This window comes from Phodopus roborovskii, unplaced genomic scaffold, assembly GCF_943737965.1.
Source record: "Phodopus roborovskii unplaced genomic scaffold, PHOROB, whole genome shotgun sequence".
Classification (NCBI taxonomy): domain Eukaryota; kingdom Metazoa; phylum Chordata; class Mammalia; order Rodentia; family Cricetidae; genus Phodopus; species Phodopus roborovskii.
The window spans coordinates 573,926-646,014 of record NW_026126414.1 but is presented as its reverse complement, the minus strand read 5'-3'; the positions used below and the strand labels follow the sequence as shown (position 1 = coordinate 646,014).

General features: G+C 44.5%; 1 protein-coding gene across 3 annotated transcripts; it reads right to left on the bottom strand.

Annotated features, from left to right (window-relative positions):
- Nucleotides 1-15,389: 15,389 nt before the first annotated feature.
- Nucleotides 15,390-40,393, bottom strand: Mier3 (MIER family member 3). Of its 3 annotated transcripts, XR_007834433.1 has the most exons (14): nucleotides 40,182-40,392; nucleotides 38,903-38,927; nucleotides 35,987-36,132; nucleotides 31,116-31,250; nucleotides 29,662-29,782; nucleotides 28,783-28,868; nucleotides 28,114-28,186; nucleotides 26,084-26,235; nucleotides 24,080-24,161; nucleotides 22,262-22,356; nucleotides 19,651-19,778; nucleotides 19,429-19,571; nucleotides 18,432-19,331; nucleotides 15,390-18,286 (listed from the first exon to the last, which is right to left on the bottom strand). XR_007834433.1 is itself a non-coding variant. In XM_051183052.1 (13 exons), exons 1-13 carry the CDS (start codon nucleotides 40,188-40,190, stop codon nucleotides 18,880-18,882), a joined length of 1,644 nt encoding a protein of 547 aa, XP_051039009.1. In that variant the 5' UTR covers nucleotides 40,191-40,393; the 3' UTR covers nucleotides 15,390-18,879. The 3 variants fall into 3 exon arrangements, 2 of the variants coding, with proteins under 2 accessions (XP_051039009.1, XP_051039008.1); XM_051183052.1 differs by having other exon boundaries at nucleotides 15,390-19,331; nucleotides 22,262-22,353; nucleotides 40,182-40,393; XM_051183051.1 differs by having other exon boundaries at nucleotides 15,390-19,331.
- Nucleotides 40,394-72,089: the final 31,696 nt, after the last annotated feature.

The following is a 72,089-nucleotide window of genomic DNA, read 5'->3' as shown; positions in this document are numbered from 1 at the left end:
AATCTGTGCCCTGCAACCGGTATGAATGCAGAGAAAGGAACACAGCTGTTCACACAGCTTACTTAAGGGGCTCTTTCCACGCCTGCTGCCTGCTCAGCTCTGCTCTCCTGACCGCCCACCTCGTCAGTGAGGGACCACCTTCCAGCCACTGCGGTCCCCCAGCATAATGTGCTCTCTTGCTATCAGATGTGTCTACCAGGACGTCCTGCCCCTCTCATCACCTGGACTCCAGCTAACTCTTTAAAGCTGCTCACTTTTAAGATTCATCTTCGTTACAAGTGTCTGCCTGTGTGTTTGTATGTGCCCATGGAGGTTAGAAGAGGGAATCAGATCCTCTGCACTGGAGTTACAGACAAGCTGTAAGCTGCCATGTGGGTGCTGGGAACTGAACTCTGGTCCTCTGTAAGAGCAATGAGTAGCTTTAACTGCTTAGCCGCAGCTAAGATGGTCCTCTTCTGTAAGCACACATCAATTTTCTTTGTTCCTTCCTCGGTGTACACGATGCTTGAGTCATGGAGAGGGAAAAGGCTAAACTCTGACATAAAGTTTCAGGTGGCATGAGGCTCAACTCAGACCGTGAAGGGTATGTGATGGGTGGGTTCACCTTCAGTGTCTAGGAGCTGAGCCTGAGGACAGCGGTACCATCCGATAGCCCTGAGGTCAACAGGCACATCAAACACTAGAGAATTCTAATAGTGGAATGGGGTATTTTACCCACCCACCATCCAGCTCATCACACACACACACACACCTACCTTGGCTACAGCACGAGCCATCCCTGAGTGGTGACTGGGGAGTTTCAGGAGCTTGCTCAGTCCAGACTGCAAAGTCCATGGTGGCCAGCAGAGCCTCCTGGTATGAGAAAGAAGGGGAAAAATCAAATGAGGGTAGATCGTGCGCGCGCGCACACACATACACATACACACACACACACACACACACACACACACACACACACACAGAGCAAGGATGCAGAATGTGGGAATGAACTTCTATATACTTCAGGTGTGAATAGAATGAGAAATTTTCAAAATGGAAAATTAGGAAAATATTCTAAAATCTGAATAATGTTTGATTTGACTAGACTTTTTTTTTAAAATTACATCATTTTTTTCTTAAAAAAAAAAAAATTCTTTATCTCCCATCCCTTCTTTCCCCTGCACCTATTAAACAGATTTGTTTAATATAAGTCATGTCCACAAGAGGGCAGCAGAGTAACACTTTAATATAAACGATTTCTTGACTTTGCTAAGAAAAGCTTGAATTTTGCTATTCCCCAAACTACAGCATAAGTCCCAGCGATCTCAGAAATCTGAAAAATACACAAAAATCATCGGTAATTCCATTTTTACCAACTAGAACCTAGATTTGATGTTCATCCACTTCCTAAAAGGACATGCCTATTCCTGCTGCTTGCAACAGTATGCAGCAAAGGAAAGACACTCGCCAACTCCCTGCCAAGGCTCCTGCTCTCAAGACCACTTAACTTCTGGCTGCCAATCATCCACCCATCCACCCATCTGTAAGGAAAAGGGGCCAGTCAAAGAAACACCCTGAGCAGAGACAAAGAAACACATTTTGGCCCTGGAATCAGAGCCAGTGGAAAAAAATACACTCTGGTCCTAAAATTAGAGCCAAAAGGCTAAAAAGGAGCAGTTAAGAAAAACTTTAGCCCTGAAACCAGAGCCAAATCTAACCCTAAACCTGTGCAGAAAACCAACCAATCCCTGAGCAGTAGATCTAGCCAGCCAGAGCGGAAGGATTGAAATCTGACCAATCCTCACCCTGGAAAACTCCGCCCCCTAAGGATCCCTATGTAAACCCCGTGTGTGTTCAGCTTGTGGCTGTTGGGGCTGCCCTGCCACTGGGCAGCCTGTCTCCTGGATTCTTCCCTCCCAATAAATCTCTGGAATGAGGTTTGGGTGAGACCCTCTTTCATTGGAGCAGAGCCGACCCTGGGCAGAGCAGAGTGGAGCAGGGCTGAAACACTTGGCTGGGGAAACTTTCCCCTGATGAACAACTGTTACACTCCACTCTGGGGGGTGGGGAGGAACGGGACTGGAGCTGAACTCTAACAACTTCCCCAGGGAAACCCTCTCCTGCCCCAGAAGAGCCTTTCCAGGAAGCCTTTCCCTGGAGAAGGGCTGTGAGCTGCTATGCATACTGTGACCTGTGGGATTCCTTGGCTCCCCAGAGCCAGAATCCCCGTCCATCCCATCCAATCCTTTGAAGTGCTTACACCATCCATCCACTCACGCATGCCGCCAAAGACTATTCCTAGCTAGTGCTCTGCTCACAAACCATGGAGGCCTGCATGATGCCTGCTGATTTAATGCTCTGGAGTCACTGCACCTAAAGCTTTCTGTCTACTCTTCTCCCATCCCTCTCATTCTACGAAGCCATGTGTTTGAGCTCACCCCTGCACCCGACTCTCCACCCATCCCCCTCTAGGGGCAACTGAGAACAGCGGCCACTCAAGGCTGCCACAAGCACCTGTGTTGTCTTTTTGTTTGGTTTTCTTATTCTTGTTTGTTTTTCAAGACAACGTTTATCTGTATAACTTTGGAGCCTGTCCTGGAACTCGCTATGTAGACCAGGCTGGTCTCGAACTCACATAGATCCAAGTGCCTCTGCCTCCCAAGTCCTGGGACTAAAGGCATGTGCCACCACCCCTAGCAGGCACCTGTGTTCTACACAGTTCTGTAAGCACTGTGTATGTTACAGTTTTACTAGATTTGTGCATTTATGATAATTATGTCCTGGCAGGTGGCAGAAAAAGGTGGCTTTTGCTAATTTGCATGAACCTAGCAGAGACCTCTTTTCTACTTTTAATGAAGCATTTTAAGTCTTTCAGCACAAAAGCACTGGTAAACTGTATTTAAGAACATATTACAGAGATCATAAGTCATAAACAAGATGGTTCAACATACACAAATCAATTCATATAATATAGCACATAAAATAGAATCAATGCCAGAAATCACAGCTTCATCCCCATAGGTAAGAAAAAGCCCGCCACTTAAGCTCAACACGCCTTCACAATAAAAGCCCTGAAGAAACTAGGAACAAAAGGAACACACCACGATACAATAATGGTTATACACAACAAACCGATAAACAATTATACTGAAAATATACTTTCTAAACTTGGGAATAAGATAGGAGTACTCGTTATCTTCACTCTTACTCAATATACTGTTTGATGTTAGCTAGAGGAATAAAGCAGGAGAGAGAAATAAAAGGGCTTCAAATAGGAAAGGAAGATGTCAAACTATCCTATTGTACATGCTATGATCCTATACTTAAGAAACCCTAGCCGGGCGGTGGTGGCGCACACCTTTAATCCCAGCACTCAGGAGGCGGAGGCAGGCAGGTCTCTGAGTCTGAGGCCAGCCTGGTCTATGGAGCGAGTTCCAGGACAAGTTCCAAAATGATACAGAGCAATACAGAGAAACTGTGTCTCAAAAAAAGAAAGAAAGAAAGAAAGAAAGAAAGAAAGAAAGAAAGAAAGGAGAAAAGGAAGGAAGGAAGGGAAAACTTAAAGATTCCAGGAAACTCCTGGCTATAATCAACATTTCTAGTAAAGTATCAAGATACAAAGTCAACATAAAAATCAGCAGCTTTCCTAAATACCACTAGGAAATCTGCCAAGAAAGACACCAGTAGGAGAAAAAAACCTATTCATGGTAGCTCTAAAAATATAAAACGCCTGGTAATAAGTCTACTCAAAGAGGTGAAAGTCATCGTGATGAATAAATACTTCAAAACTGAAGAAACACGGAGCTGTGGTGATGGCTGAGTGGTTAAGAGCACTTGTTGCTATTCAAGAGAACCAAAGCCCTACCTGATGGCTTACAGCCATCTATGACTCCAGTAACTCCAGTTCCAAGAGGTCTAGAGCTTTCTTCTGACCCTCAACTACACCAGGCATGCATATGGTACACATACATACATACAGACAAAATACTCACACCCATGAAATGAAATAAAACTTTATAAACAGGAAATATAAGACAACATTAGAAGATGAAAAGGCTTCCGTGGTCATGAATTGGCAGAACTGTTTTGGCAAAAGCCATATATTGAGTCTATAACATCTCCATCAGGACATCTTACAACATTCTATCAGAACCTCACCTCTGATTCACAGAAGTAGAAAATAGCCCTAAAATTCACATGCAAGCACAGTCGTTTTCAAACAGCCAGAGTAATCCTTAGCAGAAAGGAAGAGTCCAGAGGTATCACAACCCATAATTTCAACCTGTATTATAGAGCCAGTGTAACAAAACCAGCAAGATTTCAGGAGGGGAAAAAAAACATACCAGTAAACCAACAAGACAGAATGGAGGACCTAGGAATAAACCCTCAAAGCTAGAGTGCCTAATTATTGACAAAAATGAACAATTATCCATTGCTGGTAGAAATGGAAACAGGTGCAGCCACTATGGGGATTGCTGTGGGGTGCGCGCATGCGCGCACAGACACACCCACACCCCCCCACACACACACACTTAGAACAGAACTACCAAATGACTAAGCATACCACAGAGATGCTTGCACACTCACATTTACTAAAGCACTATTCATGACAGCCATGACATAGCACCTTACCAGACGTCCATGAACAGGCTAAACAAAACCTGGTACATAGCACTATGATGTTTTGGTCAGTCATAAAGAAGAATGAAAGTATGATATTTGCAGAAAAATGGATGGAGCTGAAGATTATAATATTAAGCAAGATAATCCTGATTCAGAAAGACAAATATCACATTTTCTCTTACATGAAAAATCTGTACTTGAATGTGTATGTAATACTACATATATTTAAATATTTAAATATTTAAATATGAATGATATGAACCTATAAGAGCGACTATGAAGAGAGAACAGGGGACAGTAGGGAGCAATATGAGAGTTAGAAATAAAATGGACAGTATGTTTTCTCTAGTGTGTGGAATCTGTACTTAACAATATAGGCATAGATAGGACATGAAAGCAAAAGGCGACTATTTTCAAGGAGGGAAGATAGCAGCAGCAAGGCAGGCTGGAGGACAGAGTGCAGTGCTAGGAGGGTGGATATGAACAAAGTTTAAAATTTATATGTATTCAAATGCCATAATTAAACCCATTTCATTGTGCAACTGACATTTTAATCACAAATTTAAATGTATAGTAATAGAACATTTTGAACAATTCCACGCTGACAAATCTGAAAACCTAGACTAAATGAACAGATTTACTAATAATAATAATAATAATAATAATACTAACCCAATGTTACACAAGAGGAAATGAAATTTTGAATAGCTTTTCAACTGTCGAAAAACCGAACTCAGTGTCAAAGTGAACTACAACCCAGACAGTACAGCTGACAAACTCTATCTGCAAATTTGAAAAGGAAAAAATGTTGGTTAAGAGCAATAGCCTATAGAGCCGTCTGTAGGGTCTTACCATAAGTCAGTATATTTATCTCAGACTCTCAAGTATGGTTCAGTACTTGAGAATGTGTGCCTATAATTCTCAACAATAACAGAAAACTGCAAATAAAACCAGTAGTCCACCATCTTAGTAACTATTAGGAGAAACATTTGATATCTGTCATTCACTGAAAATTAAGACAAAAATTCTTAGAAAGTCAAAAATGGAACTTTTAAATATTCCACAAATTATGCCTGCCAGAAAATTTTGAAACTCACACAGAATTCTATGGATCTACAGGAACAAACCAAGGAAACTTAGTGTCCCAAAATAAAACCTGCAGAAAACACATCACCCTGACAACTGCTGAGTAGGGACGGAGAGGGCCAGACCGGAGTTGTGGAAGTAGCATCCTTTTAGCTTTTGCCGCCATGATGTTATTCTAAGATGTTTTCACAAGTTCCTCACTGACTGAACTAAAAATTAATTTCAATTTTAGAAGCTTCAGAGATGCCGGGTGGTGGTGGCGCACGCCTTTAATCCCACACTCGGGAAGCAGAGGCAGTTGGAGCTCTATGACTTCGAGGCCAGCCTGGACTACACAGAGGGAGTTAGTTCCAGGGCAGCCAGGGCTACACAGAGAAATCCTGCCCACCCTCACCCGCAAAAGCAGCAGAGAGATACACTTGACATAAGTAAAACTTCTACTAACTCTTAATTATTTTTGGTTCTGAGTTAAGTTTGGAGACCATAATGACTTTCTGTTCACACACCATTAGTCTGGAAAACACACCCTGGAACCGATATGGATCAGATAAATAAATCCGATCCATACCCTTGCTAAAAGCAGAGTCCAGTGGGAAAGCCTCTACGTTTGCCCTCACCTTTCCTGGCCATAGGGTTGATAAAAGGCGACATAGGCAGACATTCGTGCCCTCTCCTCACTTCTCCGGGATACAGCCATCAATCAGCTCCAAGGCCGCCAGCATCTGCCGGAATTTTCACTGAATCTGAGACATTTGCTTTCATCTGCAGGTTGGGATTCACTTGCACTCTCAACACAGAGCGGGGTGGGGGGAGGCAACCCCCAAGCCTGAAGGAACCGCAGCAACACACTCGCGTTTCAATCCACACGCGCTGCTTTGAGGACGGCCCAGGAATTCCTCGCTGGGACTCAGAGCGCTGCAGTAACTTTTGCAGGGGGCCAGGGTTCGGTCCGCAGCCTCCATTTACACCTGCAGTTGCAGGGGATCCGAGTCTTTGACCCCGGCAGGCAGCGGCTGAGCGCACAGCGCACGCACACCAGCGTGCAGATCACTAACGCACAGCACCAAGCCGACCTCGCAAACGCCTTTGGTTGGGATGGCTCTGCTCGCTCCGCAGCGCCGGGGCTGCAGAGCCAGGCGTGCGGGACACCGAGGGCGGAGGTGCAGGGCCGGGGCGGGGCACAACCGAGGTGACAGGGCGGCGCGGCGACGCCTCCCACTTTCAGCAGCGCCACACGCTGTGACGACGCCGGCCGGCCGCCAGCCCGGCTGAGGCGAGCGTGGGCGGGGCCTGGGGAAGCCGAGGCCAGCCGGACGAGGGGGCGGAGCCTGCGGTGGGCGGGGTCTGGGGAAGCCGAGGCCAGCCGGACGAGGGGGCGGAGCCTGCGGTGGGCGGGGTCTGGGGAAGCCGAGGCCAGCCGGACGAGGGGGCGGAGCCTGCGGTGGCGGGGTCTGGGGAAGCGAGGCCAGCCGGACGAGGGGGCGGGGCCTGCGGTGGGCGGGGTCTGGGGAAGCCGAGGCCAGCCGGAGGAGGGGGCGGGGCCTGCGGTGGGCGGGGTCTGGGGAAGCCGAGGCCAGCCGGACGAGGGGGCGGAGCCTGCGGTGGGCGGGGTCTGGGGAAGCCGAGGCCAGCCAGAGGAGGGGGCGGGATCTGGGGAAGCCGAGGCGAGCCGGACGAGGGGGCGGGGCCTGTGGTGGGTGGAGCCTGGGGAAGGCGAGGCGAGCCGGGCGAGGGGGCGGAGCCTGAGGTGGGTGGAGTCTGGGGAAGCCGAAGCGGAGGCGAGCCGGGTGAGGGGCGGGGCCTGCGGTGGGTGGGGCCGGGGACCACCAGAAGCCTGAGGTGGGCGGAACCTAGGCAGGGGCTGCGGGCCGACGCCCACTCGACAGGGGCGGGGCCGCGTCCTTTCCCAGCGTGCGCCGCGCTGCTGCGTCTGCCGCGCGCTTTCCCCTTGGCGGGGCGCCGCGGCCGAGCGCGCGCGCGCGTGCGCCTGGCCGAGGGGGCGTGGCCGGCTCCGCGCTCGGCTCCGCGGGGTGCGGGGAGCCCGGGCCGCGAGCACGCGCGGCGGGCACTCGCGCACTGCGGCCGCCGCAGCGCGGACACCCAGCTTTCCCGAAGCTTCTCACCGCAGACACCAGTTGCTTGCTTCCGGTTCGGAAGGAAGGATAGTTCCGTCCAAGGAGAAAACTTGCAAAAAGAAAGCTGTGGACGCGGCGGTGCGGGCGCGCGCTCTCGGCGTTGGTGAACACTGGCGATCCCACCCCGGGCAAGCTCCCTCAGGGCCCGGGCTCCGCCACGGAAACGCTGGGCGGCGCGCAGCACCGGGCAGCCCTTTCAGACTGGCTGCCTGGGCGGGGCGCTGCTGGCAGTTGGGTGGCCTGGAGCTTTCCCAAGCCATTGCTCTCCCCGATGCCCTAGTCCACTGAGGCCAGGAAGCAGTAAGGACACTGACTCCGGCCGATTGGTAGGGCAGAGAATGGAAGCTTTCCCCATCTCGTCCTTACCTTGCAGAGGAATCCACAGGCAAAGTTATCACAGCTGGAGACGAACTAGGAATGTTGCTGAAGTCTTCCAAGGCTCCGCTTTTTTTGATTCTTTGGGAGTTTCGTATCGTGCACCCCGGTGCCACTCATTCCCAGCCCTCCCGTGTCTAACCCCCACCCTCGAAGCCTTCCCCGCCCTAAGAGAAATTTGAAAATAAAATGAAAACATTTCGCTCCTCTGTCTTTCCACTCTCCATCATGTATTCTTTGTCGTAGAGGCCTGGGGGGGGGGGATGTCACGAAGTATCTCTATCCTCTGCCCACAGCTTTGCTTGCACTGTTCATTGCAGTGAGTTGCGCCCACAGGTCTGGTTCAGAGTCTCTCTTCTGGAACACCCTCACTGAAACTCTCAGATACCCCGCTGTTGCCCCAGTCATGGAGATCCTGGAGCTATGTCTCAGCAGGGCCTACCTGTGGCTTCATGGCCTCTAGCAGGTCATAGATGGGGTAGATGTTGGCGTGGGCCTGGGTGGTGGCCTGCGTTGGTTGTCCGGGCCTCCTCTGAAAGCTGCGGGTGGATGCCTTGGAGTCACTGGGGCCCTGCTGCCATCTGGGCCCCAGCTGCATGGCCCTACTGCAACTGGGTCCGTGATGCCACCAAAGGCCCAGGGACGCCTGTAGTGTACCCCGACCTGAGGCCACGCTGCTGCTAGGGCCATACTGATCTGAGTGGCCTGCACTGCCACCAGGGGCCACGGCGACATCTGGGCAGGCTCCCTTTTTAAATGACTGTCGTCATTTAACAATCAGCCCTCTTGACTGTGCTTCCTGAACCCGTAGAGAGAAAAGGGGAGGTGCTTAACAAGGGACACCAACAGCAAAGTACCAGTAAGCAGAAGACATGCTTTGTAAGACCCTGGGTTCCACAGCAAAGTACCAGTAAGCAGAAGACATTCCAGCGCCGCTTGAGCAACCCCTTGGTTTCTGTAGGAAGAGGTGTTGTGTCACTAAAGGACTGGTACCCAAAGGGGCAGTTGTGTCTCTGTATCCTGGTAACAGCTCAGTTAGTACTGCCAAAGTTCCTTGTATATCGATAAAGTTCAACAAAATGCCTAGCCCTGTAATCAGAGCAAAGGTTTGAATTTAAAACCCAAGTTTCCAAACTTTTTAAAATTATAATTTCATAATTAACCTTATGAATTATGTTGTGTGTTGAAAAGTGTATTATAACATTTGGTGAGATAATTGCATTTTTAGGGCCATCTATTTTGGTCATAAGACTCTCCCAATATTAATTTTCCCCTTTCCTTCTTTGCCAGTTTAAAAAAAAAAAAACCAGACAAACAAAAAAACAGCCTGAAGGTCAGATTCATCTATTATCATATGAATCTGCATTAGCCATTAACAAAATGCACTTTTGGAGGGAACTGGGATTGATATGTGAAATAAAAAAATAAATAAATAGATATAAAAAACAAAATGCACTTTCAAAAATACTCTCCAGTGGATATCAAGTCATAGTCTAAATAAATATGTGTGTGCATATATAAGTGTGTATAAAACTTTGTAAAACTGAGCTATAATATGCTGTTCCTATCTCATTAAGTAAGATAATTACATCCTGCCTGCCATACGGACAGTTGGTTCTGTGCTTCATTAGCCATTAGAAACAAGCTCTGTAAAGGGACAATTCCCTCAAAAACATGATGTTCTAAACTGGAAATTAACTGTTTAAAAAGATGGAAGAACATATATGTGTGTGTGTGTGTATAACAGTACCATAATAATCCATTATTTTATGCAATTAACATGCACTGCTGAGTTCATTTTAAAGGTGGAAGTATTAAAGCAGGCCCTCTATTTTAGATGTATAACCTAAGATGTCCTTATCAGAGTGTTTTACTTGTACATGCTGCCTTACTCCTGCCTTGTTGTATAGTAGGAACAGTGTATCAGAAATATGAGGTAACCTTTTCTCCATTTGAAATCCATTCATTCTAAGACGCTTGGATAGGATGATATATGTTGATGAAAATGACAAAGTAGTATCAAAAATTGTGTTCAGATAATTAATATCCATATTCGAATTCAGTTATCCGACGTAGAGCCGTATTTGTCATAAGGATTGTGGTGTGACCATTTATACTTCAAGCCATCATTTAGGTGGCTGCCATGTGGCAGTGTGGTTGCTTGATTGGTAGAGGAAAAACTTTTTGGAATCTACTGTAATATACAGAACGCTCTCAGCTAATACTCTTCTACATCTTGCACTGGGAGAGGCCAACTTAACCCTTTAAGATGGGTGATGGTACAGAGTTAACATAAGAAATTCACAATCCACTTCAGACAGTAAGTTGGCATGATGGGGCTTTTGACAGGAGGTACAATGGCTAATTCTTCTTCATCACGTGACTGAGTGCGAAGGCAATTGAATAACTACTTAAGCAGCTGTAACTCTTTGAGAAAAGGTAGCTTTTGATCATTATTGTTTTAGAATGATTCCAGTGTATTTTACCTGTGCTGGACTTTCCCACAGGAAAAACCCTGATCCTCTGACTACAGTAGGAGACCTGACTCCTTAATTTAACCGTCTGGATCCCTTAGTTCCTGATATTTTCAAAGTAAACTGTGAAGCCAAGCATGGTGGTGCATAGTTATTCCATCGCTGGGAAGGCTGAAGCAGGAGGGCCAAGAGTTCAAGGTCAGCCTGGGCAACCTGAGAAGACTCTGTCTCAATCAAACAAGGTAAAACATCTACGTTTACTGCATAGGTTTGTGTATGATCTAAACACATATACTTACTACCTTAAGTTTTTATTTTACTCCACAGTAGTAATATTTTGAGTATGTTCCAGTAGTTTAACAAGACCATACATCAAGCATCATAACTCAGTACTGTTTTTTACTCACACTGTGTCGTGACTTTTTCTCTAAAATGATTGTGCTCTTCCTAGACAGAGCCACTACTAATGTCTGTTATTAGGAATGTGATGTGCCTGCATTTTTCCCTGTAGGATTGAAGCAAATCTCCCAAACATTGCCTACAGCTGTGACCAAAGTTAGTCTTTTAAATCAGCGTGCCCAGGCTCCTGTGTTTTTACTACACTTGAAAAATAAGGTTTCGGGGGGGGGGGGGGGTGGGGAGCCTTTATAGAATTAGGAGGAGGTTTATTTTAGTTAAATATTGATAGGAAGGGTGGGTCAGAAGCAGAGCACTTGCTTTGTATGTTCAAGACTCTGGGCTTTTTTGTTGTTTTGTTTTGTTTTGTTTTGTAGTCCTGGCTGTCCTAGAACTCACTCTATGGTCTCCATAGAAGCCTGGGACTTCCTAGATCTGTCTGCCTTTGCCTCTTGAGTGCTGGGATTAAAGGAGCATACTACCACCACTCAAATTCTTAAATAATTGATTCCCAGGGTTCTTAAAAGAAAAATCATAAGGAACTTAGGTGTGTTCATAGCATTATATTTCTTTAATATGGGTTTATCTGAAAATAAAGACTTTTGCTTACTGAGGTCATTCTGCTTATTAGGAACCATTTCTCCTTGTGGGCAGTATTTGTCAATATCACCCTTGGAGCCTATGTCAAGTGATTCTGTCATGATTTTCCTTTCCATAAAATCGTCAGGTACTTGTTTGCTATACTGTGGTTGTTTTTGAAAGAGGGTCTTACTTTGTAGCCCAGGCTGGCCTTGAAACCCTCCTGCCTTCACCTCATGAAAGTTAGCATTACAAACTACTCTGCTCAGAAGACATATCCTTTACATCATTTCACTGAGTAGCTAAAGCACTTTACGGGGGGTTGATACACCAACACCCTTTGAAGGGTTGTTGGCTGGAGAAATGGCTGAGCAGTTGAGAGCACTTGTTACTCTTGTAGAGGGCCTGGTGTGTCTGTAATGCTAACAGTTATAAGGTAGAGGTTGGAAGATACAGAGTTCAAGGTCACCCTCAGCTGCATAGGAGTTCAAGACCAGCCAGGGCTACATAGTAACACTTAGAAAAATCCAAATACCAACAATACTAAATATATTATCTTTGGATCCTATATGTATATGTGTGCTTAACAATGAAGTGTTTGTTCTACGTGTATGCTCCCCACAGTGATATCATGAGAATTTTGAAGGTGTATATAATAATGGTGTCTTGTGTCTAGAAAAAAAATGGTGTTTTTAAACATCACAGTTAATTTAAATGTCTGTCTTTCAAAATATGATACGCATATTAATAAGTTTTAAGCTATAATTGTTTAAAGAGGATTTAAAAATCTGTGTTTTCTTTTTGGTAATTTCAGTTTTGGACCCCCTAGAGATGTTTTCAAAGATGTGGTTGTTGGTTTAAACTTACTGAGTTGTGGGCTGGGCAGTGGTGGTGCACGCCTTTAATGCCAGCACTCGGGAGGCAGTGGCAGGCGGATCTCTGGGAGTCCAAGGCCAGCCTGGCCTACAAGAGCTAGTTCCAGGACAGGATCCAAAGCCACAGGGAAACCTTGTCTCAAAACACCAAACAAAACAAAACCAAAAAACAAACAAAACCACCTTACTGAGCTGTGATCTCTGAAAAGGCTCCATAGGCTCCCTCTGAGAATGCCTCCTTGAAAGAGGCTGTTTCCTCATGGAAACGGGACCTGCACTACCGTTTAGTAATCTGAACAAAGGACGGTGCCTTGATGAAACCCACAAAGGCAAACTACATCTGAGCTCTCCTTTTTGCTGTTTTCATTTTCAGCCCACTTGAATGTGTTGCTCTTGTTCAAACTATGACACGGTTATCAGCTGGTTCGGTGAATTAAAAATTAGGTTTACTAAGCAGCTATTGTGTTCATTCTAAATTCGAGGTCATTTGTTTGCTAGTCACTTAACGTCAGTTCCACCTACAGCGCAAAAGTTAACTGGACTTTGTGTTTGTTGCTGTTGTTTTATGCCCCAATGTCAAGGTAAAAGCTACTTGCTTCATAATTTCAAATCCATAATACAATTCCAATTTTTAGTTGGTTTTCATAATAGTTTATTAAGATTGCTTATCATTTCAGGTTTTATTTGCATATCTCTATACTTGTGAACCTTTAGCCAAACCTTAGCAATTCTTTAGGTTTTATAGTGTGTGTGTGTGTGTGTGTGTGTGTGTGTGTGTGTATGTACACTTCAGCAAGTTCCTGGTGGAGATCAGAAGCAGAAGAGGGTGTCAGATATTTTGGAGCTGGGTTGACTGGCAGCTGTGTGTTGCCCAGTGTGCCTGACTGGGTGCTAGGAACCAAATAGTCCCTGGCAGAGCTGCAGAAAGCCCTTAACTGCTGAGCTCTCTCCCCAGCCCCAGAGATTCTTACGGTACTGTTGATGTGTGCAAGCAAGCGTCTGTGAGAACTTTCCTTTTTACAGAAGAAAAATGAAAGTATCATGTTGCCCTGAGTAAATGGAATAATTTACAAACTCTTCATGGGCCCATCCCCTCCTTTCTCTATCTGCACCAAGGTAGGTGATAAAAAGGAGTGGAAGATAAGAGATAGTTTTAGTCTGCGAATACTATTAAGGGACAAGATTGGTGGCAGGGACGCCTGCTCATATCTCTGTGTTCCTAACCCTTCTTTGCCCACTGGAGAAGAGTGACTTTCTGGGAGTTTCTTTAGAGATCAAGGCATCTGTGGCTCACACCCTTCAGTGCTCTGGACTCTGCAGAGCCGCCAGCCCAGGTGTTGACCCAATGACTGGACTAAGAGGTAAAGTACGGTACTATGAAGACAGCCCAGCCACAGTCTGCCCTGAAGCTGGGAGCTCCTGAGTTTTACTCACAATGGTTTCTTTGATCCATCCACCTGAGTCCTGCTCCAACTCACTTCGCAGCCTGAATAGGACTCCATCCTTAGGAAAACTGTAGAATCAGATTTTAACCAGTCACAGCTATGCAACTAGCTTTGTTTGCCTCTGTTTGTTGCAATTTTAGTAGCTTTCCAATTTGCCTATCTCTTTGTACCCTTGCCCCTTACAGAACCCATCACCAAGGGGTTTTGGTTGGTGTGTGTGTGTGTGTCTTACAAATCCTTCCAACTGGATACAAGTCGTCATTCTCCATCCACTATCCACTGAACATTTCTACACCAGGCGAGGGGCAGGTGATAAAAGGAGAGCCAGAGATTGTTTTGGTATGGGAATACCATTTAAGACTAGGCAAGAACACCTGTTCCTGTTTTGTGTTTCTGTGGAGAGGGTGTTCTGGATGACTTGGAACTAGGTCTGTAGACTACGCTGACCTCGTAACTCAAGAGATCTCTCTGCCTCTGCCTCCCAAGTACCACCACACCCAGCCAAGGCTGAGTATTTTAACTTGACACATTTTTACTTAAAGCCCCAGAGAAAACAAGGATTCCTTTACATAGGTGACCTGTGACTTCACGGCATCGCTTGCTGTTTCCGATTGCTCACTCATGCCACACCCCAACAGCCGTCTCTTGACTGTGCCCCAGCGTCTCTCTACGTCTCCCCAGGTCACTGAAGCTCCACTCACGCAACCTTAACCCCGTTTCCCACCTGACAGTCCTGGTTTCTCCCCATTTTCTCTACAGCACGTTAAGGCTCATGTTTATGTTGGGTCCAACTAGGAATGGACATGAGGAAGTCAGGAAGTCATTTGGGCCATAGACTCCCTAGAAGTATTTCTGTTTCCACAGGCTTCTCCCTACACCAGCCTGAAGTACCACGTAGCTGCCACACGGTACTTAGCTGTACTTAAAATACTCATGGAGCTTGAGCCCACACAGATGTGTCCCAGGGAGGCACTGTGGTGTTTGGAAGTGGAGGGAAGTACTTCTTTCTGGACAAGCAATGAAAGCAAAGGGTAAACTCTGGATAGGATGTGCAGTCAGGGTGTTAATACAGAAACTGGGAATGTCAGGGTTTAAGTAAGATCTTTAGCTGGAAAGGATGAAGCCTTGGGAAAGTGATGACTGGAGGCTATGGGGCTGTGAACATTACAATAAAGAGTAAGTCAGTCTTGATGTCTCATCGTTTTTCAGTTCTGTCTTCCCAAACTACAGTTGTCTCAGACTGTCTGGACCAGATATTCAGCAACTGCCTCCTGAACTGTGAGAATCCTCACTTAGGAGTTCTTAGAATTAGTACAGATCAAAAGCTAGTAGAGAGGATTTAAGAACGCTATTTTATCTCTCTATATATAGTTTAAGATGGCTGTAAACTTTTTGGTAAATAGTCACACAAACCAGGAAAAACAGATTTCCAGATTTTATTTCTGGAACTGTACACCAGGTATTAAAGTACAACAAATACAAAATAATGCTCAAAAAATCAGTGTTTATGTACAAATATTAAAATCAATGCAACAATAGCAACTTCCTCTTGAACATTGAATACTAAAACTTCTTCTGATTGTCACTAATTTATCTCATACTCACAGGGTACTTATTTCAAACTGAGACAATGGGAGTCACTGGTCATCTAAGAGGAATATTAATATCTACCATATTTAACAATAAAACTAATAGTTTCCCTCCTTTTAGTGAAAAAATTAGGAACTTTTTAAAAAACATAGTAATGTCAATATTTTATAAATGATTTCCATTTCCATTCGTAGACAATGTGCTTTGAAACTCTGGACAAACAATCTCCTTGGTGGTCGGGTTTGTTAGTTTACATTCAAAGTTGAAATATTTACTAGACTTTGGTTAAATTAAATAGTACTACTACTCTATTAGGTCTGATGTTTTCAAATATTTATGACCTTCAATTTTAAAAATTAAAAAGGAAACAATTGCACAATTCTTTGACCTAATTGTACAGACTTTAGTATTTTTTTAAACAGTATTCTACATCCTTCAAGTAAATTCAGCAGTTGACCGTGACAAGAGGAAAACTAAACATTTAAAAAGCTAGCATGAGAAAAAAAGCACACTAACCAAAGTAAAGTATTGCTATAGTCACAGCACCAGTCACACTTCTGAGTGAGTCCCCGTCACAAAGGACGGGTCAGCTGACACTGCAACTGCTCACCATGAATTTTTGGTTTGTTCATATGAAAATATTGCGGCAAATGAAAAAAAAAAAAAAACAAAGAATTTATCACAGTTTGCTATAAGAATTGTGCTTAATGCTTGATAATAAAAGCATTGCTTTTTCTTCATACAATTGCAAATCAGGTACGTTTTTATGCTTTCAAACTCAATTCTTTTAATAAACAGTAACAAATTCTCTGTTAAAATGTTTAAATGGAGAAAAACAAAACAAAACAAAAACAAGTCCAGCCATTGAAAGAAAATTCAATAAATAGCTATTTTACATGGATAAAGTCATAGTGGTACAATTTATGAATGTCACATCAAGCATGCACAAAAATGGTATTATACATGGCAGGAGTAGTCAGAAAATATTGAATTAGATCTAAAAAGATATGAAGAATTTACTTTACACATATATACAAAAATCTTGCAAATTATTGCCTCATTTTAACAAGGAATTAAAAGTAAACATTACCAGCTAGGTAGCACTCTCTAAGAGGCTAAAATCAGGTTAGCATTTAAAAATCTGTTAAACTAGCTGGAATTTATTTTTCTCTCATATCATTTTCTGGATTTTGGTCAAAAATCTATTTAAATAACTAAAGTGTCCATTCAACTTGCTGATAATCAAAACTCTAGATAAGAAACACTGTTTCCATCTTGTATCAAGACCCCAGCAATGCATAGATAAACTGGATATATTACTGCATCAGCTAACGAGAATGGGCATCTTCATTTAAGTGCAACTGGTACTAGCATTCAGTCATCCTTATGTGAAGTATTTATACAGACCAGCCACTGTAAACCCAGAGTGAAAATTAAAGTTATAACAATGGAAGAGTATGCCCAGTATCCTCCTACATTAAAGAAAGTGTACTGAAGGGAACAGAAGAGACAGGGTTCAAATTTTAGCACAACACAGCAATAAGAAGCTAACCACTTGGATAACAATATCAGAAAGCAACATAGAGCCCAGGCTACCCATTATTTACTGTGTGCATACAGGAATACTAGATTTTAGGTGTATAAGTTAGAGACTGATTTTAAGTTATTAATTTAACTACCCTTTGTCCTCTGTGCTAAACTAAATTTTATAGTCAATGTGCTACTGCATAAACACTTCAAAGCAATCTTCATTAAAATGCTGCAAAGAAAAACAATACACATCATCCAAAACTAAGGATGTCATTGCAGTTCACAGTTTGTAGAATAAATACCCTCCCCTCCATCACTAAGACCACTACACCCTAGTCAGCAGCACAACCTTGAAGCAACTTACACACAAACAGCAACACAGTCAAATGGTAAGCTTTTTTTGCAAAGCAATACAACTAGTAATAAAAATCAAAAAATTTAATTAAGACGGTGCAAAAAGTATTTGCTTAACTGTGCTATAAAAGCAAAGAGTATTATATCCTAATACTGTATTGTATAGTTTGATTCACCTTAAAACTTAAAGGAGCATGTCTAATAAAGCAAAAATGGTCAAAGCTTATGGCAATGGCTTCTTATTCACGTTTGGATAAAAGTAAAGTCGCATTTGAGATGCACGTGGACGTCTGTCACTTCTTAAAACTTAAAAGTGGTAACGTACCATTCTACTTCAGACAGAAACTCACATGTTTTCTTCCCAACTATTCAAGCTGAACAAAATAGCTTAAGTATACTTCAAGGTTCTGCATTGTGCATACCATCTAGAAGTCTCTCTAAGTACTAACACTTTGAACTGCAGTGCTGCAAATTTCAGAGGTGTCCAAATGCACACCACTCTGCAAGTCAACTGCCTCAGAATAAACTAAATTATCAGAGACCAGGATGATTTTTAATATTATAATCTTGACAATGGTGGACAAAACCTCATATGAACACCACATCTTCAAATGCCAAATTTTTAGTGGAAGAAAGAAAGAAGGAAGGAAGGAAGGAAGGAAAGAAGGAAGGAAGGAAGGGAGGGACACAGAAGTCTCCCGGCAGTAAAATGACCAATTCTGTGTAAGGTAGCCCTGGTCTAGAACTTTGAAACGGGATCCAAGCAAGAGTCTTCGTCACTTGCACGCAGTCCCTCATGCTGGCTTCTAGACAGATGGTCTTGCTGCTTTGTAAACTGAAGTGCTCTAGTTGAATAGCATGAGAGAAGTTTCCATTTTTAAAAAAAATCCTTGCATGTTTGTGCAGTTTAAAGAAACCTACCCCTGCTTTTATTAACAAAGAAAATAAAACCAAAAAAATGCTACATTGAGCAGGGACTGGGGTTGGTACCTGTAAACATTGTTATTCCACTGCATCCATTACGGCAAAAGGAATTTACACGAAGTGAAGCCACACATCAGTTCAGAAACATCTGTGCTGGTTTTGAGCTGGTGGCCTCTGTCTACAGGTTTCAAAACTGGGAGAAAGGGCAAAGGGGACAGAAGAGGAGGAGGAAGTGGGAGAGGTATTAAGGGACAAGGAAGAGGAGCAGAGCTTAAAGCTGCACCACAGGGTTCAATCTTAGTTCCCAACTCTGCTATCATAGTTCATTTCCACATTTATGGATTGAAAAATGAAAATACTCTTGATAAATCAAGATATAGTTCTATACATACTGACATCACTGATGTCATAGTGAAAAAGGTTCAAACTTCCAGTGAAAGACTATGCAAACCTGATAGCTCCCCTCAAGTCTCCTGGCCCTGCACACCCATTGTCTCTGGCCTTCTCACTCACGTCACTCTGAGTGAAGGGCAGCGTGCTGATGCAGAGTGTGGGCACTGATGAATCCATTGCTCTCATTGGCAGACAGACTGCCAAAGTCAGCCACAGAGACCGCCATTTTGGCACTGGTGATGTGATGTGTGTGATTTTCAAAGTCTACCCCCAAATTATTTACAGAAACCTCATTCATAAAGGATTCAGGGACAGCAATGCCCATTTTCAATCTCTTTGCTGGTCTTTCTGATTCTTCGCTGCACATAGGGTTTAGCTCTGAGTGATAAAATCCAGTCTCAAATAAATTAAAACAATCACTTTCACCATTGCTGGGCAGGGTGAGTAACTCTTCCGTTACACCAGGCACATGATTGACTTGTCCCCGGGGTGTGTTTCCCAGCGGAGGAAAGTTGTCATCCAGACAGTTCACATCTGCGGGGTTGCAGACAGTTGCTACACTGTTGGTCAAAGCTAAAAGGAAACGGAAAGCAGCGTCAGTCAACGGTCACTCGGTGCCACACGAAGAAGACTTGGAGCATGCTGCACACAATGGCCTCCCTCCTCTTACCTGTCAAGTCACTGGCAGTGAAGGAGCTAAGGATGTTCAGCTGCTGATCAGGAATGGGCTCAGGCCGGTTACAAGTTAAGGCTGAAGAATTTACTGTGCCACCCAGAGACTCTGTTTCATCTACGAGACGATCCATATAGTCCCTAAAAACACACACCCATAATCTTAACTGTGCATCAGAGTTAAAAATAGCAATCAAGCAAGCCAAGCCCACATACTTACGTAACTCCAGGGTGATGGTTATAGCGTTTCTTTCCAAATTTTGTCTGTTGAGCAAAGTAGTCGTAGCGTTCTGATTTCTTCCACATGTAGTAGAAGGCTACACACTCAGCAACAGTTCTGGATCTCACCTAGTAAAGAAAGGAAGACGACATTACAAGCTGATGCTCCCGACTCATTTTCAGCAAGACTCCCCAACAAAGGAGCCTGAATCCATACATCCTTTCTATCACCAGTACAAAATTATAAATATGTCTATCTCAGTGACACATCTCTGCATGTAATAAGGAGACAGACTTCAAAAGCACAGGCCACTCAAGAATAAAACAAAAAACACATCCATAAACTATTTTGTGTATTTACTAAAACCCCTCAAACAACTGTCATTGAACTGTCACTGCAACTGACTGCTGACCAGCCTCTAAGGATGGGTTCACGAATGGTTTTCCTGGGGTCTTACTAATTCCCCAAGTGATGGGCAGGCAGACCAGGGAGAAAAACACAGCCTCACCAGATTACGTAAAAGTTCCATAAACTAAGACATTAAGAAGCTCTGACCTCCAGCATCTGTAGATGACTTAAATCATGACTAACCAAAGGCAAGGCTTCCTACTCCACTGGCTCTTAGCTCCAACAGGCTTAGCAACTTCTAAAAGTCAGGCAGGTAGTTGCCTTCAAACCCAAACTACGCTCCTTCAAAACATCACTTAACAGCCACAAGTAAGTGTCTGGCTATACAGACACACTACTTTCTCTTTATTCAGGAAACATTTTCTTCCTGATTGATCAGTGCCCAGTAAAGACAATGTAGCATCTCTGTCCTGACTGCAGAGTGAGCTGTGACCTAGAGTCACCGGTAGAGGGCCAAGCTTCTGAAACCATGAAATGCAGTGGTCCTTTCTTCTTTTTGTTTTTTGTTTTGTTTTTCAAGACAGGGTTTCTCTGTATTGCTTTGGAGGCTGTCCTGTAACTCCCTCTGTGGACCAGGCTAGCCTTGAACTCACAGAGATCCACCTGCTTCTGCCTCAGTATACCTTTCAATAAAGCTTCTTGGAGCTACAGACTTTCCTGTCTTATTCACTGATATAGCTCTAGTAGCTAAAAATAGTATAAGGTAAGTGGAAGGACATAACTGTCTATGGAATAAATGATGATGAGTAAATTTCGTAAGTCATTGTAAAACTGATGTTTCAATAGACAACCAACCCAACATCTTTAATCTATTCTTTAATCTATTCACACTAAAAACTTCAATTTATCTTTGAGAAAACATTAGCTTTTTTGTTTGTTTGTTTTTTGAACAAACAAAATGCATGAAATTTCCAATTAGGTAGCTAATACAGCGAGACAAGAAAAGACATACAGAACGTTAAGGCAGAAGAACCTTCATGGCTCAGACACGCAGAAGACAGGCAGAGGCCCCCAAAGGACCAACAGTAAAAAACAGGAAATGACGGCCTGGGGGGCTCTAAAAACAGGGGCACACATTCAAGGCCTCTTGACCTCAGAGGAAATTCAAGATCAGCCTAGGCAATTTAATGAGACACTGTCTCAAATAAAGACTGGAGAGGGTCAGGTAAAGGATGTAAATGACAAGCGCAAGGCCTTGCAGTCACCAATACAGAAAAAAGTGAAATACGAATACGCAGTTCTAGCAAGATTGCAGGATTCAGCATTAAACTATGAAGATTAACCTAGAGCCAAGCACAGAAGTTCATACCTATAATCTGAGCATTGGGAAGCCTGAGGTAGAAAGATCACTGTAAGTATGAGGCCTACCTCAGCTACACAGTGAGGCAGGACTGCCTAGGCTATGTGAGTGAAATGTTAGCTTTAAATAAATACGTACATAAGTATGCTTATAAATAAGTAAGTGTGTGGGTAAATATATATATATATATTATTAATATATATACTTATATACACACACAAGTATAGAAAATAGTAACTCAGAAAAATGTTACTTTCCTATGTACAAATGAGTTGAATTTTGAAACTGAAAATAATACTTAGATCAGAATCTTCTATGAGTAAAACTATAAAACACTGAATAAAGAAATTAAATAAATGGACAGAAGTTCTATGTTCATGGACAGGAAGACTAATGATTTAGTGCAATACCCCCAAAAATCAAGTAGCTTCTTAATTCTACATGGGATACAAAAGACCTAGAGTTGCTAACACAGGCCAGCCAGGAGAGAGAAGACACTAGAGTGTTTAGGTAAAAAAGCAAACACATTATTAAAAGAACACAGAAACACAACCAACCCCTCTCTGAATCAGACTCTCTCCTTCCTCTCTCCCAGCTCCTTGATTTTTAGCAACTGCAGCTCTCAACACTCAATAAAAATGTATCAGAGCAGCTTAGAAAAAAGTGAGCATCAAGGAGATACACAGAAGACTTCCTGAAAAATATACTGAATCCAAGTTGTGTGAACTGTATATGGTAACTAAACTCTATCATCACATGAGCAGGCTGTGGCATCTGTAAGCACATTCCAATCATGGATAGAGTAATATTAACATGAACAAACTGCTCACTTTTCCCTATTTACACACTATAATCATTGCCTATATCCACTGTAACTAGTCAGAAACTCCTCTCGTACTGTACCTTATTTTTCTGTATAAGATGAAAGTCTTTCCCATAAAGCATGAGTGCATGTTCGAAGCTTCGGCATTCTTCTTCTGTCCATGCTGTCATCCCTTCTATAAAAGAGAGAGGAGCCCTCAGTCGCCTCAGACTCTGTAGTCATCACTAATTTATACACACTGGTCTTTTAGAATATAAAACACCAGGCTTCTTCTAGCAGACCTGAATTTGATTGTCAGCATCTACTACATCAAGTAGCTCACCACAGCCTGTAACTCTGGCTCCAGGAGATCTGGTGCCCTCTTCTGGCCTCTGCGGGTACCTCCACTCATAGGCCCATACCCACACAGACACCTACATCTACATAATTAAAAAAGTAAAAATACATCTTAAAAAACAACCAAAAAACCACTTTTTGTTCTCTGCACTGTGGGCCAAGGATTTGATGGTATTTTAAAATACACATTTTTTTTTCTAATTTTTAAACACCGAATGTGCACCTGTATACACGCATGTATACACATCTACATGAAGACTCATACAAGCCAGAAGGTTATGAGTGCACTCATCACAGCTTTTCACACGGATTCTGTGGATCTGACCCTCGCTCTTCACCAACTAAGCTACTGACTCAGCCCCAACAAACACATTTAAGTGAAATAAAAATGATTCCATCTTTCCAGAGTAAAAAAGAAAGGTTCTATTTTGGTTTAACATAAAAAGTTGAGATGATAACTAAACACTAAATCCCATAAACTTTTCAGCAGATGCTAATGCTGACAGACTAAAGCCTACAAGGGCAGGAAGCCTTCACAAGGTTATAGGCAAGCTTGGGATTACTTCAGTGTTCTCCTTAATTTCTGTGCTACCGTACTCCTTAATCTGGAGCCAGACCCTCACAGACTAACAGCCGGAGACAGCAAAAGTGAAAACTATTTTGAACTCAGGAAAAAAAATGGTTTAAAGACGAGTTTTGACAGCTTAAAATAATCGTTTCAAAGAAGCATCTTCTACAAAAAGTTATTTCAATATATTATCTCAACCAATAAATTTAAAGATACTATTTCCAGCCTTTACATTTTCCATGCCATTTATACAACATCACTAAGTATCATTTTCACTCTACATACACTTACTGACAGCCACAGTACATGTAATCCACTTTTAAAGATGAAAATATTAAAGGAGCAGCCATGTTCCTTAACCTCATAAACAGACTGTAAGGGCCATAAAAAATCATTGCATCATCTAAAACTATGTCCTTCAAAAAACAAAACAAAACAAAACCCATGATATATGCTGCACACCTTCTTTCTTTCTCTCCTTTACTGCCTGTGTGTGCATCCGTGTGTGGAGTCAGAGGACAATTTTAAAGAGTTCCTTCCCTCCTTCCACCATGTGGGTCCCAGGACTTGAACTCAGGTTCTCGGGACTGGCAGCAGGTGTTTTTACCCGCTGAGCCATCTTGCCAGCCTCCTCCCCCCCCCCCCCCCCCCCCCCGCTTAATCCTAAATCTCCATTTTATTTTCTGAATTTAACAAAATCAAAACATTCCCAATAATTTAAAGTCAACCCCTAAAAATCACTCTAATTGCTTGGCTATTTTGTCACTTGTGGGGGTGACGGGAGTTGGAAGAACAGGGCCAACAAATCTGTATGTGAGCGCTCTCTGGTACGACTAACATAGGACACAGGACAAGAAAAGGAAGCCATGGGTATGAAAGTGAGCGCAGATCTTACACCAATGTTACAGGCTGCTCTACCCTTTACAACACCTATCCTGGTCCTCAAATGGGTGCCTCTTGCCATTTCTTCCTTTTTAATCCAAGTGTTTCTCACCTTGAGAGGCCTTTCCATTACAGCAGTATCTTTCAATTGCTTCCTTTATATTGTGGTTACACTTGAGAAGTTCATACAATGCCTAAAAGAACAAGAGGGAAAGGGGAAAAAAGCTCAATAAAAACTGCCAACAGTTCATATCCAAGAGCATTTTAAGAAACAGGTATCTTATAGGAGAGTCTTGACAAATGCTACTAAAATGCTTTCAAATCTCACAACAAGCTGTGTATGATGGCATATACCTTTAATCCCAGCACTTGGGAGACAGAAGGTAGAACGCACCTGAGTTTGTGGCCAGCCTGGTCTATGTAGTGAGTCACAAGACAACCAGGGCCATGTAGAGACACTGTCTCAGAAGACGAAATAAATGAACGAGCCATGACACGTAAGCATGTTTGCCTAGGCATCCAGTCTATGCAACACTCTGCGAACTGACTCTAGTTAGAATCAAATGCGTGTGTTCATTCATGTTTATGCGGGCGTCTGTATCAAATGTGGTGTAAACACAAGCACAAGTATCCAGGCATCATGCCAGGTGTCTTCTTGGACACTTGAACCTGCAGCTTACCCATTGGCCAGTCTGGCTGTCCAGCAAGCCCCCGAGCTTGATTCCATCTCTCAGTGCTAGGATTACAACTGAGCTTCACCACGCTCATCTTTTTTTATGCAGGAACTGGGGATTCAAACTCTGGTCCTGATTGTATACCTGAGCCATCTACCCAAAGCAATTTGCTCATACTCATCCAGGAGCCATCCTCTATTAGCATTCTTGACTTAGATAACTGTGGTAGTTGGGAAATGGCAACTGTGCCTGTCCCTTGCTGTTCCCACTCCCTCTCTGGAGCTGTACTGAGCAGGCCCAAGAGAAGTGCGGGCATTGTTTACGCCCATCAATCTCCTGATGTTAAGCCTTTGGAGCTGTTACTGTCTGAATGGCAGCAGACAGAATTCAGATGAAAGTTCAGTAATGAGCAGCTTCCAGAGTAAATCTCATGAAAGATGAGGCTGGCTGTCTGAGAAAAGTGCTGAGTACATCAACATTAAAACAGTCACTCAGAATGTAATTAGGGATTATAAATGTCTGTCCGAATATACGCAAATAAAGTGCAGAGCTATGGTGCCCAATTCCAGCTGACACACCTACAGCTCAACTCCTGCACCCAAGGTCAGGGTTCATGACGGAAAGGGGTGGAGGTGAGGGCAGAAAGACTCTAAGAACAGGGGAACAGGGAGCTTGCTGTGAGACTGTGTGTCCTCGGAATGTCAGAAGCTACACCCTTCAAGTCTCACCAACAAAGATGACTAAACATGAGCTGAAAGAAGATGACACCAACAAACATGCTAATATGGAAAGGTAAAAGCTCAGGGGGGCTCAACCCAACACAGGTAACTGAAGAGCGCTGACAGCTGGAGTGATGTGCTTCTCCAGGGCTGACCACCACACCAATTGTTACCTAACGTACACATGCAAGTGGTATTATACAGACTAAGCAGTTTCTACTTAAGCATATAGGAGAGAGAGAGTGCGCACACACAACAGAAGAGAACCCATGAATCTGAAAGACGGCGCAGGGCTTGGGGGTGGAAGGCAGGAGGAGGGTGTGGAGGAAAGGGAAGGGGAGAATGACACAACATTATAATATCAAAAATTTTAACTTAAATAGTCATGCAACAGATGCTATAAAAGGACCTGACTAAGCAGTATCAATTTCAAATGAAAGAAAGACAATACTGGTTATTAACAGGCGCACACTTCCCTGCACTGTTAAAGACAGCACACGTGAAAGCAAGTGTCAATGTTATTCTTGCAGAGATCCTGTCTCAAAAAATAACACAGAGAGCAATTGAGGAAGACACTGTCAACCCCCGGCCTCCACTCACACCCTCACTGCCCCAAAAGACACAGAACCCCTCTGAGAAAGATATCCAATTCACATCGAAACTAACCAGACACTGGTAGTTATGAAGCTATCTGGAATGTCAGTGTCACGGGAGGAAATGTACCTGTTCGTTATCCCTGGTGTGCGTGCCTGAAGAAATTCTGTCCATGCCCTTTTCATTCCCAGTTCGTAACGATGTCTCAACAAGGTACTCCTTGACTTTGCTCTCCAAAACCACATCAGGACGCCACAGTAACTGGTCTTCATTTTCATATGCTGAGAAAGACAACCCCATTAACACTTCACAAATAGTGAGCACACCAACAACGCACAGACTGCAACCTTCCTTGGCCGAGCTCCCTGGCTGGGACAGATAACTTGGCAGCAGTGTGAGTGTTGGCCAAGTGCAGCCTCTCACTGGCGCAACTGTTTAACTTGACTAACTGCGTCCAATGGTCACTGAGTAAAGCTTTTGTGGAAGCTGGATTTACTGATCGTCAAAAGGGTTTTCTATGCCTAGTAAAGAATGATTGTAAAACCCCATATTGGTATCTTATTGTTTTGTAATGAAGCCATAAAAAACAAAACTGTCAAATTCTCTAATAACCTCTTTAGAATTTTTCTCTTGAATTCCATAAGTGACCTATGAATTTGCTAGAGGTTAAAAATAAATAAAAATAAAAGCCAAAATATCAAATAATAACTTGGTGCCTAAGAAAGGTCTATTTCTCCTTTACAGGTTGATTTAAGCAAAAGTGAATTATATTTAAAGGAGGAAACAGATTAATCAAGCCCCCTATGGAGGCTTCAGAAAGAAGGGCAAACAACAGCAACAAAGTTTGAACAATCTCTTAAAATGACCCAGACACTAATGTACAATGTCACGAACACAAGGTCTGTATTTGATTAATGAACTCTGCCACCTTACGCACAGTTTCTCTTTACACAAGAGTAACAAAGATGGCCCAAGTATGTATGCCAGTGTCTGAAGGGTTGCCCACTACGTAAGCATGTACTACCTTACATATAACAAACAACAAAGTAACTTACTGGTAGCAGGGCCAGAATGCTTATGTTTGAACGATGTAAGCGCTCTCCTTCCCAGCTAGCAGGGAAGCGGAGTGGAGACAGCCATGCAGCAGTAAGAGGGCATGCAGGGTCACTGCACAGGACAGGCTGCTCTCACATATATGAGCCCCCAAGGGCTGGCATGACAGGGGCACCATCACCCAGGTGTCTCCTTCCCAGAGACTTCTACAAGCAGTTTCTTTAACTGAACTGTTTGGGTTAACTGCTGAGAAACACCCAGAAGGAACACGGCCTCCCTCCTGATTGGCAGGCTAGAAGGAGTACTACAGTTTAGGAAAATGGTGCCATGAGTAGCTGCCAGAGCTATTGGTCTTTGGGCTTTTAAGTGGAGACTAATGTAATATGGAAGAAAAGAGAAAAGCTAAATCTGGGTGGCTTCCCAAAGACACAGCAACTCATTAGGGCCCATGGAACGGTCCAGTCTATGGGCTTCTCAAGACCAGCTGGGAAGGCCTGCGCTTATAATTCCACTGCCCTATGCTTTCCAAACTCTCAGGACCACATACAGCTTCAGCCACACGAAGCAGAGGACACGCATCCGTGGCGGACAGCAAGGGCCCCAGGGCACACTCAACTCCCTGCTCTCCCGCGCTCTCCCATGCCTTTCTTTTTCCTTCCAGAGGGTTCTTTCTACAAGATTATGCTTGTAGCGTCTCAAGAGTTCAGGTGACGGGACTGCCCGCTCCCCTGAAGCCCCGCTCAGCCAGATGTCCCTTCTGTAGGGACACGGCTGTCTCAACAGGAGCGGCACACAGGCTGGGAAGCACTGCGGGCTGCGGTGGCTCTAAGCGCATGATTACGGTTACTTCCTTCTGACTGTTTGAAACAGGGTCTTATCCTTGTGGCCCTCCCTTCAGGCTGCTCTGGAATTCAGGGTCTTCCTGCCACCAGCTTCCAGGTGCAAAGATCATAGGCAGGCCCCAGCAGGCCCAGCTTCATCATTACTTTTGATGCACTCTTCCTGGACTGTGGGAGCTGCTCTGACGACCACTCTATCTATGTGTCATCTAAGCTGGCATATAATCAGACTCTAACACACAGTGTGGGAGGGCAGTTTGACCTTACCTTTCTCTTCACCACTGTACTCGCCAAGATAAGGGGGGATCTCTGCCTGATACTGTAAACCGATCATTATTTCCTACAGGAATAGGGAGAAGTAAGAGCAACATTGTGATAGAAAGCACTGAAAAACAACTCCAAATCGTTATCTGTTCCTATAAATCAAAGTAAACCCTATCACATAACAACAAAATTATTAAACTGCCTTAAGACGTGATTTTTAAGTGGCGTGTGGTGGTGACATGTGCACACAGTGCAGGTTTCCTTGAGTAGGAGTCACAGGCAGTCGCGAACCGTCCACCCTGGTGTGGGGAATTTCACTCCAGTTCAGTTCTTCCGCAAGAGCGGCACGCACCCTTACCTGTGAGCCACCTACCTCGTCCCATTTCTAACACCACTTCGGAGTCGTTTTATTTTTAATTATGTATATGTGTGTATGCACACACATGCATACAAGAGTGAGTGTAGAAGCCCACAGAAGCCAAAGAGAGAGAAGAGTCCAACCCCCGCAAGCTGGAGGTGCAGGAAATGGTAGCCACTAGACCTGGTGAACCTGAATGTCAGGCCACATAAGAGCAGTGCTCCTAACTACTGAGCCGTTGTGCCAGCCCTCACAAACACTCTAATAGGCATTAGTCTGAATGTTCTATTGGAGTATAGGGGAACTCAGCTCACCTTTCTCAAATCTTCAGGAGAGTTACCACTGTCCGTTTCAACGTCTTCAATCTCTGACTCCTTATCTCCATCACAAGTAGTATTTGCTTAAGGAAAAAAAGGCAAAAAGTTTTTGAAGCACCTAAGAGTATGCCACTTACATATTAAAAACTTGTTGAATAAATAAAATCCACCTAGTTTCCACCCCCGGCATTTGTCACAGTGACGACAGTGAGGACATAGTACTTTAAGGTCTATATTACCCTCACTATTAACCCATGCATGGCTGACTAGATGAGAGCCCAAAGAAAGCCAGTGTCATCCATCTCCTGAGCTGCAAAGTGAAGCAAGGGTGTGCTCTCACGGGGCTAACGCAGGACTGCACAGACAGCGGGGTCCATCAAAGCAGTCCCTGGGCACACCTGTCACGTGTGCCCAGACACAGGGGCTACCCTACGAGCAGCGCTCAAGACAAACAGGACTGCCATTCAGCACTCTCCAGTCTGAAGCCCTTTTAGTATTACTAATAACATTACACACCAAGAACTAAAAAGAAAAAAAATAATGAATCACTAAAAACAAAGATACTTTCTGAGCACTGGCAAGCAAGGCCTTTTAACAAGCACCAAAACTATACACTATGACATTCTGAGGCTGAATTAGTGAGGTGGGTTACCACAGCAACAGATGAACTCTGGGAGAGAAACCAGGCAGCTTGTGAGACTAGGTGAGTGAGTGGATTTTAACAGCGCATGGGTTCGCTCCATCCCGGTAATGAAGCCTACAATCCTATCCACATTATGCTGACATTTTATTTACACTGTTTACTGAACACAGCGTGATGTCCTGAAGCTGGTGGCATCACTGCTAACACCCATCAGCAGGGGCTGGCACTCTTACATCGCAAAGGCCGAGGGAAGAAATCAGAAGTCTCGTGAGAAGTCACGGATGGTGTCAGGTCGTCCGCAGAAGACTGCGTTTCCTCATCATCACCCGACAATAGGTCTTTTGCTATTTCTTCCTGGAAGAAGAGGGAAGAAAGCGAGTTAGGAAGGCCCCCATCACATCAGTTACAGAGATGCCTTCTGTTCTTACAACACTCAATAATAATAAAGAACTCATCCATGCCGTTTCAGTTCTGAAGTTTGAAATTCTGTAACTTACTTTATGCACATAAATGCTAATAACAGTTAATAATTAGTTATATACTTACTATACTATTTTAAGTTTTTAATGACCTATCAAATGAGAATAACAAATGCAACTGTACAGTTAAGTACTTGCCTATTTTGTGGGCATGCAAAGAATTTATTGAAAGGTGCAGACCAGCTCTCAGTGGGTTCACAGCGATCTGCTGTAGCTCAGCACAGTAGTGTGCATCTACAGTACCAGGTTAGGAGGTGGGGAAAGAATTTCATGAGCTCAGGGCTTCACGGCAGTCTGAGCAATACAGTAACCCAAAAACAATAAAACAACAAAAACATGACTTCTAGCAATTATAGTCACTTTTTCTTCCAACACATTTTTTAAAATTTAAAAATATCTTCAAACTCTACTCGGTCAATGATTTAAAAACTGGAAAAACAAAATAAAACAAACTTCTGACAGGCTTAAAAAGAAGCACACTTTTTTTTTTCTCCTTTAATGTGCATGGGTGCTGCGTATGGGTGCTGGAGCCCCTAGAACTGGAGCTACAGACAGTTGTGAGTTGCTGTGTGGGTGCTGGGAATTGAACCCAGGTCCTCTGCAAGAGCAGCCAGTGCTCTAACCACTGAGTCACCTCTCCAGCCCCCACACCTGGATTTTTGTTAAAGTACACTGATATACAGCAGGCACTCAAAACTGAATGACTACAGAAGAGTGTGACGAAATAACACGCAGGAAGAGGTCCTGAGATGTGCATCCTCTTCCAGCCTGAAGCCTGGCTGTCAGAAATCCCACGTAGAGCCACAGCTGAACGTGTCTCCTCAGCAAGCAGCTTGTGTGAGACACGTCACTGCAGCCTTGGCTGCTGTGACACTGCAGCTCCCAGGACCCACAAACAGAACTCTATGCCTACGCTAACTTGGTTTGCACAATGCAGGGAGATTTGTTAAGAAATGTTTTCATGTGTTTACAGATCAAAAGTAGTTAAGGCAAAATCCATTAGATACAAGGTCTGAACAGAAAAATCTTGGAGACGTGTGGAAAAGCTACTATTACTCTGAAAAGTAACAAAGCCAAACATTAAACTAGTCACCAAAATAATAGTAAGTTTATATTTCAGAATCAAAAAATGCTTTAAGCCAAAGAAACTCTAAAGAAAGCAACCAACGACAGTAGCCCTGGAGCTCTCTTAGAAAGGCCATATTCACCTTGTCTAGAGTCATGTCTGGTAGTTCGTCTGCAAGTTCACTCGGGGGGCTGTTGGCACTGGAATTTGTAACCGTCGGAATTGTAGATTCGTAGCCGTAGAATGCCAGTAGGTCTTCTAAAGGCATATTTCCTTCCTAGTTGAGCAGGGCATACAGAACAAGGTCATCATCTGAACGGAGGGTAAGCTGCAATGCTCTGAAGCTTACACGCACAGTATCAGCAGGGCACAATCAAGCACCGCCAAGCTTTAGGTTTGCTTTGTGCATTGCTGTTGGAAAATTCTAGACCTAGCGCTTAATGAGGGTATTAACAAAAGCAAATAGTTCCAAAAAAAGTCAGTCAACTGATCACAGACAACTTCGGTTTTAATTCTAATCCCAGTCCCCCAGGTCTGGGGGGGGGGGAGCTGCTTTGATAAGCTGCATGCTTTAACCAACATAATACATAGAATGCTTTATAACTACCACTCACAAGCAACTCTAAAATAAGCTTGATAGTCTACGGATTGTAAGATGTTTTACTTATCTCAATTAAGACATTTCTTCCTAAAGCTTGGTTATTGGTTTAGTTTTCTGGAACTTCAAGACAAACATCTCTGTCACAGTACACTGTCTGGAGATGCTAATGCGGACCACACAAACTGGGCCCATGAGGACCAAAGTGAGTTAAGTTCTGACAATGCCTACAGAGATGCTAGGTGACCATCAAAGCACCCAGGGAAGGTAGGCTGAAGGTCCCCGAACTCTGGCTTTTCCATTCATAGATGTGGAACTTAGGTGTACCACCGAGCCTGACCACATACAGCTCGGATTAAGTCATGTGACAAGTTAACTGTCAGAGCTGACAGAAGACAACCCACAAGGAGAAACCCACATGGATTATTCTCGGCACGACCTAAAGACCCCTGGGAAGGTAACCAGCACCCTGGGTCTCTCCGGAGCATTCCTTCAGCATCTCTCACTCACTGTAGGAGGTGACTGGATGGCAGCCTTTGCCAACCCCGTCTGTCAGTAGGTTGTTTCTCTAAGACTTCACCCACAGAGGACAGCTGCCACACTATGATGCCCGCCGCTGTCCCTCAGTCCCTGGTGGTCTACCATGTCATCACTGACTTCTAGTACTCTGCTAAGAGTGACTAGACAGGGACATACAACACTAGAGAAAAGTCCTTCCTCTGAAGGAACCCAGTGCTACCAAGAGGGGGGGGGGAGGGAGAAGGAGAGGGGAGGGAGAGAGAAGGAGAGGGAGGGAGAGAGAGACAGAGGAGGAGGGAGGGAGGGACGAGTTAACTGCCCTACAACTCTATGGCTGGTCCCAGGAAAAACAGCCTGGGAGCAGTGCAGAGGACAGACACAGGCTGCACCTCACGAGCCACCATGACTGACAACGATCGTGTGTTACACTGCATTAGCTGCTGGTATCAAACACGGCCTTTGCCTTTTCACAGCTTAGTCTTAGATTAGGAGAGCTGCCGATTATGTGTGTGCAAATAAAAGGACGAGAAGACACAGAGTAAGGCTGGGGTCCATTTTCACTGGGTAGCAGAAAAAAGACACAAAGCTATCTCTGGCCAAGTCTCCAAGCATGGGACAGGGTCGCGCAGAGGCAGGCATTCTCAGGAAAGCCGTGCTGAGAGCTGATGGTGATTTCCCACTAGGCTGTGTGCCCTAGCTCAGGGGGATGAATGAAGTGACTCAAAAAGAGAATGGCAACAGTGGCAGGGACAGACCAAAAGGGCTTCATGACAAGTGAAGGAGCGTGGACTGTATTCCAAAGGAATGCGAAGCCAGTGGAGAACATTCCAAACAGGAGGGCCTGCGCAATGGCGCAGCCAAGCCTGACTGAGTTCAACTCAGACCCACAGGACGGAAGGAGAAAACAGACTTCTGCAAACTGTCCTCTGACCACAACAGGTACACAGGCGTGAGTGCAAACATACACTCCCGAACAAACACACACGCACACGCACGTGCGCACACACACACCACACACACACACACACACACACACACACACGCTCGCACACAGAAACAAACGTGTTTTTAAAGGGAGGAATATGACAGAATCTCTTCTTAAAATACTGGCAAGTTGCATGCAGAAAGTTGTGGAGAGACATGGAAACCACTTAGACCCTCGTGCTGGCTTTGAATAGTGAGTGATAAAGTCTGAGAGAAGTAGAGAGATCTTTACTGAGGTGGAATCAGGGCCATTAAATGTGCCAGTGATGGGAGAAGGGAACTCCCAGACCTCTCCTAGAGCAAGAAGGTGGTTCCTTTTAGAGTGACAGAAAAGATCAAGGGGGAAAAGTCTCGTGTTTCTTTTTTTTTCAAAGAATTATATTCAAGAATTTTACAGAGGACACAAGTTAAGTTTGAGAGAGCTACAAGGCATCCAAGAAGAAAGTCAAGTTGGCCAGGAGCCTGGAGCGTAGAGAATCCGGCTGGGCTACAGATATAAATCTGGCATTCATTAGCATCGAGATGATATTTAAAGCCATGGGAGCTGATGAGCTCACCTACAAAAAGGGCAGAGGAAAGAGAGGGGTCTGTCCTTCATTCCCACGACTTCAGCAACAGGAGTTTACATCTACAGGCAATGGGGTATAGTAGCTACAAATCTTAAACGGGGCTTGTATTTTAGAAATTGTGTTCTATGTAACATGGGAGAGGAAAGTAAGTTATCTGAGAGCAGCATGGAAGAGATCTGTGAGTGTAAAGGAGAAGTCAGTTAACTAACACCATGATGACGCAGAGCTGCAGAAACCACGACAGGGTTGACAATAAATGACGAGAGAGGCGTGCACTTGCGTGAGATCCCACAAAAGGTAAAATGAGTGCAAAGACGGGCTGAGCCCAAGACAAAGAGGAGCCTATGGTAGCAGAGACGGAGGTGTGTGAGTAGGGCAGGGCCAGGGAAGCAGGACCCTGGGGTCAATAAAGAAGCCATGATGTCTGAGGCGCTCACTGTGGCCAAACAGCCAAGAGAAATCAAGTGGGAAAAGGACAGGCAAGAATTCCTACCGTTTGGAAATCGGGAATCACAGAGACCTTACAATGAGATGGAGAGGTCGCCTGGGAGGGGAGAAGTACAAAGACATGCATGCTATGACACTTGCTAAAAAAGGAGGCTGGCCAAGAGCAACCCAGGGTCAAGAGGCGATGTCTTCCAACCACGAGAAGTGCGTGAGCAGAGCGTACAAAGCAGACCTTCTAGCTGGGGCACAGCTACATCCCAGCTCTTGGGAGACTGACCCTCCAGTGAAGGCAGCCTGGGCTCTACAGTAAGATCCTGTGTCAAACCACAAACCATAAGTGACTAAACAAAGGGCAAAAGGGGCAGCACTATGGACTAGTGTGAGCTGAGGCATACACTTCCAGGACGGGACGAGACAAAAAGAACAGAAAAATCAGAGGAGGGGAGGAGGCAAGAGGTTCAGGGTTCTTCATAAATAAAGGCACAAACAGGATCATCTATTGCAGGTGATCATGGAGACCTTATAACTAAGCTCACAAGATGGCACGGCCTTCCTAGTGGGGCTGATGCAGAAGACCAATTACTTGTGCGGTTAAAGGGGATCCAGTTTCTGAAGCACTTCACGAATGAACTTTCTATTAAACCCAGTAGTGAGAGTTGCTAGCATCCCCAAAGCTGAATCACCCAGTCTCAAGGTCTCTGAGGTCCTGTGATGGCCACCCCAGCCTACACAGTTGATCCAATCATGCTAGGGACAAAGGGTTTCCTCCCCTTTGCTTGGGCCTTTTATTTAATGTTTTTAATTAAAGGACACAGGTGAGTGCAGCCACACTTGTAATGAACTGCTCTATAGTGGTCAGACTATGTATTAGGGAAGTGGAGTGTACACTTCAGAGTCACAGGCATGCTGACTGCTGCTCATCATTGTCTTGAGTTTATAAACCACCTAACCCTACATCTCCACTTCCCTATCTGTAAAAAACAAAAATGCCATTATTTTAATCTGGGCCACCAATTCTGTCTTGGATGGACTTTTTTTTAAATGAACAAACCTTATTATAACCGCTCTGGATTAATTAACCACGTGAATGCAGGTGGCTTTGAAAACCTCAGGTTTACTGCAGCGAGCTCAGTCTAGGCCCTGAACTGTTTCTCCGTTAACAGAGAAAGGGCTGTGGTACACAGCCCTGTTTCACAAAGGTAGTGATGAGGCCATATGTTTGCATTCCAAAACAACAGAAGCCCAAGAGGGAGGGAAACTCAGGCGACTAACATTATTCGCTATTATTCCTGAAGGCTTTTGTTACTGTGAGCCGATGTGAAATTTTCAAATGATGTTAACTTGCAGATAGTATAATCCTACAGCTTCCAAGGTGACCCTGCGGAAGCCTTTCAATATAGGCCTAGTGTAAGTGAGCGCTTAACATACGGTTCATTTGAATTTATATTGACTTCGGGCTTAAGAAGTTGTGAACTATACTCAATCTAGCCAGGTTTTTAAAAGATGACTGGAAGGTAAAGACAGAGTATTAGCAATTTACATTTGAAAGTACGTAAAACTGTTCAGTTTTCTAGCAGTATCCTACCAATTATAAGTTATTTGAAGGAAAAGATTCTTCCCTATTCTACTACAGAACTAAGTTAAACTCAAACTTGACTTTCATTGTTCTGAGATAAGCTGAAAATCAGGCTTAAAGATAAATAACGAAATAGAAATATTCTGACTAGGCTACTTTCAAAATAATGAGGAAATCAGTAATATTTTATTAAGTTAGGTTGGAAAAAAGAAAAAGATGCATACAATATTTTTACTTCAGAAAGATTTTGAAAGGATTTACAGAAAGATTTAAGTCTGTACCACAGTTTGTGTTCTATAATGCTAAAGTAAATTCGTTACCTTTTCCAAGTCTTCAATTTCAGAACTGAAGTTTTTACTCTCATCCATCATTTCCTCTTCCTCAAGGGTTCTTTCATCATCGTAGTCATGGACCAACATCTCAGCAGTGGGGTCAAAATCATGATCCTCGGAAGACAAAGACCCAACTGGAATGAAACACACCGAATCACTTTAGACATCCACAGGCTATTTACAAAAATAAGTAAGTAAGTAAATAAATAAATAAATAAAAAGTCTGTTGTTCTCCCAGTTGCTTTTCACGACTATATGTACATTTTACTAAATGAACTTACCATATGCCTTATGAGTTGTAAAGTGAGTCTATGTGCTCTTGAAAAGACATGTAAGCCAGCAAAAGAACAAGGTAAAGTATTCACAAATAGGGTTACAGGCATCAGACCATGAAAAAGAAAACTCAGAATAGTAACAAAATGATTCCAATGGCATGGTCTGAAGAGTCAATCAGTCATACTTTTTATTAGTTTAATTCATTTGCTTAAAATAGCAAGGGCTGGGCACGTAGCAAAGTGGTAGAATGGCCGCCTGGAATACACAGGGCCCTGGGTTCAATCCCCCAGTATGGCCAAAACACAAAAACACAATGAACACACAAAATGGCAAACTGGCAGAAGAACTAAGTTCCCAGGAATGGGAGACTCCCCAAGAGCCAGCAGCAAACTGAAGCTAACATTTAAAGCAGACTGTAGAGCTAACTATATAGTTACTTCTAATCCCAAGCAGACACAAGACTCAATAGAATTTTTTAAACAAATTCAACTTTCTATGAAGCAGCTATATAACAATTTAACTTTTTAAAAAGTGTGGAGTCACTTTATTCACATATTAAGAGTATTTCAAAGTCCCCAGAATTAATCAGACAGACATTAAAACGCAAGCCCATGCTTTGGAGTCCTAAAAAGTTTCTTAGGACTATGTGAAGGTGATACAGATAATCCTATCTGAAGGCTTTGGAAGACATCCTACTGCAAGTTGCTACTCTCAATACAAATTTGCCTATCACACTATTATTTTAACATGAAATCAACAGCCCCAAAAGTGAAATCGACTGTCCCAAAAGAAACAAAACTTAGGAAACGCAGGTATTCTCTCCATTTGTTTTGCTGTAATTAGACCAATGAAGCTGGACGCATGGAAAGGAACAGTACTGAAGTCTGGGGGTAAGGTCACAAGTGGGTTAAAGAATATTAAACACAGTTTGCTCTATTTGTAAGCAAGCTATTACGGTTTTAAAATTTCAAACATTTAGGAAGCATGTGAGATCATTACTAAAACAGTGAAGTAGGCCAAAATGTTTTCATGATGGAGAGGCTCCAACTACAATTCTATGTTCCTGAGTTCAGAGACTTCTAATCATCAGAACCCTCCTATACACACAAATAATATAAATTCCCATGAGACTTTATTTGCCAGGAGGCTTTTGTTATTTCTTTAAACTAAAAGAAAAAAAAATAGTATATGCTCATTTTCACTGAAGTAGATATGGCTTAACTTACTTTTAAAGAGAAAGATGAATATTTGCTAACTAGCTCAAAACCAGAACACCACCATTATAAATTTTCGTTCCTGAGAAACATCTGTGGTATGCCGAAGTGTCTACTCCTGGCTCTGTCCTTGACTTGAGACCCAAGGCAAGCTGTTCAAAATTTCTAGGTCTAGCTTGAGGTTTTCATTTGTAAAATACACAGGGCTAAAGGAAATTACCTGAATCCCTTCTAGTGCTAAAACTCTGCAAATATTGGCTAATTTGTTACAATGGTGTGTCTGCTTAGAAATCAAAGCCACACTGCTTTTTGGATTTTTATTTAAATTGCAACTTCGTAAATTCAGACAATGATGCAAAATGGAAAAACTACATTATCAACCTGATGCTTCAAATCACGCACACTGATATTCCTTTTATGAACTTACAACAAAAAACTGCTTGTCTCAAAAGTAGGAAAAAACTGTAAAAAGAACCACTTCTTGCACAGATATAGACAACAATTTTAAAAATAAACACAAATTCCTTTCACCTTGTGTTTATCAATTTTACTACATACACTCTGTTACTAACCGAATGACTCCCTGCAAAATAATTCCAGTTGCCTCCTTTAAATAAAGGGGGATGGTTAATTCCAGAGGCACTTTTTCTGGAGCCTACTGGACCAGACAAGGATGGAGGAAAGGGATGAGAAACTAAAACATTTTAGCAGATGGGGAAAGACGCCACAACCTCCCTTCCTAAGTAAGTAGACCTATGCAGATCCGGTCGTGGTGGAGTCCCCTTTTACTGGATCCCCATGTGGCTTCTGACTTCTGTACTAAATAAGCTAAGATTGTCTTGGGTCAAAATAACCACATTTGACACTTTTCTGTGCAAAAAAAGAAAAGTTGCTTGTTTTCTTTTAGTATTAAGGGACCTTTACCTATTCCAATACAATACAGACATTTCACAGGAGACAAACAAAGTAAAGGAAAACAGAGAGTTAAATTAATAATCTAAGTTGCCCCAAGTTCTGACAAATTAAAAGGGCAATTTCTGTTAAATAAATAAATAAAAATAAAACCCAAACTGTTAAAAAATCTGTGGAAAGTTGATTTGGGATTCACTATTTCCAGCTCAGAGGAAAATAAGCTGACAAAAAAAAAAAGTTATGTGAGAATAAAAGAAAAAAAAAAAGTCTGCCTACAGCTCCGTAATAAGGTTTTGGGGGAATTTTTTGGACATGTACAGGGAATAACAGTATGACTATTTCTTCCTCTGACGATGTAATTACTTTAGGTCCAAATGACAAAAACCTCGAAGGATGAATTTCTGTGTGTACACAATCTTTTTAAGCAACAGATCTTTGAGTCCCTCACGGACCGCCCGCCCCCCACCCCACCCCCCGGAAGAAATAAGAAAACTGAACAAACCTGGGCTCGAACTTCCAAAAGAAGCCTGGGACAGGGGGAGAGAGAGAGAAGAAAACTGTGAGGTTGAACCGCATAGCAAGGGAAGGAGGCAGCACAGGCAACAGGGCGCAGAGGGGGCGGAGCCGAGCGCTCCCAGGCAGCTGCCAAAAAGTGCAAGAAGCAGCTTCGCTCCAATCGCTCCCGGCCCCTTTCGGGCCCCCTCTTGGCTGCCTCGCCTTCCTCCCCGAGTCCCCAGTGTGCACACCCGCAGCCACGGGACGGGGGCTGGAGTGCAGACACGCCGCTCCACGCCACCGTTTGGGGCTCGGCAAGTTACAAAAGCCGAGAAGCCGGAGCCAGGGCGAGCGGGTCCGCAGCAGCATCAGTTCTTCACCCCGGGCATCTCGGGAGTCCCCGCTGCCCGCACACCCCCGCCTCGGCCGGCCTCGGGGCGGCTCCTCGGCGCGCAGCCCCTTCCCCCGCCAGGGGCGCCCCCTCCGACCCCGCCTGCCCTGCGGGGCGCGGGCGCCCGACTCCGGGGTCTGTGCGATGCCCCCGCCCGGCCCCTTACGGGCAGCGGAGTCACGGCCGCGGCCGGGGTCGGCCCGGTTCCTCCCCGGGGGAGCGGCCCCCGCCCGGCCCGCCCGCCCCCTCCCCCAGCGCCCCGTCCCGGGGGACGGAGCCCCGATCCCCGGCCAGCGCCGTCCGGCCCCGGGGAGAGGGGCTCTCGGGCCGCTCGGTCGTCGTGATGGGCTCGGTCCCCGCGCCCGCCGACGCCGCGCCGCTTAGGTGTCGGGCAGCGAGTCCCCTGTGCAGCGCCGGCCCCGGAGCCCGGGCCGGGAGGGCGGCGCGGCGGGGCCGGGGCCGGGGCCGGGGCCGGCGCACTCCGGCGGGGCAGTGGCGCAGCCCGCTCTCCCGCTGCAACCCGGCCGCCGGCGGAGGCTCGGCCGCCCCGAGCCCGGGAGAAGGCGCCGAGCGAAGGGCGGCCCGCGTCAGCCGCCCCGGCCCCGGCCCGGAGCCTCCCGGCCCGCGGCTCGCCGCCGCCGCCCGGCCCCGCAGCCCGGCCCGGCCCGGGGTCGGAGCCGCCGCGGCCTAGTCCCGAAGGGAGACCGCTCCCGCGCCCGCGCCCGCCCCCCGGCGGCCCCGCCGAGCCCCGCCGCCGCCCCGCGCCCCCGCCGCCGCCGCGCCGCCCTCCGAGGGCCCGCGGGAGGAGGCCGGGGGCTCCGGCCGGCTGCGGGGCCCCGGCGGCCCGGCCCGCTCCCGCCCCGGCGCGGCGCCGCTGCCCGGTTTCTCCGCTCACCTCCGCCATATTGGTACCTTTAGGGCGAACGAGCGGCGCCGAGCCCAGTCCCCGGATGGGGCGCCTGAGCCAATCGCAGCCGCCGCCGCCGCCGCCGCCGCCGCGGCCCGCCAGGCACCCGCCCGGAGGCAGAGGCGGCTCGGCCCCTTATAGGGCGGGCGGCCCGCGACGCCCCCGGCCCGCTCGCACGCCCACGCCGCCCGGCGCTCCCGCGGCCGGCGCTCCTGCACGCGCGCGCCCGCCCGCCCGCCCGCCCGCACGCACGCACGCCCCGCGCGCCCGCCCGCCCGCCCGCGGCACTCTGCCCTGGCCCGAGGAAAGTTGCAGCCCAACTGCGTGCGTGCGTGCGGGCGGGCGGGCGGGAGGCCGGCGCGGGGATCCGCCGCTGCGCTGCGCTGCGCTGCGCGGGCCCCGGGACTCGACCGACTTCCCCGAAGTGAAGAGAGTGAGTACGTGATGGGAAGTGAGCAAGCGGCGGATGCCGGGCGGGCGGGCGGCAGAGGCAGAGCCCACGGGGAGCACGACGGCCAGGCACCTGCAGGAATGCAATGCGCTACGGGCGGCGTTCACTGGCGTGGAGTGAACTGTGGGCCAGGAGACCTTCGCCAGCCAGGCTCTGCAAGATAAGGGCAGTTCGCAAAGAAGAAGAGGCAGAAGAAGACCGACGGGGCCGACGCGATGAGCAGGCTTGCACGACCCAAAGACGACGTTCATAAAATGTGCATATATATATATATAGACCAGTTCCGTGAGTGATTAATCACAAACAGTCCGGAAGATGACCCAAAGATTTCCACTTGATAACGCTGTTAAAGGAAACAATGTACCAAAAACCCTGAACCGAATTCCAAAAACTGCCTCTCATCTCCTCCGAGGAAAGAGAACAAAAATCTATTTGAGGTTGTACAATGAATGTAGTCCCATGGGCAAGTGGGTACGGGGAAGACAGAGGAGGAGATTTAGCAGACGTATCTGCTCCTACATAGGGCTTGGTTGCCACTATCTCTGTATTGTGGGAGTTAAATCTAGACTTTAGTGCTTCCCATTCACACTGTGTGCAGAGTACACAAAAATATATACAAACCACTTGCTAGTGGCCTGCCGAGGTAGGTTGTGCAAAGAAGATAGTCTGTGGGGAGTCGATCTAGCAAACCTGGAAGACACAGGTTGCATTTAGGTGGGATGCTAGACATAATCACATGAATCGCATGAATACACAAACAGGGAAGTATGCTAGGGCCTCACAGCTGTTTGGAAAGGATGCTGGCAAACACCAGAGCTCATCTCCCAACTGCCTGCCAGAAACATGTAATATTAATGACAAAAATGAGGTTTGCATTGTAACTTCATATATTTAAGCACGTTCAATTTCATACTAACGAATTTCATACTTTTTATGTAACTTCATGTGCACTAAGTGTAGTGCGAAGGTGTCAGATCCCCTGGAACTGGAGTTACACACAGTTGTGAGCTGCCATGTAGGTGCTAGGAATTGAACCCCTGCCCTATGGAAGAGCAGCTCCCAACCTCTGAGCCATCTCTCTACCCCACCCCCAGAATTTCATGCTTTTAATTCAAAATTGCACTGTTGGGTTTTATCCTAGGGTCTCCAGTTCCTTTACTTGAGGATGAGGCTGGAGACTGCTTTGTGGGAAGAAAGGAAGGTTACTGCAAAGATTATTGCTAAGGCACTCTCAAAATCAAGCTTACAAACAGTGGTAACAAGTTATTTATTTATGGAAATTTTACAGAAAAAAAGTCACTCAACAACTTCAAAACATCCCAAAGACATGGAAAATTACACTTCCCCTACTGTGAACGATATCTTGTGACCTTTTGTCCAGTCAAATAACTCAAAAACAAGTGAACTTTGAAAACAGAGGCTTGGCACATGCTGTACCTACCGTCCTCAATGAGGCGTTCAGAGCTTTCAAAGTAAAAAGTGGCCTGAAGTGGCATGCAAGAGATCAGGTTCAGAGATGAGGCAGTGAGCATATCCTGTAGATAGGGCCAATAAACACGGCCTCGGCAACGCTGCCACAGCCCGGTCCCCAACAGCCTGCCTGTCCTTCAAACCATGAAAAATGTTTCTTCCTACCAAATTTGCCAAATCCACGTAATGAATGTGCCCTTAGATTCTATTTGCCTATTCTGAGAACTATATGGACTTGTAGCTCTGCATAATGGACTAGGGTTTCTGTAGAGTCTCTTTTCCTGTTTTGACAGCTCCCACATCACAGGGCTGGCTTTGTCCACAGTCTTAATAAGTTCATAAAATGATAAAGTTGAATGAGTTAGCAATTTATTTTTCTTTTTTTAACTAGGCAAAGAACGTTATTAACCCCTTTCCAAACCTTATCCCCAGGTTTCTTCAAGCTTAATTTGCTGCAAAGAATGAATTGTGTGTGAACAAAAACAGAAGAGTTGCAGTGTCCAGGGAGTTTGGGCTTAAACACATTAGCGCTCTAGATTTTATCAGATCCATAAGCAAACGAATTTTAAAAGCAGTTGTGGTACACAACAGCAGCTCTTGTAACTTCTGCAAGTGCCACCTTCTCCAGAAGTCACCTCAAGTCACTTTGTCTCATTCTTGGAAACCTCATTAAAATTCCCCCACCAGATCTGGGACATCATCGTCACCATCCTCCCCGTTAGCTAGTGCCTCTCTTCCATCCACATCCACAGATTGTTCGGGCAGAGCCGCGGCCAGTTTCCTTAAACTAGTCAGTCTGTCTGTCCCCAGCTGAGTTAGGGTTCTCTGTCTCACATGGCCTATAATGGCGAAGGTGTTTAGTGCCAGAGATGCCCGAACTTTAGGATTGTTAAAATGAATCTCTATCCCTTGGTTTGTAAGCATGTTCATCTCTTCAACACGAGACCCTGCTCACCTCAGCTTCCTTAGGGAGAGCTGCAGTCTTTTTATCGTCTACCATGCGGTCTGTGAAGCGCCTTCTTTCCCCACCGATACACAGCGGTGCCCGCAGTTTGGCAGCACATTCCTCTTAGATAACACAAGTGTGTAAACTCGCTATGTAAATGGAGCTCCCATTCTTTTTAATAAGACATCCACGAGTCGGTTCAGATAAAATGGCCTTTTCCTCCCGTGATTTGAAACAAGTGTTCTTGTTAATGTTTTGTTTTCCTGTTATTCTGTCACTCAACAACAGGTGCCATTATATAGACAGTCCCGTGTCAGATGTCAGGCACGATAGGGCCAGCTGCCATGAAAGTCCCCCAAAGACTACAGTCAAAGTAATTCCTATTGATGGCAGCCGGGGCAGGACCGAGGGGAATTTAAACGTTCAATAGCACTAACCCTGTAAGTAGAACCACCGCGTAACAAGTCTGCCAGCCATGTTTAGGAAACAAAGACAGAGAAAGGAAACAAGAGCCGGCGAGACTGACTGACTAGAGCAGGAGGCTGGCCCCATGGAGAAGAGCGAGGACACACGCCATGAGGGACATCATAGGGCGCGACGGTGACACCATGAAGCGAGGCGGCCTGACAACACCAACAAAAGTAAATACGACCGGTTACTTGATGTTTGCGGTCTTTGAGAAGCTACAGGCAGACTCCTCACTAGAACAAGGACATTCAGCCTGCTTTCAATGTCTGTGTTGTACAGAATCAGTAATTAAGGAAATATCCTCTTCCTTTGCCAGGGTTCTAAAGCACCTGTTTCATGGTGGTAAAATCCATCTCAGATCTACACCAAAAGCAGTTTGTGAGCGTGTTACAATAAGGCAATATCAACATTCAGCTATCTATAGACTCCTTCTAACCCAAGGGGAAATAAGCTATCTGAACTTGATGCCTCCATTTAAAATATCAATCACAGTCGAGCAGAATCTGGCAAGGAGAGAGGCTGGTCAGTGTGGGCAAAAGCCAGAGAGATGGCAAATGCCGATACAGCATGTACTGCCTAACGGGACAGCAGCTAAGCTTTAGCAGACTGGCTCTTGACCTGTGGAAAGTGTGGAACCAGTTTGCTAGGAGCAGCTGGGATGCAGACTTATGTGAAGTTGCTTGGGCTTTGTTTGTTTTATTGTTTAAGGTTACCAACTAAGAAAAAACAAAAAAGCTAGGTGCTGTGGTGGTTAGGTACCTGTAGTCCAGCTACTTGGGATGCCGAGGCAGAAGGGTCACCTGAGCTCATGAGTTCAAGACCCCAAACAACGTGGCAAAACCCAGCCTCAAAGCCAAACAAACAAAGAGCACAGGTAAGTACATCGTGGCATTTTAGGAGCTTCCAATTTATAAATTCTGACCTAGAACAGTCACTGAAAATTACCTGTTGCTAGGGGTCTATCTCAACAGTAAAGGGCTTGCCTAGCACAAGCAATGCTCTATGGTCTAGCCCAGGACAGTCCCCAACACCAAATTAACCTCTCTGTAAGGCTTCGAAGGAAACTGTAATGATAAAAATTGAGCCCGGCGGCACCAAGCCAAGCTGCTACCATTTTTTTCTAATTGTATCTCTCTACTTCTGCATTATGATACTGAATTAAATACGATTTTAAGTTTAATACGGTTTCAAGAATTAGCCTGAATACTTTTTGCTGGGAAGAGTGGCTGGGAAGAGAGGTGAATTAATTATGGTAACCTTCGTCTAATAAGGATTACTGACAAAAAGGAAATGATTTATATGGCGAGAAAAGACTTCACACTGATTAAAAGGGTCTTCTTAGTTCATGTGAAAGGAGAAGGGAGTGTGGTCTGTGGACATGAGCATGTCCCCAAGAGTCAAGGGCACCACACTGAGATGGAGAAGGGAGTGTGGTCCGTGGACATGAGCATGTCCCCAAGAGTCAAGGCCATCACACTAAGATGGAGAAGAAAGTGTGGTCTGTGGACATGAGCATGTCCCCAAGAGTCAAGGCCATCACACTAAGATGGAGAAGAGAGTGTGGTCCGTGGACATGAGCATGTCCCCAAGAGTCAAGGGCACCACACTAAGATGGATTCATTAAGCTAACAAATCCTTGTTAGCAGCCCGAATTCTATTTTCTACCTCAGTGCTTTTACATTTATTTAAGTTACATCCTCAAAATATGTATTTTTGCAAATATATATTTTATTGTATGAGTGTTTTGCCTCCATATATTTTTGTGTATCACTTACATGCCTGGTGCTCTCAAAAATCACAAGGGGGAATGAGATCCCCTAGACCTGGAGTTATGGATGATTGTAAGCTACAGTGTGGGTGCTGGAAACTGAACTGAGAACCCCTACAATAGCAACAACTTCTCTTAGCAACTGAGCCATCTCTCATCCAGCCCTCAAAATAGTTTTAATAACTGTGCTTTCCCCCATAAATTAATATCCCTTTTAAATGTTTTTATGTGTGTATGTTTCTGTGCATTTGCACACATGTGCATTTGCTTGTCTGTCTGTGTACCATGTGTTTGCAGGTATCCATAGAGACTAGAAGATGGTGTTGAATTCCCAGGAACCAGAGTCACAGGCTGTTGTCAGGCATCCTATGTGGGTACAAGGAACTGAACCCAGGCCCTTTGCAGGAGCAGCAAATACTCTTAACTGCTGAGCCATTTCTCCAATAACATTTTATTGTTGTTGCCCATTTAAATAACTGCAAAGGATATGCCCTCCATTATATTGTAACAATGACCATTATATGACACTTCAAAATGTAGGCAATAGACTCCCCCCACAGGGTTTCTCTGTGTGGCTTTGGAGCCTGTCCTGGAACTCGCTCTTGTAGACCAGGCTGGTCTCCAACTCACTGAGACACACCTGCCTCTGCCTCCCAAGTGCTGGGATTAAAGGTGTGCACCAACAATGCCTGGCTGCAATAGACTCTTAAGTACCACATGAGGTTGATATTCCATCACTCTTTAAAAATAAAGCTCAAGTATGTCTGTGCGTGCGTGCGTGCATGCGTGGGTACGTGTGTGTCTGTGTGTGTGCGTGCGTGCGTGTGTGGGTACGTGTGTGTCTGTGTGAGTGAGTGTGTGTGTGTCTGTGTGTGCGTGCATGTGTGTGTCTGTGAGTGTGTGTGTGTGTGCGCATGCGTGTGCTAGTGTGTGTGTGTTATGAGTGGAAGCAGAGTCATCACAGAGGAAAGCATCTTGAGCACTGGAGAGAAAGGGTAAGGGAGTGCGTGTGGTAAGAAAAGGAAGAGCTATCTGGGAGAAGAAAGGTGACCCGTGGGCAAAGGGTACTGGTGAAGGCGGTAGGAGCGTGAATGGATGAAAACAAAACATAATGACACATAGCTAAAAACCATGGCATAATAAAACCCACCTGTATGCCAACCTAAAAATTAATTTTAAAAAATGCTAAAATAAAACAATGTTTCTTCTTTAATAATAGGAAAGTGTACCCAATTTTTTTCTTTGAACACATTCCCATTCTCTTCTATTCAAACAAGTGCACTATGATTTATGTGTAGAAATCTTTTTTCTTCTGTATTACTTTCTTTGCAGCAAAAATATCCCTCTAAGTTGACAGTCAAGATTAATTTCCTCCAGATTGTGTTATCAATTTAATTATTATCAGTTTACCATTGATTAAAACAACATATATGTATTATTTTTTAATTAAAGCTTATTGAACAAAAATTGGAAGTCAAACTCTCAATAGGATAAATAGCATCTTTAAACATCAATCCATTCCCCTGTTAATGAATGATGCTTAATGCTAAAATGCAAGTTCGATGTCAACTGCATGCTTAGTCTTTATACAGATATAACCTTTGAAAGACCGTATTCATAAAATGCACAGCTAGAAATGGATTTTATCATTAAATTGTCACTTAAACTCTTTGAAATATGTATGTATGTATGTATTTTTGGCTTTTCAAGGCAGACTTTCTCCTGGAACTCTGTAGCCAGACTCAGAGATTCACCTGCCTCTGCCTTCCAAATTCTGTGATTAAAGGTGTGCCCCGAAACCACTCAATCCCTTTGAAATCATTCAACTCATCCTTCATTGAAATTCCTTGTAATCTGTTGAGCTGTGACTCTCAATTCCTATTTGGAGGCTGTGGATGGGGAGACTGCTCAGTGCAAGTGAGTGCTTACCATGCAAACATGAGGGTCTGGTGGCAAATCCTCAGCAGGCTCATATAAGCAGAGCAGGGCAACACACACCTGCAGCCCAAGAAGGGGAGATGGAGCCCGTGGGTCCCAGCAGCTCACCAGCCAGCTCCTAGGTCAGTGAGAGACCTCGCCTTAAGGAGAAAGGAAAAGCAATGGGGACCCCCAGCCGACTCCTCGGCTTCCACAGTCATGCACGTGGGTATATGTAACCACACACGCAGGTGTGTGCAGCACATAACATCAAAAAAGTATTTTTAATGATCTATAAACTGAAATTGTGTTGAAGATAAAGAACGAAAGACTGCCTTTCAAAATGATTATTCAGCCCTTTAGTCTTCTATAATTACTTCAACATCAGTATTGCCAACAAAAGACTGCTTAGATTTATGAAGTAACTATTAATCACGCTGCTTACCTTCACTTTGAGACTTCTATTTACGTCAGTGGTCTCAGAAAAGAGAGGCAGAATGGAATGGAAATGTCCTTAATTTCATACTCTCTCAATGATGCAGTATTTGTAAGTAAAATGCTTCTGCCTTGTCACACTTTTAAAAAGGATAGACTTCTGTCAAGGTCTCAGTGCTGCAGAGTAACCCCTTTCAACTTGTGGGAAATGCCCTTCACAGTACTAGACCCCTCTGTCAAACATAACTCCAAGTTACAATAGGACCCTTTCGGAAAAGTCACATTGCAGGGTTCAATTCTAATGAGCATGTTGACTCTTTTAAAGTATATTTATTTATTAACAGTAATTTTATTAATTCTCTGAGAATTTCATACAGCATATTTGATTTCTCCCATAAACACACATTCCACCCTCCCATCTCAACTTTGACCTCTTTCTCTCTCTATCCCTCTCTTTGTCTCTGTCTCTGTCTCTCTGTCCCTCTCTCTGTCTCTCTTTTCCCTACCCAGTCACAGTGGGTGTGTTGTGTCATATAGGAAACTGACTTCCCCTTCTTCCAACACCAGTCAAATGTCCATAGCTCTTCAGCTGGGGCCGGATTTCCTGTCCACCTTCCCCCACCTAAGCTAGGATTTCATCTGCCTTGAGCGTGGGCAGCTGTCACAATTGCTGTGAGTTCACGTGTGTAAATGGCTGTCACAACTGCTGTGAGTTCATGTGTGTAAATGCCCTATTGTATCTGGAAGTCACCCACCACCCTCCTTCTTGAAGTCCCTGAGCCTTAAGGGGAGGGGTGTGATATCAATGTCCCATTTTGGCCTGAGCACTCAGTGTAACAGTTTCTTCCAAGATTGGAATAGTTATTCCTATAGGGAAGCTCTCTAAACAGGAAGATGAACAACTCAAAACAGCTCCAGAAAGTTCCTGAAACAGACCAAATTCACTAGGTCTCTCCCTGCCAGAGTAAACAGTAAAAGCTGGGAGTCGCTCTTAGGCAGACCAACCGCAAAGAAGGTTGTTGAGACCAGACCAGCTGCCTGGAAGAAAAAGAAATGAGCTGAGCTATTTGGAAGAGTTTCGATCAACTGAGTCACTTGGAGAGGACAGTCCCCAGACTGCTGAGCTGCCTGCAGGCTGTTCTGGGTGCTCCAGTGTTCCCAGCCTATGCGAGCTGGCTGGCAGCCATGTTGGGGTGGGTCCTGGTGACCCAGCGGTCTTTGAATCATTTTTGCTCTTCTAAGTAACCCCTCACCCACATCCCTGTAAGTAGCCCCAGTAACTCATTGGTTCACGTTGGAATTTGGTAATATCTATTACTGTGGTCTGTTGTGGGCTCCCTATCTGGGGTGAGTAGATGTTTGTGTTGCATCTACCCAGGAAAAGTTCACATCAGTCCTGTTCTCTGTACAGTGAGCAGTTGAGAATTTCTGTGTTAATTGCCACCTACTGCAAGAAGTCTCACTAAGAAATAAATTATGAAGTACAATACAAGATAGACTACTAAAAGCAGAAAATTCAAGATTAAAAAGATACAAAATCTAACAGAATTTTTTCATTTTATAATGAGTCATAAAGCATGAGAAAAATTGAAGGTAAAATAAAAGTTCATCATTACTTAGGTTTATATAATATAATACACACACACATATGTGTGTGTGTATGTGTGTGTGCTTCTTGTATGGCAATGATATAATAAATAGCACAATATTTTGTTATGTTTTTAGGTTTTAGAGATTGAATGTTATCTTGTCCCCAAATTCACACAGTGAACTGTGATTCTCTGTTGTGGCTGAACAGCGATGTGTCATCTAATGTTTGATCAACACAAATAGCACATGCAGTGGTTGCAGTGGTATACATATTAGCTAGCCCTGGTGTGCAGTAGGTTATAAGCTGTAGATTTGTACAATTTGTGTAACATTGTATGATTTTGCCAGGATCCAATGATTGGTATCCTCATCAGAAGATAGGATGGGGCTGGACTGATCCAGCTTGGATTGATCTTACCGAGGACCCAGCTCTGTTCCCAGCACCTGTATCTGGTGGCACACAACTGCCTATAACTCTGCCTCTGAGGGAATCCAATCCTCGTTTGATTTTCATGGGCACTGCATGCGCGCGCACACACACACACACACACACACGCTCACACAATTGAGAGAATTCCTATCCTCTTTTCCTCTGTGTGACTAACTTAAAGAAAGGCTGTACTAGAACGCAATAAAACAGCAACCGGCCATCTGTGACCAGGAGGAGACTCTGTGTTGCTGGTCTTCCAACCTTCAGTTTGTTTAATCTATGCAGTCTGTGGCATTTCGTTATGGCACACTATAACAGCATGCAAACTTGTATGCATGAAACTATGGTGTTTGCTTCAGAAAGAAAAAAGAATGAGTAAAAACTGAGAAATTTCACACAAATTTCTAACACATTGAAAGTGTTCTCTTGTGTTTGATGACAATGAAAGGCATTTGTTACTAAAAATAAATCAGTACAGGAACCTGTATTGTTTTATTTTTAGTGCAAAATAGAAAAATATTATAAGAATCAATACATAAGCTTCTCCATCCATGGCTTTTTACCCAGTTTTCACAGATACATACATACATACATACATACATACATACATACATACATGTCTCTGAAAACCCCTGTTTCTTCTCAAAATCATAGCCTAAAGATGAATTTGGACGAATTGGAAATACTTAAATCGAGGTCATGTTTGGTGTTTACCATGAAGACTGACGTCTTCTCTTTGTTCTTTGAGATCTTTCAAGACACATGGTTGAGAGAGAAGACCACTAAATGAAAAAAAATCACCCCAACCACTCCCTTCACTACGCAGTGTCTTATGTTCAAAACCAGAAAAATCCCACCAAGAACCAAGGTGCTCCGTCCCTCATCAATCCTAACCTTTACAATATGCACAAGACAGGAAGACTGAACACGTGTGCAAAATGGCTTAAGAGTTAACTGTGTGTCCTTCGTTTCACTGTGTGTTTTAAAAGATAGGCTATTTGTACTTATACCTTAATTAACTGATTATATAAAAATAGCACTTCTCTAAGCTTAACCAAAAAGGATGAAATTCCCAACACACAGTATTAGCAGTCGTTTTTATCGTTTTATTCTGTGCCGCAAGGGACTGGATGCCAGACAGAACTTTGAAAACTCTCAAGGCATTGTTTAAGAACTGTCGAACAGATGATTCCGTGGATAAAGGCATTTGCCATGCAAGTGTGAAGTTCAAACTGCGGGCACCGATGTGAACCCAGACTTTGTAACCCCATTCCTACAGCAGGGTGGGAGGCAGAGATGTGAAGACCCCTCAGAAACTACCGGAGCCCCCATGATGAGCTAGCCTTGTATGCTGCAAGGAAAACACAAGGGATTCTACCTCAAAATAAGCAGAGGACAAAGGTTGACACTGGAGGCTGTCATGTGAGCTTCACACATACGCTGTTTGGCATGCTTGTGTGTACGCTGAGCATGTGCTCGCGCACACGCGCGCGCACACACACACACACACACGTGCATTCACTCAAGAGCACGGACTAAATGCATAAAATAACACTAAAAATAATTTTAGCACTAGTTGAGCATGGTAGCTTATATAATCCCAGTGCTTGATAGACTGAGGCAAGGGAATTGCAGGTTAAAATCCAGGCCTGGGCTACACATAGCAAGTTGCAGGCTAGACCATGCTATGTGCAAAATGTTGTCCCGAAGAGAAAAGGAGTAGGAACAGAAGGGGGTGGAGAGAAGGAGAGGGAGAGAGAGAGAGGTGAAGACGCAGAAAGGCAAAGAAAAGCAGAAAGGAATCGGATCCCTGCATTACGGGGAAGCGGCTGTGCAGGAGAAGCAGAAAGGGGGTTCGCTTACATGCACTCACAGTGTACTGCAGAGCTAGTCATAGACCATCTGGATAAACAAGCTTGACGAAGGTGCACAGTGCCCCTGCTCTCATGCACGCCACATTTGGCTTTGGATGGAAAGGGCAACCTTCTGCAGCGCTGGTTGGCTTTTCGTAGTGAGAACATCTTGCTGCCTTGAGTATAACTCTGGTGTTTAAAGAAACACTATTTTTTTTTTTCTTTCTGGTACCACATGGTCTATAAATTCACGCCAACTCCTTCATCTGGTATTCAATTAGAGGACCGCCCAATGCTACAGGGGAGCCGCCTGCACTAAACTTCCGTGGAGGCTGCGCACCCACCCTCTTGTTCCACTAAGCCCCTTAAAAAAAAGTTTAACTTCTTTTCAAAGTATTACTGTGAAATATATCTGTAATGTCAGAAGATATGCTGTTGTGGAATATTTATACACCGTGTGAAGATGTTTGTTGTGATTGGTGTAATAAAAAGCTGACTGGCCAATAGCTATGCAGGAAATATAGGTGGGATTTCCGGGGGGAGAGAGAGGGAGAGAGAGGGAGAGAGAGGAAGAGGAAGAGGAGGGGGAATCTAGATGCATAGGAGATGCAGAACAAGCAGGAGAAGAGGTAACGGCCACGACCCACGTGTCAGCACATAGATAAATAGAAATGGGTTAATTAAGTTAAAAGAACTACTTAGAAACAAGCCTGAACTAAGGCCAAGCTTTCATAACTATTAAGAAGTCTCCGTGCTATCATTTGGGAGCTGGCAGGACAGAGAAAGGCCCATTACAATACGCCTTTTAAATAGCATCTTCTTTCTTTTTGTCTTCATTTAATTCAGATATATAATTAAATATGAGTATACATTTAATTCAGACACATAACTAAACATGAGTATACATTTAATTCAGACTCATAACTAAACATGAGTATACTATTTCATTTTATATGCCCGTGTTGAATTGTGTGTTAAATGCTCCGTACTTTATTATCAACTACTTTGCAAGACAGGGGTTGTTTTCTCCACATTATAGGTAAATAAAATTGGAGACATAAAGAATCATTGAGCTTGGGTACCAGAAATGGATTATCGCTTTTTGAAGTCAATGGGATCTATAGACACCCTTCTGCCACCACCAAACACTACAGACTGTTAGGAATGCTATGGGTTTACCCTCCAGAACTCGACAGTATGACTCTATTGCTGAAGATAACACATACTTAAGTCATAGAACATGGAGACATCAAGCTGATGCTCACCTGGGAGCTTGACCTCCACTGAATAACATGCTTAGTGTCGTAAGGTATCATGTACACCACAGGAGAAGAAAAGCAATTATCAGTCTCACTCAGCTATGAATCCTGTGAACCCCAATAGTGACCCATTCGGCAAGATATTCCCCTGGTACAATAGTGACATAAATATTATGATAGTAACCAACCGCTTTTCGATTGGATGTAAGGCCTGCCTAATGAGATGGAGCCCATACCTGACAATGTCAATGACCAAGAACTTGGGGCTTAGAGAAGTCACGGGCCTTAAGAAAAACTTACTATTATTATCCTGCTAAATGGATATAGCAATAAAATGACTCCTGCTGACACACTGCTCTACCCATAGACTAGCGCCACACTCAGCCATCATCAGAGAAGCTTCTTCTTGAAACGTAAGACAACACAGAAATCTACCAACGGACAATGTGCGGAGAGTACAAGTCCTTGGAATGCTCTGTCCTGAATGCGATGTCTGCATTACACCCGTCCCCTCAAGGCTCAGCAATCCATGGGGAAGAGAGGTGAGAGAAATTGTAAAAGCCAAAGGAGGGAGATGACTGTGAGGAAACAGCCGTTTGCGGACACAACGGAGCAGATGCACACATGCGCCCACAGGCACTGTGGCAGCACGCACATGTATTTACCCGAGTGTCTCCTACTCAAGCCGGACGAAATTCCAACACGGATGAGGGGAAGTGGGCATGAATTCCCACCTCCACCCAAGGAGCTATTGGCATTTGATTGCTAAGGGTTAATGTTCTTCAGTAGAGGGACACTTGATAGATCACTCACACAAGGGCAGGCCTGTACCCAGAAGCAGTTGTCCAACAAACACTGGACTCTATTTTGTCTTGGGTTTTAATTTGGATTAGTAGAGAGGTAGAGGATGATTTGGGAGGAGTCTGAGGAGGGGAATGAATGTGACCAAAATATAGTGTTCAAAATTCTCAAACAATAAATAAAAGTATTAATATTTTTAAAAGGCAAGCAGCTGAGTAATCCATGGAGAACCAGCCAGAAAACGGCTCTCCTCCGTGGTCCCTGCCTCTGCTCCTGCTTGCGTTCCTGCCTTGACTTTCCTCGATGCTGGTGTCACGACATGTGAGCCAAATAAACCCTCTTCTCCCCAAGTTGCTTTTGGTCAGGGTTTTACCCAGCAGCAAAGACACAAAGTAGGTCAGGCCTGTGGAATATAATTGGGTCACTGCGCCATATTGAGAAGATATGAAAGGTGGTCTCGCAAGGGGAGTCGGTTATCAATGGAATGCTGTCTTCAGGAGGAAGGCCACCCTATATGCTTTGACTTTGTGATGCCAACTTCTCTAACTAAGGGATACCAGATAATTGTAAAACGTTATTTCTGGGTATGGCTGTGGTAGCGATTTGTGTGTGTGTGTGTGTGTGTGTGTGTGTGTGTGTGCGCTCATGTGTGTGTGTGTGTGTGTTACACTGTGCATATGGTGGACACATTTGTTAATGGATGTGTGGAGGCAGGAGATGGATGTTGGGTGCCCTCCTCTATTATTCTTCACCTTGTTTTTGTATCCAGTGTTTCTCATTAATCCTGGGGCTCACTGCCTGGCTAGACTGGCTGCCCCTCTGTCCTTCAGGATCTGCCTGCCCCCTCCCAGTGCTGGGGTTACTGTGTAGGCTACTACTACCAACACTTTAAAATGTGAGAGCTGTGGTCCTCATACATATGTAGAAAGCACTTTACCCACCCATCTCCTGAGCCCCAAGACTGTTTTTTGTTTTGTCACCTGGTCTTACTGTGTAACTCTAGTTGGCTTAAAATTCACTATGTAGACCGGGCTGCCCTTGAACTCACAAAGATCTGCCTGCCTCGGTCTCTTAAATGTTGAGATTAAAGACATAGGCCACTATACCTGGCCCCAACAGTGGTTTGGTTTTTTGTTCGTGTGTTTGTTTTTGTTTTGTTTTGTTTTTTAAAGAGATTGCTAACCCTGGCTCAGAAAATGGGAACATGAGGTCTATCCTGCTTTCTGGAGGTAAAATTCAAATGCATTTGAGAAACGTAAGAGCTGATCAATTAATCAATCGATCAAGGCCCAAACCTTCAGTCACACGATCCCAGCCTCATAACAGAAGATTAAACAGAAACACAATCCAAGGCTTCCTGATTTTTTTTCTGTGTGCTTGGCAACATTGCTTGTTTAGCCGTGATAATCTTAAGATCTGTTTCACCCTGAACTAGGACTCTTCATTCTGGAACAAGTAGAAATGGTTCAATTGCCAACAGTTGTTTCTGAATAAGCCAGCCATAAAAGAGAAATCATTGATAAGGAAAACAATTAGCATTATCAAATGTAGGCTGCTATCAGTGAAACCCCGCTTTATGATTCTCACACCCACTGCTGGCTCTTTCCCACTTTGCAGCTATGAAATGAAACGACTTAGAAGTGACAACCTCCCTGTAAATGGTTGTCACCCAAGCCTTGCAGTCATCCACACCACTTTCAGGTTACAGTTCCAGAATGGCTTCCGTCCCCACGCCATCCACACCTGGACTGCTCAGCTCACCCTCCCAGAAACTGGATAGAAGAGAAGAATTGTATTCTCCAGAAAAAAGATAAAAGAGATAACAGATAGATAGATGATAGAGAGACAGATGGTAGATACATAGATGATAGGTAGATGATAGATGGTAGATAGATCATAGATATATAGATAGATAGATCATAGATAGATAGATGGTAGATAGATCATAGATAGATAGATGGTAGATAGATAGATGATAGATTGATAGATAGGAAGATAGACAGATAGACAGACAGGTAAACAGGCTTACCATAGAAATTAGTCTATGCTCCTGTCTCAAGATTTGCCTTCTAGATGGCAGAGTCCCAAGAAAGCCAGCGGTGTGAACTCCTCCTCAGTGTCCGAGGGCAGGTGAAGCTAGATGCCCAGCTTAAGAAGACAGCAAGTTCACATGTCTTCTGCCTTCTTGTTGTTAAGACCCTCATCGCATCAATGATGCTGAACAATGGTGTGACTATCTTTACTGTTTCTGTCTCAAACGCCAGTCTCTCCCAGAATCATCTTCACCAACATACACAGAAGTAAGTGTGTTCTCAGCTGTCTGCCAGTGCAGTCTATAATTGGACTTTTTGTAGGGACCACTGACTCCCCAGTAATGCCATGGAAGCCTTATTATTAATTATGAAAGTTGGCCAATAACTCAGGCTTTTAAAACTATGGCTCTTATAACTTAAATTAACCTCTTTTTCTCTTTCTTTTTTTTTTTCAAGACATATCGTGGTTTAGTAAGGATCAGGATGAACAAATAAGCCGAACAGATGTTTATTAAGGGAGAAATAACTTACAACCTAGACAGATGAACACCAGCAGGCTCCACCGGATCCTCTCCTGTCCAAGTCCGGCCAGCAAGAGAGCGATCCCCGGCTCCTCCTCAAACCTCCTTCCACAGGTCACTTCCGCCCATGGCTCCACCCCCATCGGGCGTGGTCAGTGCCCCAGCAGACAAAGTGAATATCCCACTACAAAGACAGGGTTTCTCTGCATAACAGCCCTGGCCATTCTGAAACTCGCCCTGTAGACCAGGCTGGCCGCAGCTCACAAAGATCCGCCTGCCTCTGCCTCCCGAGCTCTGGAATTTAAGGGGTGCGCCACCTCTGCCCAGTTTGCATGCTGCCACGTGGCTCATAGCTTGTTACCGCATCTCCCACATCTCATGCTTCCTCTGTATCTGGATGGCGACTCTGCCTTCGTCTTCCCAGCATCCTCTCTGCCCTGCCTACCTATTGGCCGTCCGGCTTTTTATTAAGCCAACCACGGTGACGGATCTTCATACAGTGTGAAGGAATAGTCCACAAGGCGTAGTCAGGTTAACATTCAGAATTAACCGTCGCAAAGTCAACCCTTTGAGCGTGGGGTTCTGAGTGCCCTGCTATCTACAGCCCCTTTCTGGTCGATGAAGAACCATGTCAGAAGGAAGTATGGCAAATGAATATGAGGCTGTAGTGACATATGCACCCCGGCCAGCACCTGTAGCATTGGCCACGCCTATTGTGGGGCGGGGGGTGGAGGAGGAGGCTAGGTCTGGGGTCCGCGACCCCAGCTCGCTCTCTTGCTTCCTGGTCGGTTGCGGACAGCATCTGGGTGGCCGGGTGGCATCCATGCAGCGGGAACCCGCAGGGCTCATCTGTTCCATGTGTAAGTGAATTCTACCCGAATAAGCTTCTCTTCACCTATACTGAGTTCCGTGAATCTTGATTCCCACTCCACAGGAAGCAGCTCAGAGACTATGCACCTAGGAGGCGCTGGGAGCCAAGTGCAAACACTGGAGAGGGGACATTTTCAAACGTTGGCAAGGATGTAGGAAAGCTGGTGCCCTTGTATGTTGCTGGCGGGGATGTGAAATTGTGTAGACTGCTCTAGAAAACAGCCTATCAGTTCCTCACGAGGTTGAATGTAGAGTAGACCTAGCCCACAAGCCAGCATTTCACAGCTAGGAATGTGCTCAATGAAAGTATATCGCTACACGAAAGCTTGCATACAGATGCAATACAGCATTAGTCATAATCACCAGACATGAAACCAACTGGGGCACCGACCCACTGAAGAACGGAGGGATGAAGGTGGATGCTCACTGTAAGGAAGAGTGAAGTGCTCGTTCAGGCGGCAGCATAGATGGCTCCTGAGAACCTTAGACTATGTGAAGGGACCACTGATAACAGCATTCCACGTGTCTGAATGGTCCAGCAACACATCAAGACAGACAGACAGTAGATCAGAGGGTCCCAGGACCCGCCGTTTCAGAGGATGCAGTAGGTGTTCACTTGACTGACTGAGAGGACATCACAGACGTAGATTTATTTTTAATCCTGTGTATGTGTGTGTGCGTGTGTCTGTGTCTCTGTGTGCGTGCGCGTGTGTGTCTGTGTATGGGAATGTACATGTGGATGTAAGCATCCACAGAGGCCAGAGGTGGTGTTAGATCACCCTAGAGCTGGAGTTACGGGCAGTGTTGGGTTGCCTCCTATAAGTCCTCTGTAAGAGCTATACATGCATTTAACTACTGAGGCAGCCCGACAAAGTATCATTTTCATGGTGGAAAGGACCCCGTGAAACAGAATTTCTATGCTCAACTGGCTTTCTTCTTTCCCCTTTTTATCTGTCTTGGCCCAGTCAGGCTAACAATGAAAATGAATTATCAGAACAGTGACACTTGGATAAGCCCCATGTAGGACGGACGGCAGAGTTCTTCTTACAATCAACTCTATCTGAGGTCTTCCTAAGAGAGTCTAACAGCCTTCCTTAGGACACATTCAATCTTCTTTCTAACCCTCTTGCACTTGGGGTGAGACTTTCACTGTGGGATGAGGTCTCCATCGCTCCCAAGTTATACTCACAGGCGTTGCCTCTAAAAATAGCTGATAATATCTTGGCATGTTTATCTTGGCATATGTTTCTTAGCAAATCCTTGCTCACCTATAATTCTATACCATATATTTTATATGGTTATACAGTGGTGGGGGAGAGAGAGATAACCTAATAAAGATTCTAAGATCCCTTGGAGATACACACGTAGAAGAGGAGGTGTTGGATCAGAGCGTAGGGATAGATGCCCTGGACTGGCTATTCCCATTGTATTCTCATTAGCTGTGTGGAGAGAATCCCTGCCTCCCTGCTACTCAGGGTACTATCTGTATTTTCATGTCTAGGAGATAGAGTGACACCATTTTTTCTCTGATTACTAAAATTATTATCTTTTCTTCAATACTTATTGATCTGTAAGTGTTATTTTTATTTTATTTAAATAACATTTTTTAAAATTTATTTGACATACCAACTTACCAACTGACGAAGTTTCCCTCTCCACTCCCCACCCAACACAACCTCCAGTGTTCTTTTCCGGTCGACTTCCTGTTATGCACTCTCTCCTTTTTTGTTTTGTTTGTTTGTTTGTTGAAACAGGGTCTCACTATGTAGCTCTGGCTGTCCTGGAACTCACTCTGTAGAGCTGGCTGGCTTTGAACTCATAGAGACTCACCTAGATATGCTTCCCAAGTGCTGGGAATAAAGACAATGTGCTACCAACCCTGGCCCTCACTTTTCCTATTTTTATATTTAAATTATGGAAAGAACTATGTTTACTTACTTTTTGGTTTAAAAACTCCTCGCAGATTCTAAATGTTGAACCTTATGGGCCTTAGTCATTGCAAACACCTCCAGTTTACCATCTTGTAATTTTATCTATGATGCCTTGAGTTGAAATAAAGTTCTTAATTTTAATATAATCTAGGACTGGACAGTGTTTGTACATTGTGTCTTGGTCAAAGTTTGAGCTATGGTCAGGCTCCATGTCTGATTTATTATATTACCTAGTTATATACTAGGTCATACTCTTGTATTTTTGAGTCTTTGAATTCACCCACATATATGAGTGTGTACAAGTGGATTCCTGTGCATGTGTATCTATGTGGAGGACAGAGGTCAACACTCAACAATCTTGCCTCATTTCTCTGAGTGCTACAAATACAGGCATGAAATACCATGCTGGACCAAGGTAAAACATTTTGATATTTGTAGGGAGTGGATAAAGCCCCGAGTGAATCATCTACCTTCAACTATCTGAGTTTCCAGGCTGCTGTTGGTATGTCACCATCGAGCTCATGACCCACCTGATCCCAGCTTTCCTGTGTGTTTCCTGTGTGAGTGTGTGTGTGTGTGTGTGTTGTTTCTTGTTTCTTCATTCCCTAGGGACTCCAAGTCGAAGCAGATATTATATCAGGATAATATCTGCCTTTTCACACTGGATTTGCATTGGTTTCCCACAACATGGAAATTGTTGTAACTATTTCTGGTTATTCAGGGATGGACCAGTTCCTTAATGCAGCAAATGGCCCTTAAAGCTACAGTATCTATCTTGAAGCTCAACAGAAAACAAACAAGGAGCTCCTTAAGTCTCCCTGTTTGATTTTGCCATTCGTGTGGTTGATGTGGGTTGTGTGGCTTCGTGGAAGGGCAGTGCAAGCTCGTAATCCCAACCTGTGAGGCTGAGGCGAGGGAGTCCCATGAGGCCAGCCTGGGCTACCTGGGAAATTCAGCCAATCTGCGCCACCCCATGAGACCTCGTGTGAAAACAAATTAAATTAATAGCATGGTTTAACCTGATATCCATGTTGTATATACAATTGTCCAAATAACCCGAATACTACATCTTCTTTAGGAAGATCCCAGCAAATTCTCATGATTTTAACTTCTCAGATCAAATGTGGGGGTAATCTGAGAGAACCCAGCCATCTGGAGCAACAGAGATAGGTAACGGGTTGGTAGATAAAAAGAATCACTAAATACACAAAGAGGTGTGACATCTTCTCCCAACCTAAACATACACAGCATGCACTTCCCTTCATCTTTCTGGAGGGCACATGTCTTCACCTTCAGAAAAACCAGCTCTCTGAACTTTACATCTTTATATTATCTAGTCCAGATCTCCAATCCATTGGCGGCCATTTCCAGTTTTCACATTTACACTCTATGAGAGTTCTGGGATTTTTTTTTTTTTCCTATGCCTCTATAGAGCTGCTCTTAGTCATATTTAACTTGTCAAATAATTGCTTATCATATTTTCCCAAAGTGTTCAACTTAATTCTCTTAGTGACAGCCCTTCAGGCTCAGGCCTAGTTCAGTTTATATGCTCTGTAACTAAATGGAACCATCATGAATAAATACAACAGCCTATCATTGGCTTGAGGTCTAGGGGGGAAACGTATCCATATTTAGCATTTAACACCGTGTGTGGGAGAGAACTACACAGGCAAAGCAGAGTCCTTGGCTGGAAATGGTCTTCATGTCCTTGAAAGAGATGCTTGTGGATTTGAAGAACAGGGGGAGCCTTGGGGAATCTGGTTAATTGTTTAGGGGAGGGCCTACTTCCATGTTTCTGATATCTCCATTTTGGCTGCTTTTCCCTGTACATGGCCTGGTGATTGGCAATTGTCGCTTATGAACACTAAACCAGCGGTTCACAGCCTTGGGTCACATGTGCCTATCTACTTCCAGGGAGCATTTAAAAATGTCTTGACATTTGGGGTTGTCACAACTAGAGAGGTGTAAAAAATAGTCTCCAGTGAGTCCTAGATAGCAGATGTCCTAAGTACTCCCCAGTATTCAAGAAGTCTCCCGGTGGAGGCTCTGCCCTAGGTCACGTGTCACAGCAGAGTAGGAACCTACTGCAGCCTCAGCAAGTCTCATGCGTGCAGCCTGGCTAAGTGCGTAGGAGGCCTGAGATGCGGGCGGACGTGTACACTGTCAGAGTCAGGTGTGTGTGAGCCTTCAAAGTCATGCCAACAGACCCTTCCCAGAAAAGGAATCCGGACCACCCGAGCCTGAACCTGGCTCCTCTTACAGCGGGCCGTACAGGTGGCCTGATCTTGGCCTTGTGTGTAGAGCTCTTGCGGTCATATTTATCCACCCAGATTTTCCTTTTCATTCTTTTGGCGATTGATCTTGGGACAGACATCCTGAACTCTGCTCTGAGGAGCCTGGGTCCTCCACCTAATGGTAAGGCACCCACCCGCCCGGTGCCTGCCAAGCAGAGCTTCCTGGCTCAGCGGAGGAAAACTAAAGGAAGGGAGGAGAGGGTTGTTCTGGAGGCCCAAGGAGTCCGAGAGAAGGCTCTGACCCGGCGCTCCCTCCCCTCTGTTATCTGCTTATCACGAATGTCTTGGGTAAATCCCGTGCTTATCTCTCGGTACTCTCCATTTTGTCAGTGAGTGAGACAATGATGCTTTCCAACCTATTTCACACAGCGGCTTGCAATAAAAGATAAGGGAAAGGTGATTTTTTTTAGAAAGGTTTACAAAGAGCCCAAGATACATGTCCTTGGTAACAGTGCCAAAAGAGAAGCCGTTCTCAGGCCCTGCCTGTGACATCCCTGTAAATGGCTTTGCTGTTTCATCTTCACCACCTTGCAAGGCGGGCCGGCAGGCGGGCAGAGAAACGAGCCCTTTCACAGCCGGGGAGGCCCTGGAGGGTTAGTACTTCACATTCAGACACCTACTATACTTCAGGGAGACTGGACCAGGACAGAGACACCCCACCCCACCCCACCCCACACACCACCATCATTCCCTGTTACCTCGAGTAACCTCTGAGGACACATCAAGATGATTTATATAAAATAATCACATCATGAGAGGGGTTAGCATACAAGAAAACATTTCAAGCTGTATCCTAAGGATATCTTTATAAGAACGTTCCAGAATGTAAAATAAAGGGATAGGGAAACTAGAGATTGTTTTGTCTTCTCCTCACTTTCAGACATTTTATACTTGGAGAGGATTTGCACGGGGCCCTGAAATTTCCCTGCGCGCTAAAATGTTGGCTCTTCCCCTCGCGACCATAACTTTTAATTCACGCATGACTGCTGCCTGTATCACTCTGTGGGACACAGCCAGGCCTGGCAGCACTTGCAGATGGAGGGGAAGGGAGGAGGCAAGGAGACTTGGAAATATCCCTGTCCCCGGGGGCAAAACACGAGAGGGAGAAGGAGCCAAACCACCGCAGCTGCGATCAATTCTGGTTCTGTGAATTCTGGTTTGAGCTTGGTGCAGGGCTATTGTGGCTGCCGAGGTCTGAGAGAAAGGGTGGCGAAGCATTAGCGTGGCGCCACACTCCAGGTTTGTCACTGGCAAAGTCACACAAGTCTGTGGGCAGCAGATGCATAATTAGGAGAGCACTCCTCAGGAGGAGGAGGAGGAGACCCCTGTTCTGAGCTGGAGATGCTGGCCATGCTGTTGGGAATAGACACGGAGACAGAAGGTCAGCTACAAGCCATGGGGCACGGGAACGTGGAGAGCTCGGGGTAGTGTGGGGACGAAGGACCCTCTGCAAGGGTCCGCTGTGGCTGAGCAAGTGTAGAAGGGAAAGGAAGTAAGTGCCAGGTTCCAGGCTGGGCACAAAAGAACTCTTCGTCATGAGGAGGCTTCTGGCTGCGGGGACCTTGGTTGTCCCTCATCCCAGCTGGAGCACAGCAGCAGGCTCTCTGGAGCTCACTGCCCCTGGGCAGCCTCCCGGGTGGGCCGCAGAGCTGCAGTTAGAGAGAAAGGGAGTGGGGGGAACTCCCTGAATGGAGATGCTCGGCATCTGGAGTGTTCTCTGAAGCTGAACGTGGGTTGGCCTTTGCTTCTTGGTGTTCTTGGATGTCTCACCAGCGCCCATGGGCCTTTCCCTGAGAGCCTACGGCCGTGGCTGAGGTTGTTGCCAATATCACAGACACAGACGGGGTTTGGTATCTTCTAAATAAATGCACTTAGGATTATCGTAATCCAGTTATTAGAATGTGAAGGATCTAAAATCAGCCAATTACCTATATTATTTTCATGGTATAAATAGAGCCCAGAACGGTGAATTGCTTTTCTTCAATATTACACATCTGAAAAATGGCTCAACCGACTACGAAAACCACAGAAGAGTTCAGAACCATTGGTGCAAACGTGCAAATTAATCAGGGAACATAACTATTTTTTCCAGCGAACAGAACAACCGGTCAGGGGCTTTGGTCAAACATAAAAGAAGATACACCGTAGCGTACACTTTGGCTTTGGTTGTCACTTACTGTCAACATGACAGGATCCAGAGTCACCTAGGGGACCATCCTGCGGGCCTGTTGGTGAGGGAACGTCTAAATTGAGTCCCTTGAGGCAGAGTGATCTAGCCGTGGCCAGCACCATTCCTGAGCGCCAGTCCCCATCTCTCTCTGCTTCCTGACTGACACAGAGATGTGACCAGCAGCTGCCCTGCGTTCCCGCTGCCATGAAGAACCGAACCTTCCAACCATGCTCATGCTTACCGTTGCAGCAAAATGTCTGACAGAAGCAACTTAAAGAACAGGCTTATTTTGGTTCACGGTTGGAAGGTTCCCAAAATAAGCCGTTCCTTGAGTTGTTTCTGTCAGACATTTTGCTGCCACGGTAAGAAAAGTTGACTACTGCATCTTTAGGCTTGAAGAGCAGGAGAGGTACAAATGGCTCATCAGGGGAGGCTCCTTAGAAACCAGTGCTGCATGCCAGCTTGCAGACCAGTGAGAGCTGTATGCTGGTCAGGAACAATTTAGGTAAGAGTCCAATGGGAGGCAGAAGGAGACTGACGCCTCCCGCCCCCTCCCGGCCACCCCCAGGACCATTAGAATATCTTTTCATGAGAAGCAACAACAAAGGGGCATGGATGTGGCTACCAACCATGGAACAGAAGCCACCACTGTCACAATCCTGTTGTCAAGATCCGAGACAATCCGAGACAGTAGCTACCTCCTGTTCCTAAGGCAAAGCCCCTAATAAAAACCATAGCTTCTTCTTGCCGGCTGAGTTCATTCTAGTGATTCATAGCAAAGCTCAATGACGAGTCTATCTATGGCTTTTGGCTGCTGCGGGCTAGATCGCTGATGCACACCAGCAAATAATATATATTTCCTAGCAAGCGTGACCCTTGCCATGCAGTCAGCAAAACACTCCCTGGAGAAGAGGTAAGGCCTAATCATCTTCTCACACTGTTCTTGATGTTTGAGCAACTAGAAGGGGACACAGAAGGGTGTGGCTTTATCACCTAAGTTTCCCTTTTTTGCCACTCTTGATAATGAGGGCAGTTATGAAACTGAGCCCCATGAGACACTTAAACCAATCATCCTTGGACTCTATTATCCATCCAAACAGCTGAAACCAAAATCACATGTTGCTAACCAAAATATTTTGAAAACATGTATGTGTGATCCTAATTTTTAAAAATGTTTATGGAAGTATGTTCTTAGCCACTCTTTTCCCAAAAATATCTCCTGCATATGCCAGCAACTGAGCACACAACTGTTATCTGTGCCCTCAACTACTCAATCTTTGAAGCCAGCTGTTGAGAGCATTTGTCGAAAGATCACTCATCATCCAAAGGGGAGCATTTGACGGTGCCACACATCCATTCTTGGGTTAGGTCTAGCTAATAGACTCATTACTACCTATATTGCAGGCAGAAGATAAGCTGTGTGTGTGACATGCATGATTGTGTGTCAGTATGACCAGAGAGGCGTCACCATCACAGGCAAGCGGCCACTCCTAAAATTTAGAATGGGGACTACTTCCCTGTTTGTCCTGTGATGACAGACCAATAACATCTACCAGTCCACCAAGATGTGGAGACTTTCAAAGGGCAACTTACAAGATACACGGTATTCTAAAAGGTTATTCTAAATAGACTCTTCTATTTTCATCTAACTCTGGTGTCTGCTGCTTGACAGCATAGAAGCTGAAGGAAGGTTTCTACTAAGCAAATGATTAGTCATGAAAATTTGGGCTAGTCGGAGGAACCTCTTCTATGATGGCTTCCACAGAATGTTAAATGCATTACTCAGCTTAATCTCCATCACGGTATTTACCTACATCCTGCCCTGCAGACCTCAGACACAGGAAAGTATGAATGAACCAGAATGAGCCTGTCTACCCCAACAACTGTCTAAGAACTTTAGCTGTAATAAGTGCTCCCAAGAAACATCTTATGGTAAGTGTGCTGGCTAATTTTATTTCAACTTGATACAGTCTAGAGCCAACTGAGAGTAGGAAGTGCCAGTTAAGAAAAATGCCTCTGTAAGATTGGGCTGTAGGCAAACTTATAGAACATTTTCTTAATAGTGATTGATATGGGAAGGTCCTATCCATTGTGGGTGGGGTCATCCCTGGGCTGGTGGTCCTGGACTGAATTAGAAAGCAGGCTGAGAAAGCCATGGGGAGCAAGCCAGTAAGCAGCACCCTCCATAATCTCTGCATCGATTCCTGCCACCAAGTTCCTGCCTTATTTGAGTTCCTGTCCTGACTTCCTTTAGTACCTAACTATAGATATGAAAGCATAAGCCAAATGCTCAAGTTCCTCCCCAACATGCTTTTGGTCATGGTGTTTCATCATAGCAATAGTAAATAGATAAAACTAAGCTAATGAGAGAGTGTAATTCTATGCCACGAACCCCAAAGCTTCGGTTTAAATTTCCCATGATACAATGATAAAAGTTGGCAATGGGAGGAACCTGCAACTGTTGTTTTTGACATAGTATCAAACTTCCCTACAACATGTATATGTCTACTCATAGAGTAGCACTGGGCTTAGCTTTGTTCAGAGGAGCTTCTGTTTGCATGGTTAATGCGGACTCAAAAACCAGTTAAAATGCTGAGATCAAGTGATAATTGAGTGTTCCCTTCTGAATAGGATGTCTGCCCAACCCCCTCCCCTCAGGCTCACGGAACATCATACGAGAAGAGGTGGGAAGGAAGAGCCAGATGACAAGAAGGAGAGCTAGGCTGTCTTCTGAACATGAAGCGGCCGTACCCGTGAACTCACAAAGCTGTGGATACCTACCAAGTCTTGCCCAAATGGAGCCTTTCAGTATTTCATGCTGAATAAGGGAGGGACTCATGAGGCCACATCTCCCTGGGGAGCAACTGTTAGTTTATGGTAGTTGGGAGAGAAGGGATTAGAACCACTGGTAAGTTGAATATGCTCCAATATACAAACCCTAACCATACTCATACAAGCAACCCTAATTAAACACAGTGGGTTACACACATAAATCTGAAAGGAGGAGGCAGGTTTGTTGGGAGGGGTTCAGTGGGAGTTAAAAGAAGATGGAAGGGAAAATAATAGGCATCCACATGATCAAAATACACAATATAATGTACGAATTATTAAAAAATGTTGGCAAGCTTGCCATCAGAATCCCACTTTCAACCTACAAGGTAAAAAGGCTGTGCCTTTGTTGAAGACAAAGTAATGCTGTAGTAGCTACAGTAACACAATGTGAAATTGATGCTTCAACAAGTCACCTTAACAAAATAAAGACAGAGGTAAAGAGTAATGAATATGGATATTATTCATCACGGGGAATGACGACTTACACAAAAATGTTTACATTAAATGTCAAACAATGGAAAAGTTATCAGACACTAAACATGGATTGATCTTAACTGTCAACTTGGCTGGATTTGGAATCACCTGGAAGAGAATCATGGACACATGTGTGTGCAAGTGTTCTCAGAGTTTCAACTGACTCACCTGGTGAACCACACCATTCCAGAGTCTGGAACCCACAGCTGCATAACAGGGAGGAAACAGGCTAAAGGGATTGCTCACGGGTGAGAGCACTTGCTATTCCAAAGGACCTGAGTTCCATTCTTGAAACTATTTGGGGTGGTTCACTACCCCTTACAACCTCTGATGGCATTCTGGTGTCTTTGTTCATTGTACTCATGTGCTCATGTGCGTGAGTGTGTGCTGGACACACACACACACACACACACACACACACACACACAGAGTCACACTTAAAAATGAAAACCTTAGCCGGGAGGTGGTGCCACATGCCTTTAATACCAGCACTCGTGAGGCAGAGACAGGTGGATCTCTGTGAGTTCGAGGCCAGCCAGGTTTACAGAGCAAGTTCCAGGACAGGCTCCAAGGCAATACAGAGAAACCTTGTCTCAAAAAAAAAAAAAAAAAAAAAAAAAAAAAGAAAGAAAGAAAGAAAGAAAGAAAGAAAGAAAAACAAAAACAAGAAGAAGAAGAAGAAGAAGAAGAAGAAGAAGAAGAAGAAGAAGAAAAGAAAGAAAAAGAAAGGAAAAGAAAGCCTTAGAAGGAATGGCATTAGAACACCAGCAGGCATCTCTCCCTGCACCCTGAATGGGGAGCAGATGTGATGGGACACCTCGTGCTCTTCCTCCATGCCTTCCTTGCCATGGAGGACTGTGTTCCTTTGAACTCTGAGCCCAAACAAACCCTTCCTTCTTTAAAAGCTCTTTCTTCCAGGTGTCTGGTCATAGCAGCAAGAACAGAACGAATACTAGCAAGTGGCTATTCTTGTAGGGAAGATATATTGTGTCTACATAGTCTAAAAGGATAAAGGTTTTTACTTTCTTCTTTTTAATTTTTCTAGTAGTATACAATGACATACATAACTTATCTTTTTTTAACAGCACAAAAGATACGCCCATTCAATAACGCCTTTTACCTTTGCAAGCCTGTTTTGAATTTGCCTATATAAAATGTCCACTACTGAATCCTGCCTGCCTCAGAAGTGTTTTATTATTACTTCAAAATTTATTATAATCTAAACGTTCCTTTCCCACCCTATGTATTTTTTATCACTTCTTAGGACTGATAACCCTTTAAAGTACATTTGAATTCTCTCATTCTGAGGTTTGATATTAGAAAATAAAATTAAAATAAATTAAAATAAAATTATTTGTCATAAGGAAAAAAAAAAGAAATAACACATTTTGGTTGTTAAAATATGAGACCAAAGCCACTACTAGGCAGAAATTTGCTATGGATAGCCGCCGTTCCCCTCTTTATTTGAAAGTCGGGGAGGCTAATAGAGAAACAAGCAGACATCAGCAGCAACAGGAACCAGCTATCTTGATAACCAAGCCTGTAAGAATATGGGTTTCGGGAATGCCAGGACACAGTATGACCAGGTCTCTGCACAGTGACCCAGGACAAATGTCCTTTCAGCTTACCAAGTCCACTGCATTTGCTGTTAGATCAGTGCGTAAAGAACCAGGCAATGGGAGAGTTTCACTGGAGGTTTGTTAAACAAGCCTAGAAATAATTCTAAACACTCATGGTCAGAAATCAGCCAATGGCCCTGTCTACCAGCAGTGAAGACAAACAAACAAACCCACTTAGTGATGGGACTAGAAGGGTAAAGACAATCATTAGGGACAGCTAGAGAGTTGCAGCCATGTTAGCAATGCTGAGAAGGGGCAGACTCAGGCGCAGGAACTGAACGCAGTAATGGGAGGTGGGGAGCGCGCCCTGCCCGGAATTTAAAAATGAGGATATGAAACTTTAGCTCAAAATAAAAAATTAAAGGAAATTTAACCTAGCTAAAACCACCCCAAATAGATGTGAAATATGTCTAACTCTCAGTCATTTCGACAGTGGCTAGGAGAGAATTAAATAAATGATTCGATGGTTAAGACTACCTGCTATTCTTCAGAGGACCCAAGTTCAGATCTCAGCACTTACAGCAAGTGTCTCATATCCACCTATAATTCCAGCTCTGGGGGATCTGATAAGCTCTTCTGAGCTTGGAGGGAATCTGCACACATAAATAAAAATAAATCTTAAAAAGGAAAAGGGGGAGGAGAAGAAGGGGGAGAGAAAGGAAGGGAGGGAGGGAGGGAGAGAGGGAGGGATGGAGGGAGGGAAGGAGGGAGAGAGGGGGAGGGAGGGAGAGAGGGTCGGAGGGAGGGATGGAGAGGGCAACAACAATAACAATGACATCTAAGACATTCTTAGGGATGCTCTAGAGTCCACCACTTTATTTTTTCCAAGTATCCAACTCATTACCTCCTTGCTTGAGTGAAATCACTCCACTATCCATCACAACCACAGAATGGCTAAATGCAGACCAACAGAGGTTTGGTGGTGTCGAGGCTGGACTGAGGCAGCCTTGGTCCTGTCTTCCGAAACTTGACTCACTGGGCAGTGATGGCACACGGCTTTAATCCATGCACTTGGGAGGCAGAGGCAGGTGGGTCTCTAAGTTCAAAGCCAGCCTTGTCTAAAGAGTGAATTCCAGGACAGTCAGGGCTACAGAGAGAAACCTTGTACTGAAAAGCAAAACAACCACAAAAAAAAAAAAAAAAAAAAAAAAAAAAAGAAAACAAAGAATCTTAGCTATATTACAGGGCAGAAACAGCACAGCCAAACAAAGTTATTAACTTGGGACCAACAGAGTGAAGGACACTTACTGAAGGAAGAATAATTAATAGAGTCTGTTCTGAAAGGTTAGTAAAAAGGCAGAAGTGAGGGTAAGGATTGGGGGCGTTATTCATCACCATTCAGGAAGACATCAGATCACACTTTTATCTTAATCTCCACTGAGTGTCATGGCTTCCGATCATCTCGTTCCTGATGAAGGCTATGAAATAGGTTCTATGACAAAGATTTGAGGCCATTTCAGCTGATGAAGAAACTGGCCATCAGGGACTGCTCAAGGTTTATACTTTGATACCAGAAACTGAGAGCCAACCAGCTTAATGCAAGCCGCGCCATATTGATAGGAAGGGTCCAAAGGGTTACACTAAAAATGGGACCCTAAAAACCCCACGTCCGAAGCATGCTGGAAAAATCCTTGTGATCAATAAGCATTCCCAGTCAGCGAGAGACTTTCTCTAGCTTCCGAATGAACTGTGTCTCAACTAGTGACTCAAGTAAGTCTCCCCCATAGATTTCCATTTCTGTGCCAAGACCTCCTCTGCATTCAAGAATCTGTTAACGCAGGGTCAGCCATTTGTCTGTTAACACATCTGAATATTCATCGACAGTGGCCGCTTTGGTGTTCCCAAACTGTGCTTAATGAATAATTCATATGTTTGACAGCAACCTATGTTATTCAATTTATTTAAAGACTACAATCAATAGAGCACACTGCTCCAAAACGTGAAAACTATGCCTTTGAATGTAGTATGCTTTGAATTTTCTCTCCAGCTATTTTTCCATCACATTGAACCACAAATATAAGGTAATGACTAATAATTCTATCTCCATTTTGCATACCACCACAATCAACATATTGATTGCTTTTTGATTATAATAAATGGGTTGTTAAATTGAGGGTTTGCGATTAAGAATGTTAAGCTCTAATAGTTATTTAATTCAGCTGCACCAATTTAGGTCCTACATGGTAATTTCATAAAAAGCTATTGAGAATCAGAGTGGTTATTTGAATAAAGTTATAAAGACAACCCAGTTTCCCCCAGGAGAATCTGACATTTAAGTCAATTACTCCAAGTGCCAGTTTGGTTTTTCCTCATGGAGCATACAAAAAAAAAAAAAAAAAAAAAACCTCCACCAAAATGTTCATATTGGTATGTAAAAACAATGGAACATTTAGGATATCCTTGTGTTAATTTTTATTTTAGGATTTAAAGAAACAAGTCTCAGAAAAAGATTCTATGAAGACACATTGACACAGCATCAGATTGTAGATAAAAGGAGCTAATCTAGTTAAACCCACAAGTGATAGCCAGTGAGGTGGCTTTGTGCATGAAGACACTTGGTGGCAAGCATGATGGCCTGAATTTGGTCCCTGGAACCCACATAGTGGAAAGAGAAACCTAACTCCTATAAATTATCCTGACTTTCAAATGAGTGTTGTGACATGATACACTTGCATGTGCATGTGCTATGTGCACACACATTTATTCATCTATGAGTGTACACATTTGCACATCTATGTGTGTGCACATACCACACACACACACACACAGGAAAGAAATTAAATTTTTAAAAAGACACAAACAAGAAAACCAACAAAACAGTCATTTAGAAGACATCTAGATTTCGGATTAACATGCAGGAACACATTTCAAAAAAATGAAAATGCAATGTATTTTAGAATCCCTTAAGAGTAAATGACCACGTCCTTGTGTAAGTACAGATTTCTGGCTGGCAAAGATTAGCCCAAAGTAGAATGATCAATGCAATTTAGTGAGTAAGAAATTCTCACTAAAACTGTCGAGGCTGCGTTCCATCTTGTTTCCCATAATTCCGTCTGAATGGCCATCTCTCAACACCTTCCTCGTTTTTCACTTGAGATATGTATCTTCCCGTGAGGCCTGTGCCTTTCCCCCTCCACCAACCATAGCATGCGGAAGTTACATCAAAGCAGCTCTTGAATTTTCTTCTCAAGGTCCTAAATGTTTACTATTGAGATTAGTCTGAAGTCTTGATACATGGTAAATGTGCTATATCTTGTTCTCCCTTCAAAGTTGCTATTACATGGATGACCTCATGATTCATGTTGCCTTAAAATAGAAAATTATGGTACACTAATTGCTCGTGGACCCAAGAGTTCCCTTGGAGGGATATCTTTGCCCCCCAGCTGCCGGGATTACAGATGTGTACCACCGTTACCCAACACTGCTTTTCTTCTTTCGAACTCCACCCATTAAGCCCCAGGAAACCCCATTTTCTGTACACAAGTTCCTCTGGATTTTTAACATTATAAACTGTCAGTGGGTCTTATTGCCTGCTCAGAAACCCAGACTGGAAAGAAACCACCTGCTGCCTGCCTTCCGCTGAATACTGGGGCTTCTCCCTCTTCTCCTATTTATGTGTTCTCAGGACCAAAGATCAGCTAGGCAGCACCCTCCTTCAGCAACAGGGAAGTCAGCCACCATTCCTGCATCCCAGACACATATTCCTTTCCTTGGAGGCCCTGCAATTTGGCTTCACTTTCTTTCTCCTTCATCTCTCTGTCTTA

What these genes read in the sequence shown, in the direction of transcription:
- Mier3 (XM_051183051.1), bottom strand. An exon ending in TTTTGGAAGTTCGAGCCCAG is followed by an intron (nt 36,133 to 38,902) that starts GTTTGTTCAGTT and finishes GTTTCATTCCAG; the next exon opens with TTGGGTCTTTGTCTTCCGAG. An exon ending in CTTCCCTCGGCCTTTGCGAT is followed by an intron (nt 28,869 to 29,661) that starts GTAAGAGTGCCA and finishes TTTTTCCTTAAG; the next exon opens with CAAATACTACTTGTGATGGA.